Raw genomic sequence first — 60,304 nt, 5'->3', positions numbered from 1 at the left:
GAGGAGGCTCTTCCTCAGTCCCGTCCTGGTGTGGTTTTCACCTCATCCCGTGACCCAGACACCCGGGGGCACACATGTCTCCTTAATTCCCTGTGCAGGGTTCAGCTGGGGCCCGGGGCCCCCTGACAGGTTGGGTGGCGTTGGAGGGGCCTTGCTGCCTGGGTCTGGGCGACAGGGGTGTCCTCAGGCCCGTCGGGAATCATCAGAGCACAGCATTACCATGCTTCCGTCTAGGCTGCAGCATCGCCGACTGGGTGAGTGACAGTTGGTGAAGCCAAAGGTTGATATACCACAGGGGGAATGGCTCTTGGTAACCGCTCGCGGTTGCCTAGAGAAAGCCGAGCTGGGAATCCAGGTGTAGATTCCCCGGTCACAGGCACACCACAGAGCCCTTCCCCAACGCACAGAAGTGTGTGTGCCTTGAGATGCCATCCCCGTGAGTCATAAGGTGCCCTGCTCCAATGTGGCTCTGGCTGGACTGCTGGAGGCACTCGGGCCGTGGTGAAGCAGTTGGGGTTGTAGGTCAAGATTGACAGCTTTTGTGGTTGCAAAGGGGCAAGACAGTCCTGCCGCTTCCTCAATTCTGGTTTGGCAGAAGGAAACATTTTCCACCCTGGAGATGCGACCTGGACCGCCCTGTGGTGGAGGGACTGAGGTCTCTCAAGAGACTCAGTTTTTATGCAGTTCGTTCACCCACCCAGACATCCAGGACCCATCCACACTGACTGCACCTGTGCTGTGTGTGGGTCCTTATTGCTGAGCATTGAGTCAGGTGGACCTGGAGTGAAAGTGGGGAGAGACAGGCTGTTGAAGAAGGGCTGATGGGAGGGCTGTGAGTTCAGAGAAGCTCCAGGAAGGCTCGGTGGAGGACGTGACATTGGACCAGGCATGGAAGGGGGACGGGATGTGAAAATGGGGACAAAGTCATTTTGGACTGAAAGACCAGCATAAATAAAACCCTAGGGTGGACCGTCCCACGTGCTTGTGACAGAATTGATTAAGGATGTGCAATTCCTGTGGAGAGAGGCTGAGCTACAAATGCTGGTCATGTGCTGAGTGGGGACGTAGTCTGTCTGACTGTCTCTGTGTCAGGAGCTGGCCCGTGGGTGCCTGGTGACCTTGGCAACCGCCACAGGCAGCAGCCCTCCAGGAGAATTGCTGTGTGCTCGCTCTCCAGCCGGCTTTGCCTCTGCCTCTCTGGGGCATCTGCTTAGGGCACTGAGGGTTAATGATTTTCAAACGCGTGTCCACTTAAGATAAATGAGCACTCAGAGTAGTGAGCCAAAGGGCTATTAAAATACATTAGCGTAGTATTTACCATACGCATGATGCCACTTCCCTGAAACAGTTCCAGTGATCAATAGGAACAGTATTTATGTAGCATCTACTCTACTGTGTGATGGATACAACAGGGGAGGCAAAATATGTCAAGTGACCTGGTCTAGATGCTCCAGGCACTTTGAATACGTCGACTCATTTAAACCTCAAAGCCACCCTGTAGGCTGATGGTTCTATCTTCATTTTACATAGATTTGAACCCAGGGCAGTCTGCCTCCACTGTATAGGAACCCAACACCGGAACTCAAGTAACGGGTGAGCAGCACCAGGGGAGGTATGAACACCTTGCTCGGCAGTTCAGAGGAGGGCGAATCCTTCTCCTGGTGGAAAGCATTAGGGAAAGGTGGCATTGGAGATGTGTCCTACCCCGTGTGGACTTGAACATGGGACAGGGAGCCTGTGAACAGGGAAGCTAGGTTGAAGGAAGCTACTGGGCACAGGTGTGAAGGCAGGAAAGCAGGGGGTACGCTCTGGAATGATGAGAAGCGTCGAGAAATAGCTGGATAAACAGGGCTGGAAAAGCAGATGGCTCCAGGCTTGACTGCCAGGGTTAGGCAACAATGGGGAGCTACCGATGGTGCAGTGGCGGAGGAGTGGCGTGATGGAAGTCAAGCTGTGGGAAGTGAAGGTGGCATCAGTGGGCAGGATGGAGATTGGATGGAGGATGGAGGGCTGAAGAGCCCTTAGTTCTGAAACTCGAATCTGAGCTGTGTCACAGCATTTACTGTGTGGAATAACCAGGGGTGTGTGCCTGCTCCTTGGACACATCAGCATTCGGCAAGGAGCCAGGAGCTCCTTGTAGAAAAGCTTATTGGAGGAAAGAGTGAACTTTTAATAAGCATTCAGTTGTCCAGCAGCGACACTGCAAAGAACCCCAAAGGAGCAGGCAAATGTCCATGGAATCATAATCGAACTCTGAATGCCAAGCAAGTTATTTAACTGAGTACTTCGTGAATAGCTTTTGTTAGGGGCTAAGTGGGAACAAAAGCAAAACCAGTACCAATCTTGTCATCAAAATTGGAGAGGCAAGCTGTGAAACAATCAGGCAACACAGTCCCTTCTCCAGCATTGATGTAGCCCCTATGTCTGACCTTCCTTCCTCCTTCCCTCCTCCCCTCCCCTCTTCTCCCCTCCCCCTTCCTCTTCCTTCCCTTCCCTTCCTCTTTCCTTCCTTCCACTCCTCCATTCCTTTCTTCCTTTCAATGAATTAAAAATTACGGCTCTAGCTGGTTTGGCTCAGTGGATAGAGCCGCGGCCAACGGATTGAAGGGTCCTGGGTTTGATTCCTGTCAACGGTACATGCCTGGGTGGCATGCTCAATCCCCACTAGGCGGTGTGCAGGAGGCAGCCAATCAATGATTCTGTCTCTATCTCTCTCTCCCTCTCCCTTCCTCTCTGAAGTCAATAAAAATATATTTTTTTAAAATTACATAAAACAGTGCCTGGTAAATGCCAAAGGCTTTGAGAGCCCTAATAGGTTTTCTTTTAGGACTTCCAGAATTCATTACTAGGGTGACATTCTCAGAATGTCCACAAGAAGGCAGTATTGTAACTAACCCCTTACTAGGGTACTGTCCTCAGAATGTCCACCAGAGGGCGCTATTGCGATTGACCACTTACTAGTCAGTTGTCCTAATAATGTCCACAAGAGGGCACTATTGTAGCTAATCCCTTCCTAAGGTGCTGTCCTCAGAATGTCCCTCTCTTACTAAGTTGCTGTTCTCAGAATATTCACAAGAGGGCACTATTGCTACACCTCCTTGCAGGGTGAGAGCCCTCAGGTCTATCAACTGGGTTTTCAAAAGGACAGAAGATTGGAATCGCATGCAGGGGCCACCCATATTGGTTTGTTCCAGCTGTTTCCCAGTGCTTAGCTCATTGCCTGCACATGGGTGGTGCTCAAAAAAAGAATGAGTGAGTGAATGAATTTGTAGATTAATCAAATTCTACAAAGATAGAACCTGAGAATATTAGAATTAATAGAGGCCCAGTGCATGAAATTCATGCATGGGGCGGTGGTGGTGGTGGTGGTGGTGAGGGGAACCTCAGCCCAAACTGCACCCTCTCCAATCCGGGACCCCTTGGGGGATGTCTGACTGCCAGCTTAGGCCCGACCCCGGGGACTGGGCCTAAACCGGCAGTAGGGCATCCCTCTCACAATCCTGGACCACTGCCTCCTAATCGCTCACCTTCCTGCCTGCCTGGTCACCCCTAACTGCCCCCCCTGCTGGCTTGATCGCCTCTCACTGCCCTCTCCCTGCTGGCCTGGTCACTCCTAACTGTCCCCCCACCGGCCTGGTCACCCCTCACTGCCCCCTGTGCCAGCCTAATTGCCCCCAACTGCACCGCCCCTGCCAGCCCAGTTGCCCCCAACTGCCCCCCCCACCAGCCTGGTCGTCCCTCACAGCCCCCCCTGCCGGCCTGGTTGCCCCACTCAGCCTGCTGTTCAGTCATTTGGTCGTCTCTCACTAACCCCACTGCTGGCCTAGTTGTAGTCAGCCATCTTGTGAGGGTGTGAGGGTCAATTTGCATAGTACCTGTTTATTATATAGGACTAGAGGCCCAGTGCATGAAATTTGTGCACGGGGGTGGGGGGAGTCCCCTCAGCCCAGCCTGCACCCTCTCCAATCCGGGACCCCTCGGGGGATGTCCCACTGCCATCCCTGGGATCGGGCCTAAACAAGCAGTTGGACATCCCTCTCACAATCCTGGACCGCTGGCTCCTAATCGCTCACCTGCCCTGCCTGGTTGCCCCCAACTGCCCCCCACCCCCACCGGCCTGGTTGCCCCACGCAGCCTGCTGTTCAGTCATTTGGTCGTCCCTCACTAACCCCCCTGCCGGCCTGGTCGTAGGCAGCCATCTTGTGAGGGTGTGGGGGTTAATTTGCATATCACCTCTTTATTATATAGGATGGGAAGCATTCACTGAGAAGAGGGAGCTGAGAGTCCAGGGGTGGGTTATGGAATCTTCTGGGTGCTGAAGCTTCCGGGGCCTGCCTCTTGCTAAGGGGTGCATGGCCTGGGAGGCCAGCAATGGTCCCGGCCACACTCTGGGCATCCTCAGGGTGGGATGGGTTTGCAGGAAAGGAATGTTCCAGAAGGAGGGCCTTTGGTGCCCATGCTCCCCAGGCCTGGGGCTGCAGCAGCTGGAGGCGGGGCCTCAGAAGGCCACAGGGAGGAGGGGGGGCACAGCCTTAGCAGGGTGGGCTGGGGCCTGTGCACAGCTTGTTGGGGTAGCGGACGTATTTGCGGTCGTAGGTGTCCAGGTTTTGGCGAAAGCAGAGTGCAGCCGTCTTGTCACACTTGCAGGTCTCTTGCTGGCAGGCCGTTCTGCCGGCTGCGGGGACAAGGCGAGTCAGGGACCCGAGGCTCCGGGTCCACGGTCTCACCCCTGCTCTGCTGGAAGCTCATTCTCATGGGGACGTCTCAGGGATGGGTGAGAGACAGGGCGGACACAGGAGGGCTGCCAGGCCAGGATGCTGGGAGGCTGCAAGCTGGTCCTCCTCCCCCAGCTCGCTCCTCTGCCCTCCCCCTCCCTCCCACCCGCTTCCACCCTGCAGCTGGTCCACTAACTCTCATCTGTGGCGGGGGGGGGGGGCGGGATAAGGGAGGAGGGGGGATTTCTAGGCAGCTCCTGCCCCATGTGAAGTATTGCTGATGGGGGATTGCAGCCATCAAGCCAAGAGGAAAATTACGAATGACAGCGACCCAATCCCAGATGGGCTGTGCGTGCCCAGAGCAGCCTGTGCCCAGACTGGAGGCCGTGGGGCCGGAGGCTGGGCCCCTGTCCTTGGTTCTGTGAGTGGACGGAGCCCATTTCTCTGACAGTTACCTTGCCCATCCCCCTCACATGTGTGCCCCCACCCAGCGGGGGAGCAGAACTGGTACCAGGCACCGGGGGCCCTAAGCCTCGCCTTCCCTCCCTGCCTGTCTGCCCCAGTGGCCCTGGCTCTTTCTGTCCCCAGGAACACGTCCACAGCTCAGAAATGTCCCGGGCTCTTTCCTCTGGGCGGTCGCTCTCCATTTTTCGTGCTATTTCAGCAAAACTGAGTTGGAAGGGGCTTAAGGGTCGAGTCAGTTCTTTTGGTTGGTTCCTGCAGGAGCTGGACTGAAGCTGCGCAAGTGAGTGTGACTACCTCCATTTCATAGATGAGGAGGAAGAGGCTTTCGAGGGGTGCCCAGCCCCGAGCCTGTGTCCATACCCACCTGACACCTCCCAGCACTGTCCTGACTGGGGCCATCCGGCCTTGCAGGCACCCCCAGGGCTGGGGAGCTCACTCCCTGACAAAGCTGCCTCGCTGAGCAGATGGCTGCAGGAGCAAGAAACTGAGCCAAATCTGCCCCGGTGGTTGTAGTCCTGGCTCTGCCCGCCCCCAGCACAAACCCGGGGTCTGAGCTGAGTCTTCTGTGACCCTCCCTGCGCCCCACCCTGTGCCGGCTCCCCCTCCAGGCCGCCCGGCTTTGCAGCTGGAAGATGGCTGGGTTAGCTGGTCTGGGCTCCGCGGGGGCTGGGCTGCGTGAAGCCCTCCTCACTCTGACTTGGTCCAGGCTGCTTCTCAGGGTGGGGACCAGAGGAAAGGGAGCTGGTCCAAGCGGGCATGGGGCCTGGCAACGCTGAGCAAATGGGCCCAGCCTGGCGGCCCCTGGGGGAGGCAGCCTTCAGGCATGGCGTCTGCTGTCCCAGATCAGAGCGCCTGCTCTCTGCCTGGGCCCATGCCCTGAGGCTCTGTCCTGGGGGTTTACCTCGAGCTGCTGCCAGGCCTGGGGAGGGTGTGTGGGTGCGGCCCCTCAGGGCCCTGGCTCAGCTCTGGCCCTTGGCTCCTCTCCCAGCCCCTGGAACAGGGAGGCCTCTGGGTGGGGGAAGCGCCTGAGGCCAGGGCAGGGCCCGAGGGATCACAGGGCTCTAGATTGGGTGCCAGGCGGAGCAGGTGGGGGTGGACATGCCTCTCCGGTTCTGTGATGGCGGGAGACCCCATCCCTCCAGCCCAGGGCCCGGCGCCAGGGTCTCCGTCAGGAGGGGCTTCTTGCCTGACGCCAGCCCCCTCCCTGGCATTCGGAGCATCACTCACAGCAGAGGATGTTGCTCTTGCTGGCCGAGAAAAGGTACCGCTCCAGTTTGGGCTCGCAGCCCAGCTTCTGCAGGCGCCCGTAGCAGCAGTCGTGGGCATGGCAGCACCTGGAAGGGTCACCAGGGCCTGCTCGGGGGCTCCCAGGAGAGGCCAGCCCCCCTTTCTAGATGGCCTCGGCTCCTCCCTCCTCCCGGGGTGCTCCCCCAGCTCCTCCCCCCCCCAGACAGGCCCCCGTGGGCCTCCCGCTCACCAGTCCGTCGGGTCCACCGGCCAGTGGGAGCCGCCGATGCCGCAGTAGCAGCCGTAGTCGTTGTACTGCAGCGCCGACTTCCCGGTCATCTTCTCAATCATCACCCCAAACTGGAGCAGGTTCCCGCCAGCCAGGGCCACTGCAGGGCGGGCGGTGCCCTCAGATCCCTGAGCGTCCCCTGAGGTCCCCTCCTGTCCCAGTCAGACATCTCTCTGGCTGTCCAGTTAACCTCGTGTCCCCAGCACCTCCCTCCCAATATCAATAACGCTAATCGGTAATAATATCTCCATTGCACCTGGGTCACTGCACCTCCCCCCGTCATGTCACTGCGCCCAATCCCCTCCCGCTCTCCTCTGCCACCTCCCAGGATAACCCCACTGTTCCCCAAGTCTCTCCCGGGTCCTGACCCTCCCCAGCTGGCAGGCCTGGGCCCCCAGACACACCCTGTTCCCACCACGTGCCATCGGAAGCCACCAGCTGGGCTTCCTAACCACCTGGACCTACCCGGTCCCTCCAGATCCTTCCACCATGGAGGCGAGGGTGTGTGCTGTGTGGGGTCCCAGCCAACCCCTTCCTCATGCCCCCCAGGCCGCCTCCGAGGTATCCCTCCCACCCGCACCCTCCCAATGGCCAGTGCTGGCTCAAGCAGGACTGGCCTCAGGATGACCCACCACACCCTCCCCGGGCCGGGGAGTTTGGGGCTCCTGGCTGGGTCAGGGGAAGGGTGAAGGTCACAGAGATCACTTACCCAGGAGGCTAAGGAAGGTCAGAAGAGGGGGAGGCTTCATCTTGGGGGAGGGGCGGTGAGCAGGACCGGGGCTGGGAGCTGGGACCTGGGACCTGGGCTGCAGAGAAGGAGGTGAGCAGGGGCACCTCTGGTCTGTGGGGCGGGCGCTTCCTTAATAGTTAAATACCCGGCCCTGTCCACTCCCCATCATTAACCCCTGAGTGCCCAGTGATGCAAACACACTTCCAGGTCTGACGGGCCAAGGCCCGGGGGAGGGGCCCTCTGGCTGTCTGTTCTCAGGCCTTCCCGTCCATCTCCGTGCCCCTTCCCCAGCCCTCTGCGGCTCCTGCTGATGGGCTCCGGGCAGGGGCGGTGCCAGGGGCTTTGCATTCTGGGTATTTTGATCTCACCCCTGTTTTACTGATGCAGCCACTGAGGCCCAGAGAGGCCGAGACACGGAAGCTCACGTGGCCTGGGAGCGCCACGTCCGTCCTTTCTCCCTGCGCCTCCCCCCGGCCTCCGTGCTGCCCAGAGGGTAGCCAACAGCCGCTTGACCCCCGCAGGACACCGGGGCCTGGGCGGCCTTTGTCCAAGAACCTACGGCCGAAGGCTGGGAGCTCCGCCGGGGTTTTCCTTTCCTGTCCTTTCCTGGGGCGGCTCCTGCTGATGTGATAAGCAGTGAAAACCTCCCAGGTGCCAGTCCTGTCTCCCCCAGCTCCCCAGCAGTGGGGCAGTGCGGCTGCCAGAGAAGGGGGCCTGAGTCAGCGGGAGAACCCGCATTCCAGCTCGCTGCGGTCACCTAGGGGCTGGGCGGGGAGACAGCAGCCCCCAGCCCAGCTTGTCCCCCAGGGCGAGCTGCTGTCCCCACGGTCGGAGGGATAGAGGAGAGGGTGGCTCTGTCGTGGTCAGAAATGCCAACCCCACCGGCCCTGGGCTCACAGCGCCTGGTTGGCCGGCGGCTGCCCCTCCCTGGAGGCCACTTGGGCAGAACTGAGGCCAGACCCGGTCCTGGCGCGTCTCCCTCCTGCCCGGCCCTCCTCCTTCCTGGCCTGGGACTGGGATAACTTGACCAACCACTTCCATCAACCTGTGGGGCCTGGGAGCTGCTTCATCTTGGCCTCCGAGTCCCAAGTCCATCATTTATTGCGTGGCTTTTTGGTTTATTTGTTAATCCTCACCCGAGGATATTTTCTCCACCAATTTTTAGAGACAGTGGAAAGGAGGCAAAGAGAGAGAGAAGGAGGGAGGGAGAGGGGGGGAAAGAGAGAGAGAGAGAGAGAGAGAGAGAGAGAGAGAGAGAGAGAGAGAGAGAGAGAAACATTGATGTGAGAGAGACATCAATCAGTTGCCTCCTTCATATGCCCTGATGGGGGCCGGGACCGACCTGCAACCCAGGTATGTGCCCTTGACCAGGAATCGAACCCGCCACCCTTTGGTGCGCCGGCCGATACTCTAACCACTGAGCCACAGGGCTGTTATGTGGCTGTTGGCAGGTCCTTTCCCCAGCTCAGAACCTGGTTTTCCTATCATGAGGAGAGAAGGCATCGCACCCCTGCCTCCTTCGTGTGAAGCTCACATGCAGCTACGCGGGGAGCCCACACGGAGCACTTAGTCTGTGCCGGACTGCGCCCAGCCCCCCTCAGTGGGATCTCATAGCCCCACGAGGCGGCTGCTACCATCATGCCCACTCTACAGAGAGGCAAACTGAGGCACACGCCTACGTCCATGGTGAGCAGGATCTGGGCCAGGCAGATCAAAGGGCTTAACTAATTGCCAACAGGAGGCACACTGCCCAGCGCCCACGATGCCTTTCGATGTCTCACAATGTTCTAATTTCTTTAAAATCAGAAGAACGACTATCATCCAATCTGCCTTCTATTTCTCTCCATACCAATGAGGTCACAACATTTGCTTTCTTTTCTTTTTTTAACGCAGGAGAAGGCCCACGAAAGCAGAAGTGCCCGGGCCCACGACAGAAGCCGTGCTGCGGCCCTGAGCTGACCGCAGGCCAGGAGCACCCTCCCGGGAGCTGACTGGGAGCCTGGCCTTGACCTTTCAGAGGAGAGGCGGTTGCACACTGCAGACAGGAAAGCGTCCCAGCCCAGATTCCCTCTCCCCGCCACCAGGATGGAGTCCTGGGAGGTGTCCCCTGGGAGAGGAACAGGCAGGCTGGCGGCTGGGATCCCTGGCACAGGGTTGGAATGAAAGGCTTTTGACATGAGAGTAAAGTCAGGGAAGTTGGGTGCGGCCCCGCCTCCTGCCCCTCCCACTTCTTGCTGGAAGCTCCTCCTGGGACTCTTCATGCTGGGCTCTCACCCACTCAGAGCAGACTTGGGGGCCCAGGGGCCGGAGAGGTGAGCCCACTGGCCAGGAGCCCCGGCTGCGGTGAGTCATCGGCCCCTCTGTGCTCACCATCGCCTTTTGGTTTTAATGAGGGCACCTCCTGGCAGCCCCTGGCTCCTGGCCTGGGTCACAAAAGCCCAAACGGTGAGTCACTGAGGAGCTGCCTCCTAAATAGCCAAGACTTAGCTTTGACTCCTGGGCAGGCTTGGCCCACAGCCCTTCCTGCAGCAGCTTCGGGGTGTTTCCCCGTGAGGGCGGCGGCGTTTCCGAGATAATCCCTTTGTGAGCCATTTTGAATCCTGGCCTGGCCAGGATGGGGCCCCTGCCAGCCCCTACCAGTGCGTGTACCTGTCACAGAAAACAGGATTGTAGGGCCAGAGCCAGACGGGGAAATCCAGGCGGGCTTCCTGGAGGACGTGTCTCCAGCTGACGTTTGAAGTGGGGGTGTCGAACAGACTTGGATTTGGAAGAGAGTTTCAGGCATTCAGGAGATGAGGTTGGCTTTCTGGTTCTCTCACCAGGTTGTCTCTGCACCAGCAGGACTGGGACTAGCGTGTGAGCGCCACCACTCAGAAGCTGTGCGACCTTAGCCGGTCCTGTCACCTCTCTGGGCCCAGCTTCATCATCCATACTAAGTGGAAAGGAAACAAGATGTGTAAATCCTTTGCAAAGTGCCATGCCCACAAGGAGGGGCCCAGAAATATTGGGTGCCTCCCTCCCTCCCTCCCTCCTTACCTGGCCACAGAGGACAGCTGCCAATCCAGTACCCCAAAGCACCCCCACCCCACCCCCATCCCACGCAGCTGGGCCAGGGCCCCCAGCATTTTGGTGGGATTAGTGTCCCTACTCTGCAGGTCTTAACCTCCATGGTGGAGGGTGTCTGGGGCAGAGGTGAGTGGAGGGCACAGAGCTCTGCCCTCCGTCTCTGGGTTTAGAAGGCATCATCGTCACCATCCTAACAATAACAACGGCAAGACGACTGCACGTATGTAGCTCCTGCAGTGCCAGCACCAGACTGGGCCTCTCAGTCGGCGGATCGCACCACTTCTGCTGCTTCCCTGAAGAACCCTGCAGACTCCCAGCGGAGTGGGGTGCTCCGAGGGAGTCTTTGCCTGTTCGGTCAATACACTATATCGAGGATTTACTCCATGCGGGGGATACACAGGAGAGCAAAACCGGGTATGATTCCTGCCCTCCTGGTCTGACAGTCCAGGAGACAGACAGACATTAGTAACTACCTACTGAATGGAAACTTGCAAAGAGAGGTAAGTAGCCTGGCAGAATGTTCCATGGGGCCATGAGGACATTTAACAGGGCGTCTGACCTGAGCAGGAGGTCAGGGAGCGCATCTCTGAGGAAGAAATGACTTAGCAGGGATCTCAAGGAGTTAACTGGGTGAAGATGGAACTGGAGAGAATTTACATAAAGAAGCAGCCTGTGCAAAGGCCCGGTGTCCGAGGGACATGGTACCCAGGTGGGGTAGAAAGGAGGCTGGGTAGCTGGGCTGGGGATGGGGCAGCCTTGAAGGAAAGTTGACCCAGGGACCTTGCCCTTCCATTGACCTCACAGGGAACCTTTTGCTTGAGCCCGATGGGCAGGTGGCCTAGAGTTCGCAGAACGCTGAAGAGGGCCTGAGCGTCCCCCATGAGAACGAGGCAGCTGTTTTCACCCCAAATGGGGAGCCCCTGTGGGCACCCGAAGGCCAGGGAGGCTGGTCCCTTCCGTGGGAACAGCTGTCATCACAGCTGGGTTCTCCATTTGTGATGGAGAGTAAAGAGCAAGAACCCTTGGTCGGGGCCTGTCGTCACCTTTCATAAGGTGACCAGTGTCATTATAGACGGATACAGCCACACCTTGTTGGTTTTTGTCTAGGGAACAATGGAACGCCAGTGAGGGCTTGAAGCAAGGAGGTGTCCCGCTCATACCCATGTTGGGACAAGATGCTCTGGCTGCCGAGAGGAGAGCGAATAGGAGGGACTCCAGCAAGGAAGAGAAGGCCAGGACGCAGGGGGCCCCCACGCATGGATGACAGGGCGGGGCTGTGCTGGGCGCGCTGGGTGGGTGACAGCCTGAGGAGGGGTGTGAGTGCGTCGGGCCACACCCCCTTCATGGGTGCAGTGGTCATGGGAGGGAGAGGAAACCGAGGCCCCTCATCCCACAGATGCATCACTGCTGACCCAAGTGGGTAGGTGGGGGAGGGCCCTGGGGAGCAAGGATGCCCAGAGGTTGGAGCAGGTGCCACGTGCAGAACAAGGCCTGTGAGTTTTGCTGAGATACGTGTGTTTGTAAGTGCCTGTGTGTGGGAGGGGTGGGGGGGGGAGGGTGGGGAGGAGGGAGGAGAGAAGGGGAGCATGTGTAGGCCCTGCCCAATGTGAGGGGCCCCTTTACTCTGATTGCCACAGTGTCCTGGCTCTATTTTCCCATCTGTACAGTGGGACGGATAATAACAGCATCTGTCTTGTCACATTTTTGGCGGAGTTAATAGAACAATACCTGGAACCTGCAGGTGCCGGGGTGTTTCTCAGCATCTAGAAGGGTTCAGGAATCTGGAGAAAGGGCTGTGGTCAATTAATAAAGAGACTAGACATGAAATATAAATTTGGAAGGCATTCTTGGGGGGAGCCAGAGGAGACTTAGCTATAGTAACCAAGTTCTCCAAATCTCTGGATCCCTCGCTTTTTATTAACAAAAAATTTCCCTAAAGCAAAGCAGATATACATATCAAAGGTAAGGTTTGGTATCAGGTTGGGGGAACTGCTTTTGACTGTTCCAGCAGCAGGTATTATATATGCAGATTTTTAGCCATGCTGAAAGGCCCAAGGTTCACCAACGTTTTGATGAACTTCTTGCATTTATGACCTGCTGGAATTAGCCCCCAGCATATCCCCCTTTTTGTTTTAATAAATTTAACAAAAATGTATGTCATTTACAGAACTTGGGTCCTTTTAAGATTTTTAAATTCAATGGAAAGGATTGAGTTCTATCATGTCCCTTTAAATTGCTGCCAGGCATCAAAGGAATCAGACTGCAGTAAGCTCCTTTCTGGGCCAACAGTTCTGAGTCCTCTTTCCAATTACAGTCTCTTGTGACATGACAACAATGATATTCCAGTTCTAGATGGTGGACAAACGGTGGCAAATGCAGGTCTGACCTTCTTTGGCTTGGTCGTGGGCACCCTGCAGCGACGCATAGGTGCTGACTGCTAGCATGACAAGGCGTCCTCACCATCTCCATCTCTGGACTGTTTCTCCTTTGTCATCAGCGTGTTGCTTGGGGCCACCGCTCTCTGTGGGTGGAGTAGTCTGGTTAGTTCCTCTCTGGGATGCATTGTTGTAGGAATCTACACAGGCTTGGAGGAATTTTCTGGAAATATTCTTGACCAAAGGTTAATAAAGGAATCCTTTCTATAAACTAGACTTGGGAATCTTTCATTCTTCCAAACCATTTTCCTTTGGCTTATTCTGACACCATGTATGTCTTGCCATCAGCATTACAAGTGAAAAATAATTTTAAAGTAAACAATTTTAAGTAATTAAAGCTTGATGTACTTTACTTACAGGATATTTCTCCACTATCCCCCCCTTTTTTGATTTAAATAATATTAAGAGGCTTTTGGAAATCTTGCAATGTATTCTTGATAGCTTTTAATTTAATTCTTTGCACAGAAATATGACTGGCCTGAATTCATTGCATGTTAAGCAGTTTTTACTATGAGATGAACTATCAGTAAAAAATTAGTTAATGCTTTAAGAATAGTTTCCTGCCCAGTACAACTTAAGTTCCCTTGAATATTTATTTCAATTTGCCAATTTAAATTAGTCTGAAATAAGGCTTATTTTCTAATTTTACTTGTCCTTGGCTGTGGACAGTAAATGACACTAATTGAACTTACCCACATGAGCTTTGTTAAGGAAGGCAAAAACACAAATAACTTTTCTTTTTGAGGCCCAATACATTGATTTTTAATTAGTTTTCCAGACATTTGAAGGAAATATCCTTTTTTAAAATTTCCTTCCAGAGTAATTTCTAGGCCAACTCTAGAGAGTTTCTTTTAAAAACCTTCTTCCTCCTTCCCTCCTTTTTTTTTTTTTTCTTTTACACCAAGTAACCATACATGACTGCTTTTTAGATGCTGACCTATACCCTCATGGCTATATTTAAGTGACTCTCTTTATATTTATGGTGACCACTATTGATTAGATTTAATGTTTGAATAATAACCTTCAGTTTACCCTGTAAATATTAGCAAGAGAGATTTCAAAATTTTAAAATTTCTTCTTTTTATTAAGCTTAAAATTTACTTTTAAATAGTATTCTTTTTGGCTCATTTGCATATACAGAGGGATTATAGGAGTTTTCAGTAATCTCTTTTTACTAGAATCAATTGCTTAACATTTTGGCTTCTTATTTAACTGAATTTATATGAGACCTTGATAATATTTTAAAAAGCTAATTTTAAAAAATATATATTTTATTGATTTTTTACAGAGAGGAAGGGAGAGGAATAGAGAGTTAGAAACATCGATGAGAGAGAAACATAGATCAGCTGCCTCCTGCACACCCCCTAACGGGGATGTGCCTGCAACCAAGGTACATGCCCTTGGCTGGAATCGAACCTGGGACCATTCAGTCCGCAGGCTGATGATCTATCCACTGAGCCAAACAAGTTAGGGCAAAAGCTAATTTTTTAAGTAAATAAAGTAGGCATCTTTATTGAAAAAGCAAAGTAAGTAAACTTATACGTCTGATCCATGAGGTACAAACGCTGCCCCACCCCCAGCCTATCTTAAAGCAGGCTGCCTGGGGCTTTTGTCTTTTAAAATTATGTTGCTGAAAAATTCAGCTTAACTTACATATTTCAGCAACTTTGCCTGCCCTCCCTGAGAGGTTAAAACTTTATAATATTTAAAATATACGTATATAAATAAAATATATTTGTTAATTTTTATTTGATAAAGCTTTCCATGTGATTTCAAGTATATCAGATCAGCTTAATTAAAAAATATTTCTTTTAAGAAGAGAGAACAAATTTTTGAAAACACTCCAGGGCCCGTGAAATGTTTCAAAAGCCATCCCTCAGTTAAAGTCTTGAAATTTAACTTGGAAAGACCATCATATATATATATATATATATATATATATATATATATATATATATATCCCAAAGATTATATTATATACTTTTTACAATTATTTTAAAAGCTATAGAAGATGGCGGTGGTATAGGCAGACGCGTCGCAGGTCTTGTCCCGGAGCAAATGGAGTAAGCAGCTGAAACTAATAACTCCCACCCTGAATTGGCGAAATTACTCAGCTGGTGAGACGGTGTGTGTGTGGATGGATGTATGTGTGTGTATGGATGTGTGTGTCTGTGTATATGTGTGTGTATGGATTTTTGTGTATGTGTATATCAATGTGGATGTCTGGGTGTGTATGGAAGTTTGTGTGTGTCTGTGTGTATGTCTGTGTGTGTACGGATGTGTGTGTCTCTGTGTGTATGGGTGCCCTGTCTGTGTGTGTGTATGGGTGGCATGTCTGTGAGTATGAGTGGCATGTCTGTGAGTGTATAGATGTGTGTGTGTGTATAGATGTGTCTGTGTGTATATGGCTGGCATGTCTGTGTGTGTATGGGTGGCATGTCTGTGTGTGTGTATGGATGTGTATATGTCTGTGTGTGTGTAGGTGACATGTCTGTGTGTATGGATAGCGTGTCTGTGTGTGAGTATGGATGGCGTGTCTGTGCGTGTGTATGGGTGGCGTGTCTGTGTGTGAGTATGGATGGCATGTCTGTGATATGTGGGGTCCTTGGTGCGTGGGGCCCAGGGCAGGGCTCCCTCTGGTCTTTCTCTCAGGTCTGCGCTGTGCACTGATCGCACCTCCAGGTTGTTCCAGGGGTTTTGCATTAACTCCCACCACAGCCTGTGAAGAGAGTGTTTTCCAGATGACAAAACAGGCTCAGTGTCTCCCCAGGAAGCAACCAGCCCCAGGACCCGGGGCTGCCCAATTCACAGGCCAAGGCGGAATCCGAGTCTGATGCTGTTGCTCCGTGCTGCCTCCCAGTGGCGAGTTTAGGGATACGCCTTGAGCTCTCTCACTCATGCCCTGAGGCCCAGGGTCCTGGAAGCTGGTGTCTGTTCCTTGGATGCACTGAGGTTGACCTCAGCCGCCTCCTCTGACCATTTGTGCTTTGATCTCCCAGAGCCTGCCGCTCCGCCCTCCCTGGAGGTACCCAGGTGACCTTGGTCTCTGTTTTGTGACCTGGATTTCATAAAACGGCTGAGCTTCCTCTCTCCTGGGATCTATCCGCTGACATCACCAGTGCCCAGCGCTCAGGGACGCCGCTCCTTCAGACCTTTAGCAGCCTGAGGCACAGACTGGAGGGAGGAATCCCAGACGAGGTGAGAGCTCAGGCTTCGGCTCTGCCACTCACCAACCCACTGCAGCTCCGGGCTGCTATTTCCTCAGCTGAGCTGTGAGATGATTGCGCGAGACTCTGCCATGGCCCTGCACGTGGTGGGATTCTTAGCAGGAGATTCCAGATGCGAAAGGGCCTGGGGCCTAGTCATCTACTGCTGGTGATGAGCCACCCCCAACACAGTGGCTTAGCAACAGCAACTTACCGTCCCTCACAGTTCCGGGGTTGGAGTGTGTCTCACCTGGGCTGCCATCAGCCGGAGGGTCCACGGGGCTAGGAGGTCCCGACGGCCTCACTGCCGTGTCTGGTGGTTGGTGCTGGCTGCCAGCTGGGCACCTCCATTCTCTCCTGCACCAGGATGCGATGGGACAACTCCTCCTCCATTTGGTCGACCAGCTTTCTGACCAGGGGGTCTTGGCGTTCCCAGGGGGCAAAGGCAGAAGCTCCGCCACCTCTCCAGTCTCCGGCTCTGAAACCCACTCGAGGCAGCTACATTCTATTGGTCAACGTGAGCCACAGAGCCAGTCCAGATGCCAGGAGGTGGAGAAACCGAGTCCACCTCTGAAAGGGAGGATGACACGTCACATCACAGAGGAACCGATGTACTGGGAGGGTGGACATTAGACAGTTTATCACAGACCGATGGACAGGCCATCCCTAGGGACAGCTCAACTGACCTTATACCAGGGATCAGCCAGCTTTTTCTAGAAAAGGCCAGGTAATCCGTATTTGAAGCTTTATGTGCCGTATGGCCTGTCACACTACTTCATTCTGCCCTCATAGCTCAAAAGCAGCCACAGGCAGCATGCCAACAAAAGGGCATGCTTGTGTTCCCATAAACCTTTATTTAGCCCTAGCCAGTTTGGCTCAGTGGGTAGAGCATCAGCCCATGGACTGAAGGATCTTGGGTTTGATTCCGATCAAGGGCATATACATGCGCCCTGACTGGGGCTCGAGATGGAGCCTGCAACCAAGGTATGTGGTTGCTGAAGAGTAAGCAGATTGCATTTCCTCCATTCTCCTGCTGGCTAACCGCACCTTCTTTTGGCTCTTTCCTTTTTTGTTGTGCACCACAGCTTCCTTCTTTCTGCCCAGCATGTCAAGCTCCATCCATCTGGCCCCTGTGCCCTTGCCTCAGCTGCTCCCTCTGCCTGCATTGACTTTCCCGTGACCTCCTCAGGGCTGACTTCATATCACTTCAAGTGCCTTCTTCTATGCAGCAGCTCCCCCGGCCACTCTACCTCAACCACACACCCTGCCTTCCCTTACCCTCTCCTACTTCCCTGTTTCATTTCCTAACGTTACTTTCGGCTCTCTTTTCCGCCATGTGACTTGTTCATTGGCTGCATCGGTTTCCTCCCAGGGGCTTATAAGTGCCAAGAGGCAGGGACCTTGCCTGTCTGGCTGTTGCTGGATCCTCAGTGCTGGGTTCTGTGCCTGGAACATTAAAATTGCTCAGTAAATGTCCTGTGGAATGGATGAATGGAAAGTGGGGAAAACAGAATCATCTACCTCATGGGATCGCTAATAAAACTGAATGAGAAAATGCATTTGAGATGCGTGGCCTGGGACTTGCCACAAAGTGAGTGTCAGGGAGTGGGAGGTGTTGAGACACTGTTTCTGCTCTTGTCGTCGCTTGTCCTGGCCTCTGAGGACCTTTCTCTATCCCGCTGTCACTCGGGGGAAATGACTCCCAGGCCAGGACCCAGTTGAAAAGTGGGAAAGTCCCTGGGCCCGCCAGCCGGCCCTTTCGTTGCCTCCGTGCTGCGGAAAGTGGGTCGCGTGATTTATTTCCCTCGGGGACTGGTGCTCATTGGTAGCTTTGCCCTTGAAAAGTCTCCCGGTTTGAACTAAATGTGAGGAGCTCAGATGGTCTGGATTTGATTTTCAAGGTCTTCAGAGACCAGCAAAAGCCTCATCACTTCACTGGCCAAACGAAAGCACCGGAAATCAAAGCGGGAAGGTGATGAGCAGAAAGCCTGGGTTTTTCTCCCTGAAAATGTAGTCTTTCCTGAAAGAGCTTTTTCTTCGAGAGAAATCCTTTTCTCCAAGAGTCCATTCCCAGAGTTGCTTGAGCTAAGACAAGTACAGTACCATCCTTAGACCTGAGTCTCCAGGCCCTGCCCTGGGTGGGACCCCGAAGACCAAGGTGGTCCCCTTCTAGACCATGAGCTGCAAGTTCCTCATCCAAATAGCTGAGTCTCCTCCAGGGCCTGTGCAGGGCTTTTGCCGGGTTCTTCCTCTTGCCTGAAGGTGACATTTGGTGCCACATGAGCAAGAAACAAGCCAAGGTCCTGGCTGTGAATGAAGGAGATCGGAAATGGGTGTGAGAGGCAGGAGATGATGAATTCAGTTAAGAACTGGAAGCCACTGAAACTGCAGGGACTTCTTGATTCAGGTCTTGTAGGAAGTCTGGACTGGACCTCGAAGATGGCTCTGTGACCTGTTGGCCTTGAGCCTCCCTTTCAATGTAGCATGGCGGGCATCTTATCATTTATCACAAGGTAACAGGCCCCGTGTTGTTGGGTGGAAGCTGGGCATAACGGGAGGACATGGTGGATGTGAGTGGCTCAAGGGGTGACCAGTTAGGTGCCATCATGTGCCTCCCCAGATTCTTGCAGCCTCACCCGTGTCCTTGACCCTCAGCATTTGCTGCATCTGAGCCAGACCCCAAGCTAACAGTGAACCAGATGTGGTTTCCATCCTTGAGTTGCTCCCAGCCCACCATTCACTCATTTTGTTAATTAATTAATAGCCCATCACATCCGTTATAGAAGCCTTTTCGTCTCAGATGGTCACCCTTCTGCCACTCAGCGTGAACTTGACCTTACCTACTCTACTTGCTGTCAGGCAGGATGCCAGTTTAACTCCATCTGAAAACTGAGGACAAAAGCAAAATGGAAAGGATGTTTGGAATATGTATGATTCCTGTTACTATAGCCCAGAGGCAGCGATCAACGAGAAATGGGTATTTCATTCTGCCAGATGGTGTACACTAGGACCCAGAGGCTCATCTGGCTGTCACAGCAGCTGGCATTCACCCTGACTGGCACACCAGTCAAGCTACCTAAGGTCATGGGGTGATAGAAAAACCAGACTTTGGGTCAAGACAGCTCTGGGTTTGGATTCTCTTGTCAATTACATACTGCTCATGCATCAGTGGGGGTGTGTGTGTATGTGTGTGCACACTCACATTTATAGGGTAAACTAGGGCCCCAGTGCACGGATTTGTGCACATTGAAAGGGAATTAATGAGAAGAAATATTTTAATATCGCTATTTGCCCTTTCTCTATAATAGAAGTGTCAACCAAATTCATGATTGACAATGAGAGATTGAAACACATGTGTGTGATTGGCGCCAGCAAGAGCTTTATATGTATTGTGCATGTACAAGTCAATATAGCCTTTTATATCTATAATATCTATAATAATAAAAGTGTAATATGCTAATTAGACTGGACAGCTGAACTACCTTCCAGATGTCATTCTGGACGTCCTTCCGGATGAAGCTGCAACAGCAGGGTCCAAGGCAGAGGCGGTTAGGGGTGATCAGGCAGGCAGGCAGAGTGGTTAGGGGTGGTCAGGTAGGCAGGCAGAGGCAGTTAGGGTTGATCAGGCAGGCAGGTGAGTGGTTAGGGGCGATGAGGCAGGCAGACAGAGTGGTTAGGGGTGATCAGGCAGGCAGGCAAGTGGTTAGGGGCAATGAGGCAGGCATACAGAGTGGTTAGGGGTGATCAAGCGGGCAGGCAGGTCAGTGGTTAGGAGCCAATGGTCCCAGATTGTGAGAGGGTGCAGGCTGAGCGGAGGGACACCTCCGCCCATGCATGAATTTTGTGCACCAGGCCTCTAGTATATAGAATAAACTTGCTTAATTAGACCTGCTTTCTGATGTAGCTAAACTTTTTCCAACCCAATGAAGCAGCCCAACTTCTCTTTCAGGTAATTGTGAGCAACACAGCAGAAAATATCAACACGAAGCAGATTATTATTATAGATCACGCAGGGAGAACAAAGGGTAAAATATTTAACTGCAGCAGTTTTTGACTATATTCTATGCAGTGAGAAAACCTGAAGTCATTTTCAAGGTCCACCATTTCTTACTTCTTTTCAGTCGGGTCAAGTTTCTAAACTTTTTAAATCTCCATTTCCGGCTAATGAAAAGAAAATAGGATTCTACCGAGTCTCCTATCTACCTGCTCCAGGACTTCTATGAGGATCAAATGAGATAAGGCTCGTGAAAACACTTCACAAATATTTGGTTAAAGTGTAAAATGTTTGCACCTGGCTATAAAGCAAGTCATATTCCTGGGCTGAAGAAACTCCAAGGAGGCTAGTCGCTAGGGAGAGGAAGCTGGGCGTTGCTACGTGACATCATTACCTGGCACCCACAGTGACCATTTCCGGGCTGGGCTGTGGGCCGCATTTTGCACCAAGGGGTCTCGGCAACATTGACTGCGATTTGGTGGGGTGTTGCTCCTGGGTGGTGGCGGGGCCTGTGTCCCACTTGGAGAAAGCTGAGTGTTGGTTTGTCGGCACCAGGTCTGTGGTGCCATTTCTTTTTAAATGGCCAGTGCACATCATGGCAGCTCCTGCGTTGAACATCTGCCCCCTGGTGGTCAGTGCGTGTCATAGCTACCGGTCGGACAGTTGGATGGACACTTCGGTTTTTAGATATATAGATTTCCAGAAGTGGAGTTGCTGAGTAGAAGAATAAATGCATTTATAATTGACCAATTGCTTAACCAAATGCACCACACTTTCTCCTCATAACACACTATCATCATTTGTTTGTGCAAGACTCTGTTGTATTTTATTCATTTTTTCCCCTTTATCCTCCATCTCCACTACCAGTTTATCCTTCATCTGTTTATTTAGATATATGTTTGCGTGCTTTTAAATTATACACAAAATAATGGCACTCTACAGGGGTGGGCAAAAGTAGACTTACAGTTGTTCCCATGAAAAATAATACAATAATACAAGAATAAAGTGTTTCCCATACTCACAACTGTAAACCTATTTTTGCCCACCCCTGTATAATTGCCTTTTCTTCTGTTGAGATTGCAAAGTGGCCTAGGTTCGGTGGCTCCCTTTGTCAAAACCAACTGGCAAAACTACAGATCTGGGAGAGAAGCTTGGATTTGAAGCACTAACAAAAGAACCTACAGGGTCCTGCAGGAAGAATGAAGCCGGGACTGTCTGAGAGGACGCAGGCGGTGCCCTGGAGCCTTGCCTCTTTGCCCCGAAGCCAGAGCTGAGATGCTCAAGTCCAGATACCCTGCCTGGTGAGGAATTATTAAAGACAAAACAGGCTGCTCATCCATTCTTTCCTCGCCGTTTTCATTACTTCCTCCTCCACCGCACCCCCAAATCCCAGGGAATGGTTGATTTCAACCTCAGGGTGCGGCTTCCTGCCAGTGTGGCTGCTTCCCAGGTGTTTCATGAGGAAATCCTGACCAGAGCATCTGGGGGGGGTGTTGGGGCGGAGGAGATACCAAATGGCAATCATCAAATCTAGGACTCATCCCTTCCCCTCTGCAAATTCACCTGCATGCACACAACTATACCCACTAAAGGAAAGGAAATATAGTTGACAACATACATCACCTGAAACAGAATCGTCAGAATATGGTCCTTCTCATGATCCCCCCACCCCCCACCCCAGCCATGTAAGAATGCAAACACCGTTCTTAGTTTATAAGCTGTGCAAAACTAGGCAGCAGAGAGACTTGGCCGACAGGCCGCAGTTGGCCAATTCCTGCATGAGACTATATTGTCTAACATTTGGTGGCTGTCTGAGGAGGGGAATGTGTTTGCTGATGCTCACTTTCTTCTGAATAGGAAATACAAGCATGGGGCTAAAAATTACACATCCAGAAATCTTCCTCTCACACATCTGTGCCCACCCCATTCCCATGCTTGCCCTGCTTTCTCTCTGTAGGCAGCCATTTTAATGAAATTCTTGTGTGTCCTTTAAGGTTTATGGCAATAGCAACACATACGTGTTCACACTTCCACGCTTTCCTACATGAATGCAGCACCCTCCACCCCCAACCCCGCTGCCCTTCACCCCATTCCTTTCCCTGGCTGCGCTCATGGCGATTTCCTATCTGCCACAGAGAAAGCCTCCCTCCCTAAACAGATGCATTCCATTTTGAGGTCGTCATTGCTTATTTCATTAGTCCGCTCTACACGGATACTTGGGTTATTTCCAATCCAATTCAGAATAATGTGGCAATAAAAAAATTCCCCAGGAATTGCTCTGCATGTGCCTGTGTGCCTTCATAGAGCAAATTTCTGGAAGAGGGGTCGCCGAGCCAAAGGATAAACACATTCATAATGTTGATGGATATGCCGATTGGCTCTGTGGGCATTTTGCCCTCCCACAGCGCCCTTCCCCCCCCACAGCCTTGTCGACAGGGCAGGCTGTCATGCTTTTGGGTTTTTATCAATTCTGATACATACAAATGATATTTCAGTGGAGTTTTAATGTGCATTTCTCTTATTATGGGTGGCCGTGGACATGAGCAGGGCTCCCGCCAGCAAAGGAAGCATCTTTATGCCGAATTAGTAAAAGGCAGCCCTTCTGGGAGATGAGTGACAGAAGGCACCGCCACCCTGATGGTGATTGTTCAAGTACCAGGCCCAGGTGCGACTATCCCAGCGGAACCTGGGTGACGGGAGGGCAAGTAGCAACCAGCAGTCATTTATGGGTCTCAGTGCAGAATAAAAAGTGGGGCCCTAGGTCAGTGATGGTGACCCTATGACACACGTGCGTCAGAGGTGACACGCAAACTCATTTTTTGGGGTTGATTTTTCTTTGTTAAATGGCACTTAAATATATAAAATAAATATCAAAAATATAAACCTTTATTTTACTATGGTTGCAAATGTCAAAAAATTTCTATATGTGTCACAGCACCAGAGTTAAGTTAGGGTTTTTCAAAATGCTGACATGCTGAGCTCAAAAGGTTCTCCATCACAGCCCTAGGTTATGCTGAATTTCAAGGTGGCTGGGACACAGCATGCAACGAGGTGCGATGCCCTTCCGAACACGGGCCTGTGGGACTGGCAGCCCGGGAAGCCGGCCCCGGTGAGGGGATAGCGCCCTGGGATCCAGCTGCTGGCCAGCGACACCTGCGCCACCTCCCCCAGGCCAGACACACAGGAGGATATTGCACGTGGAGGTGCGAATCGTAGCTCCCGGAACATCAAGACCGAGGCCCTGTTTTCCCCCACAGGCCAGCAGGAGCTGCTCTCGCCCATGGGAAGGAGCAGCCACAGCTGGGTCTCACCGGTGCTGGTACCTCTCCCGCTTCTCCAATAAGCCCAAAGCTGTCGCCAATGGGATGAGGGGGGAAGGGCTCAGCGAGGTGGCCCTGGCGGATGTGACTCAGCCAGTCTGACTGGGGTCTGTATTTATAACCCCTGACATGACATCGCCTTAGACCAGTTTGTTCTCACACCACGGCCGGCAGACACACACACACACACACACACACACACACTCACTCACTCACATACATGCACACACATGCACACATACGGGCACACACACACATCCATACACCCATTCTCACACACATTCACACATACACACACACACACACTCACACATACATATACACACACGCACACACACCCATACACACATTCCTACACACATTCACTCACACACACATTCACATACACTCTCACTCATACACACAGCTCACACACACTCTCTTACACACACCCCCTCACACACACACTCACCCACATACGCACACACACTCATACACACACACCCATACACAGTCTCATATACACTCACACATACACACTCACACACACACACAGACATGTACACAGTTTGCCAATGAACTAGTTGCTTTATTTGGAGGAGACCCTGGGAATGTGGCCGCCACGGCTAAGCAGGAAGCGGGACTTGGAGAGCAGTGGGGACGGGACATCTCCTGCCTCCCAAGGAAGAGGGGAAAGGCGCCAGGCCACGTGCCCCGGGGCTTCTCATTCTGGAAGGAAGGCTTCTCTCTGGGGGTCAAGGGGCTCCTGGATTGTCTCTGGGATGGGAGAGGGGTGTTTCCTTCTTTGCAGGAACTAGCCACGGTGGGGAGGGGTGGGGGCCAGAGAGGGAAACTCAGCGTGGGAGGCTAGACTTCCAGGCGCGGGACCTCAGCACTGGTGGCTTTTCCCAGGGCAGAACCATGTTAATTGGTGGTCTTCCTGGTAGGTGTTCAGGTTTCTCCCAAAACAGGAGGCAGCTGCTCTATCACATTCACACAGCTGCCTGCGACAGTAATCCTGCTCCCCTGGAATCACAAGAAAATAAACCTGGCTGAGGGTTCGGGAATGTTCGATGGCCCCTGTCCTCCAGACGCGTCTAGTCCGGGCAAGCACCTAGGCTCCAGGTCCTTCCGATGGGAAGACAGAGCTCCTGCCCTCGGGGAGTGAGCGCCCAGTCAGATGGGGACGCCCGTCCCCAAGCACTGGGAGAGGCTTTCTTCTTCCCAACAGGTGTGTCCAGGTGCAAACCCCAGCCCCTAGCCTAGGGCCTGGGAATGGGTTGTGATTGGTGTAAACTTCACGCTCCTCCCTTTTTCCTTTCAATGATTGGTCTCTGTGAGCACGTGACCTTGTTCTGGACACTGAGCCACAGGGGAAGTCTCCTGGGGGCTGTGGGAAGCATTCATTTCCTCCCCCAAATAGAGATTCCGAGGGGGAAAGCCTCTTCTATGGGGTAAGGCCATGAGCTTGGAGTGGCACCAGGCGTCTTGGCATCCCATGGCCAAGGTCGGGGAGCAGAAGGTGGGAAAAGGCTGGGTCTCTGACCACACGGTGGAGAAGCTGCCCCGCACCCGCTCCCCGCACTGCCCTCTGCCAGACCAGTCGGACTTCCCCACTACCCAAGCCTCCTGTGGTTGGGCATCTCATTGCTTACGACCCAAAGCCTGCTAAGACACAGGGCCCTGCGGAGAGGTCATGACAGGGAGACACCATTTCTGATCTTAAAGAGCTCAGGGTGCTGGGGGAGAGGCGATGCTTTCTCAAAATCCCACCAGTGTATCTGGGGCCACTGGGCAAACCCTTCCATTGACCACCCAGCTCTCTCCTCCCCTTCAGAGCCAAACGTGCCCCAGGACATCTTGGCTTCATGTCCCACTCACTCTCCCCCGCCCGCCCACCCCGATCTGGATTTGCCCTCACACTCCATGGCAACAGCCCCAGTGAGGTCCTCAGGGGTCTTCCTGCCTCTAAATCCACGGAGCCTGTCAGCCCTTATCCTGGAGACTTAGTGTTAAATCTGCGGCTGTCCACTCCTTCTCTCTCAGCTCTCCTCTCCCTCTCTGACAGGCCCTCCTCTCTCTCCTGTCTGGGCCTTTAGACATCATATGAGCGAGCGTATCCCACTCTCAGCTCTCTGCTGTGAGTCCTGAACCCGTGCCTTGTCCAGACCCCTCCCTGGAGCTGCCGGTCCCTACATCCAGCTGCCTGCTTCGAGTCTCCCTGGGTGTTCTGGGAGCCTCTTAAACATGTCTACATAGAACTCCTCCTCCCTTCACCCACCTGGACCACCTCCTGTTCCATCCACGGGACCGGATACCCACCCAACAGCTCCCTATCCCTCTACCCAGGCAACCAGCATGCTCCTCTGATTCTACCTGAAATGACACTCTCAGCCCTCCCATCAAGACTACCACTGTCATATGTCCAATGGCAATGGTCTTCTCACTGCTGCCCCCGCCTCCCAGTCCCATGGTCTCCGCCCACCCTGGGGGAATCCTCCCAAATGCAAATCTGTTCATGACACTCCTTCCTTCAAGAGCTCCCCCTGCTCTAGGACAAAATCTAAATACAGAATGGCCTTGGGCTTGGCCGGGCCCCTCCCATTCCTTCAGCCTCATCCCTCCCCACTCCCTCTCCTTCAGGCTCACAGAACTGCCCCAGTTCCCTTGGGCCCTTTGACCCTGCTGAGCCCTCTTGTAGGAAGGCCTCTCCTATGGGGTAAGACCATGATGTTGGAGTGGCACCAGGCGTCTTGGCATCCCATGGCCAAGGTCGGGGAGGAGAAGGTGGGGAAAAGGCTGGCCCCTGACATCCAAGCTGAGTCTTTAAGGCTGTGCAGGCACCAGGGGGGAGGAGGTTCTCTGCACAGCCTTAAAGACTCAGCTTGGCTGTCAGGAGCCTTCCTGGACCGCAGCCTGTGCTCAGGGCCCTGCCCTTTGGCTTCCTGCCTATTGGAGTCTCCCATCTAGTGTTTTCCTTGTCTTTACTCCCCACTCACCTATGAGCTCCCCGAGGCAGGGGCACTGTCCCTTTGTATTTCTTCCTCTTTTTTTTTTTTTTTTTGCTTTTGTTGTTGTTGTTATTCATCACCTGAGGATATTTTCCCATTGATTTTTAGGGAGAGTGGAAGGGAGGGAGAGAGACACACACAGAGAGAAACATTGATGTGAAAGAGACACATTTGTGAAAGAGACACATCGATTGGTTGCCTCTTGCATGCACCCAACTGGGGGTTGGGGGTCAAGCTTGCAACAGAGGTACGTGCTGCTGGAATTGAACCCACGGCCAATGCTCTATCCACTTAGCTAAACGGGCCAGGGTGCCCGTTTGTATTTCTCTCTCTGGTGCTCAGAACAGTGCCCAGCACAGTGGGCACTCAGTAAGAGAAACCAAGGAGACAGGGTGAAGTAGTAGAACATCCTTACCACAGACGATTTTGCCATTTTGGAAAGCAAAGTTGTATTTCAGAAACTTGGTGCCACATTTCTGCTTCTGCAGACGTTCGTAGCAACAGTCATGTTCGGCGCAGCACCTGTGGTGAGGAGATGTGTTTGGGGCTGCTTCCCCACAGGTCCAGGGAGCCTGGTCCCCCATGTTCTTGCCCCTTGACCCTAGGCAGAGACCCAATGACGTTGCAATGGTCTAGAGCAGAGTTTCCAACATGCTGGCTGCTTTTCCAGCTGGGACCTCCTGGGGTTCTGTGACGATGGGCACCAGACCTGCCTGGCAGCTCCCAGCCCTGTGGGGGCTACGAGTGGGCAGAGGGAGGGTAGGGCTGGGGCTGTCTCACCAATCTGTTTCATCCAAGGGGGATCCTCTGCCGCCAAAGCCACAGTAGCAACCATACAAGCCATAATTGGACACGGCGTCCTTTCCTGTCTCGAACTCAATCATTTTCTGGAAATCCAGCAAATTTCCGTGGGTCTGCAGCAGGCCTGGAAGGACATCGCCTGGGAATGGGGCCTGGGGCCCTGTGCCCTCTTTCTCTGCCCCTGTCTGCTACTCCCCCTCCCCCTAGGGCCTCTCTCCCACCCACTGAGGGAGGGCCTGTGGAAATGGGAAGGAAAGCTGGGGCTAAGGGTGCTTTCATCTTGGGCTGCCCCCTTGTGGCCAGAGGTCAGGGTTCGCTCTTACCAAAGGCCATGGTCAAGGCCAACAACAGAAGGGTCTTCATGTGGACAGTCCCCTGCATGAGAAATGCAGATGGATTGGCCTAGACTCCTCTCCCAGGTGGTCCTAGCTTCTGCCCTGGCCCCCTGCTCAGAAACCCTGGAGAACGGAACCTTCAGGGGGACACACAGACATGCTCCTCGATCCAGGATGACTACCTTCGTCACACACGAACACACAAGGAGCGTGCACACACAGGGCCTCCTGACCCTTCCCAGCTCTGTTTGACTATTTTCACACACATGCAGGCCTCAGACCCAAGGAGACCCCCACACTGTAAGCTCAGGAGAGGTCCACACTTCCCATCAGACTGAGAGTTCCTGGAGGGTGCAACCAGGTCATCCCAACCAACTCGGAGACTCCCAAGGTCATAGGTTGTGCACCTCTTCCCCACCCCCATTAGAAACATCTTACGTGTTCCAACCGGATTCAAGGCTTGGGAATTCCATCTATGAAGTCCAATCTCCAATATTTTTTTCCAAAACTAAAGCACAGCACCCTCTCTTTGCAAGACTTACCAACCCCTTACCCATATACACATGCGGAAATGCATGTATAGTCACGCACATATGCATGCATATACCCACTCCTGAACTCACCCACTAATGCAGCCCTCCTTTCATACAATCACTCACATACCCATACAACACACTTGTGCACATCCCCCCAAATCATGCGCATACATGTATATGTCCATGTATGCAACAAACATATGCATAGATACACATGGACACATATGCCAACACAGCCACTCTTAAAGGCAGCCACTGAGCAGGACCCATACTCCTGACAGGGCATGAATTTTGGGGTGTTACCTCTCAGAGAACGCTGGTGTTAATAGCTCCAAGTGCCGTTCTTGTTAAGTCTGAACTCCAGCTCCCCTTAAATAGCTGCCCCCTAGGGAAGGATGGGAGTTGGTGGATATGCAAATGGGGTGGGAGTGCCTCCAGTGAGTGGACTCAAAGTTTGGCATGCCTATAGCCCTGGGCTATCCCCTTTTCTTCCCCTCAGTAGCTGGCAGGACAGAGCTGAGGATGGAAAAACCTTATGTGCTGTTAGCGGATACCAAAATTGTAGATTACTTTGTAATCTTTCCCAGGGGCCTCATTCCTGACTTCAGTCCATTCCCGTAACCAGGCGCTGGGTGTGAGAACCAGTCGCCTCCCTGGAACCACAGTCAGGAGAGGGCAGGGGTGTCCGCTGCCGCAGGCTATGGCTCATCTGCAGGCCAGCAGGCCCATCTCTGGAGCGAGGATTGCTCCTTTCTTTGGCTGAATGTGGCATTTGGTATAAGAATGGGGGCATTTAGAAAAGGGAAGGCATTTACTGTTATTCATTCATTCCATCAATCATTCATTCACCGGAAGTACACACTCAACCTCTACAAAATGCCAGGATTCATGTGAGCTTCTGCGGGAGGTGGTGGGGGTGTGAGGACTTGTCCTGCCCCCCACCCTCCACTGCACCCAGCCCCCAGCAGGGAAAGGGGTGCAGTGAAGCAGATGGTCCCTTCCTATTGGGCCAGTGCCTCCACCCTCTCTTCATGCTCTCCTTTCTTTTTCTTCTTCTCCCCCTCCTCATCCTCCCCTTCTGGAAAAAGCCAGAGCCTGCCCTGGAGTTCACCCTAAAGCGCTGCCTCCACCTTACCCCAGTCCCCACTCACCTTGTCCGGAGACGGAACTGATGACTGCTTCCCAGGTCTATTGTTCTTTCTTTTTCAGCTATCAGGGACATGGGTGACTCCAGCTTTACTTCTTAAAGCAAATACCTTCTTCCCGGCCCTCCAAGACATGCTCAGCATTGAGCTTCCAGGGCCTTTGGCAAACACTCCCTGACACCAGCCCCAAAACAGCCAGCATGGCAGAGGGCAGAGCTCCTAAACACTCCACCTGTGCCCCTTCCCCAGGTGCCCCTCCAGGTGCACAGGCCCAGGAGAGAGCACCTGAGCATTGGTGCCGAGGGGCCTTTCCCCGTCCCTCTTGGTGGGACCAGAAGCAGGGCAGCAGGTTGGATCCCTGAGTCAGGGCCTGGAGAACACCTTCCCGGGAGAGACCCACGGACCCTCATGGGACTGAGGGAGAAGGACGTGTTGGTTTCAGTCACTGGTCACTGAGACTGGTAGTGACTGCAGCATAAGCTCGTCTGTGCTAACAGCCTTCGAGGCAGCGTTCACCTTGGAGATGCAATGTAGTTCCGATGCTGGGCCTGTGTGAGGGTGAACTGAGTCCCCGGGCCAAGTCCTATGTAGAAGTCCCAACTTCCAGTATCTCAGAGTGTAACCTTATTGGAAAACAGGGCCTTTGAAGATGTGATTAGTTAAGATAAAGTTATTAGGCTGAATCCCCTAGTACTGGTGTCCCTTCAAAAAGGGAAAATTTGGGCACAGACACACTCAGCGAGGACACCATGTGATGATGTAGGCTGAGGTCGACGATGCTTCTATAAGCCAAGAAACGCTGAAGGTGGCGAGAAACCCCTGCGACTAGGGGAGAAAATGGAACAGATTCTGTCTCAGGGCCCTCCCTCCCGAGGAACTGGCCACACCAGGACCTTGATCTCAGACTTCTGGCCTCAAGAACGATGAATCAATACATCCTGCCATTTAAGCCACTCAGCTGGTGCTTAAATGGGTTGTGCCTAGCAACCCATCACCCTCCAGGGATCTCTGTCTGCCTGGGATTTCCGCTCTCTGAGCTGTTGGCTTTAGCCTAAGTCAGGGTTCAGAGGGGAGGGGCTAGAGTAGACCTTCGTCTTTTGTCAAGCATCGCAGTGTTTGGAACATGGTCATGTCTACAATAGGCAAACTGCCTCCCCGACAGCCCCGATCCTGGATGGCCCTGGCCCTGCGTCCAGGCCGCAGCACTCACGGACTCTGCTGGCCGCCCACGTAACCGCTCTTGTCCCATCTTCTCAGGGTTCCCCCACAGGAACTCGAAGTACATGATTCAGTCTCTTGACAGCCTCCTTCACCCAAGGACTGATTTAAGCACTTGGAGTACATCAGTGCACAGACACACACCTGTATTCAAGGTGCGCCTTTTTAGTGGAGAGGGACAAAGAATAAACAAAAGACACAAAAATAAATTATACAGCCTGTTCGGTGGGGATCATGCAATGAACAGAAGCAATAGAGATGGAGAAGGGGTGGCAAGAGGCAGTGGGTGAAGGTGGGTTGCAATTTTACGTAGGGTGGACCTTCTCAGATGGAAAGTGCTTAGAGCACCATCAGTGTTCAGAAAAGTTTGAAAAAATATATTTTATTGATTTTTCACAGAGAGGAGGGAGAGAGACAGAGAGTCAGAAACATTGATGAGAGAGGAACATCGATCAGCTGCCTCCTGCACACCTCCTACTGGGCATATGCCCACAACCAAGGCACATGCCCTTGGCCAGAATCGAACCTGGGGCCTTTCAGTCTGCAGGCCGATGCTCTATCCACTGAGCCAAACCGGTTAGGGCGAAAAGTTGTTCTTTGTTTTGTTTTTTTTATAAATTATTTATACTTAAAGACTCAGCCTTTTGGCAATGGTTCTTTCTCATCTCAGGATTATGTTGTAATGTACCCCGTGAATCACACAAGGACACCTCAAGAAGTCAAATTAAAGAGTCACATTTATTGCAAATCCGGGATTATGAGGGGGCATTTCGCTCTCCCAGATCCCATAGTGTCTCGCCCAGCCCCAACGCCAGATTTATATAGGCAAAGATCACAAAGGTATGATTACATCCCAAGGTTTGGAATGAGGAACCTGATTTGCAAAAAAGCAGTTTACAGAAGCAGAAGCAGGATGGTAAGTAAATTACAGTTTTGGGGGCTCCGGAACACTGAGTCAACAGGGACACGTGAACTGGAGCCCTCTGACCTTGGGATAACTGTGCTGTCCTCCCCAGGTAAAGGAAAATGTGCTTTCTAAGACCAGTATGACCACAACCAATGGGATATTCACATTACAATCAATAGGGTATTTAACCGAATGGGTTGATTTATATAATTCAGAAAATCAAAATAACTTTTCTATTATTTTAGCAAGCAAATAACTACAGAAACCAAACAGCAGGGTTAGAGTTAAACTACAGTTTCTACCTGAGATGATTGCTACCATACTTCATTCCTCACTGGTTTTATGTACATGAGTCAAATCTTGGACTCATCTTCATTAGTTAGGGGATTGTACTGTCCCCTAACTACAAGTTGTTTGACCAAATTAATTTTTCTAAACTGCCTGCATGGCACATTTAGTTTTCTATTTACTCACCCCACTTCTTTTAAGGGCATTCTCTATTCTGTTCCTGCTCTCCTGTCCCCTAACACATCTAGCCCCACTTGGCCCTGGGCTTTCTCACTGGCTAGTAAAAATGTTCTTACAGTTACCAAGGCCCCTAGTGCCACGGTCCCCATCAGTACTGTCCTCACTGAAGCCCAGTTCCCCTCCTGCGGGCGTCAAGCCTCCTCCTGGCCTGCGTGGAGCCCAGGCTAGGGATCTCACAGGAGAGGCTGATGGCTGCCGGGATCAAGGCCATTTCCTGATGCAGGAGCTGGGAGTGGTGTAGTCAGGTCTGGATGCCGTCAACCTTAACAGCTGTGGGTGTGCTTAGGGCGACAGTGTTTATTCCCTTCCAAGTTGGGGTGAATCCTTGGGTAGTGAACTTCTTTACCCACACCGAGTCCCCAGACTGAAAGGGATGTACAGGGTCCGAGTTGGGCACTGCCAGGGCGTCTCAAACAAGCTTATGGTGGCTCTCTGGGCATACTGCAGAGCCTGCAAGGACTTGAGCAAGGAATGGTTATGACTTTTAGCTTTTAATTCCTCCCCTAACTTTGGGCAGGATAGGGGGAGGTTTACCAAACATGATTTCAAAAAGGGAGAACCCCTCCCGGTTGGGGGTACACCTGGCCTGTAAGTAGGCAAAGGGCAGGAGGTTGGTCCAGTTTTCACCGGTTTCTGGGATAAATTTAGTTAAAGTCCTTTTAGAGTCCTGTTCATACCTGCCCTGAATTTGTGGCCGGTATGCACAATGGAGTTTCCAATTTATGCCTAAGGCTTGAGCTATACTTTGAGATACCTTGGCTACAAAGGCGGGGCTGTTATCTGATCCTGTGACTGCTGGTAGCCCAAATCTAGGTATAATCTCCTGGAGTAATTTCCTGACCATTATAGAGGCAGTTTCTGTCCTGGTGGGATAGGCTTCAACCCACCCCGAGAAGGAGTCTATACTTATACCTCCCAATGCTCTCCTGAGGAGTTTCCCTGGGCCCGAATTCCCAGGGGGACCCCCCCTACCTTGCATTTACCTGTGACCTGCCTCACAAAAGTTCAGAATTCTTGGTGACGCCTATGTGGGTAGCCTGGTGTAACTGGGCAACTAAAGTCCGACCTAGAGCCTCTGGGACCAACAGTCTGCCATCTGGTAGAGTCCACCAACCATTTGGTCCTCTGGTAGCTTGCTTCTGTCCTGCCAATTCCTCCTCTTGTAAAGGCCCCACTGGTTTTTGGGCGGCTTCCTGGCAGCTTGGTACTGGGTGACCCTGGTGTTTGACATCCATCTCTCCGGAGCACCTCGAAGGAGGGCTTCCACAGCATGGGGTGTTGTCAGGGCTAGTTCCTGGGCCAAAGTCAGCTTATCTGCCTCCTTTACCAGCAATGCTGTGGTGGCCACTGCCCGGGGGCACGCTGGCCACCTTGCTGCCATGGGGTCCAGTCTCTTACACAGATAGGCCTCAGGTCTCTCCAGGGACCTAGAGTCTGAGTGAGAGCCTCTTTGGCAATGCCCCTTACCTCACTCACGTAGAGGTGGAAGGGCTTCGTGACATCTGGCAAGGCTAGGGCAGGTGCTGAGACGAGAGCCTTCTTTAGCTTCTCAAAGGCCCATTGTTCCACTTCGGTCCAGTTTAGCAATCTCCGAGAACCCCGGTATCCACAGGCGGCAGTATCCAACTGCCCCTAAGAATTCCCGAACCTGCTTCTTGGTTGTAGGCATAGGGATCCATAGATTGCCTCTATTCGACTGAGAGGGTCCGTCTGCCTTTGCTAATGTTGTACCCCAGGTATGTGACATCAGAGGAGCACAACTGTGCCTTCTTGGCTGACACCGGGTAGCCTAATGCTTGTAAGGTGCCTAACAGGCCCTCAATGGCTTGTCGGCAATTTTCCTCAGTATCTGCTGCCAGCAGATCATCTACATACTGGAGTAGGGTACATTCTGGATGTTCCTGTCTAAAGGCAAGTAGGTTCGAGTTCAAGGTTTCATCAAAAAGGGTGGGAGAGTTTTTGAAACCTTGAGGCGGTCTAGTCCAGGTTAATTGTCCTGAGAATCCACTCTCTGGGTCATTCCACTCAAATGCATAAGACAGCAATTCCTTTCTTTGCTTCTAAACTCAGGGGGTATTGCCTTACGGAGCTGGAGTGCTGGTGGCTTGCAATTGGACTACTACAGAAGCTTGATGACTTGCTAACCCCGGGGAAATTTCCCCAAGTAAGCAAAGTCACCTTGGCCCTTTCCTGCCAGAGATATTCCTCTGAGAGAGGACAGGTTAGAAGAATGAGGGCAGGGGAGGATGGGTTTGGGCTTGGGTTCCTTGGATCCACGGTGAAGTGTGCTCTGTCCCCCTCGAAGGATATGGTGGCTTGTAGTTTCTGTAAGAGGTCATGTCCAAGTAAGGGGTACGGGCATTCTGGCATGACCAGAAACGAATGAGTTACCGTGTTCTTTCCAAGGTCCACAGCCTCTTTGATGTCCAATGAAAAAGGGCAGTTTGTCTGGTGGCTCCCTGGACTGATGTCTTCTTAGATGTTATGGGTCCCATTGGCTCTGTCAAGACTGAATAGGCTGCTCCAGAGTGCAAGGTCTGGGGCTGGGAAAATAGGGTCTTTCCTGATCCCACCCGATGAGTTGGACAAAACAACCCCGAACTGCCGAGCCACATCCTGCTGGACAATAGCTGCCACCCTGGGACCCACCAGAGCATCCTGTTGTGCTGATGGCCAATAAATAACCACCGGAGACTTCTCAAGATGGCCAGGGGGCAGCTGCACCACCTTCCCGCTCATCAATCACCCACCACAAGCTACCTCAGACAAACCTGATTGGTCCAACAGCAGCATAAAAAATCTCTGCCAGGCACAGGCGGGTGTGAGTTCCCCGGCCTGCACCTTCAGACCGTGGGACCTCACCCGAGAGCTTCCAATAAACGCGATATTTCGCTCTTACCCTGCTTGTCTTGGTCAATTTATTGGCTTTGGTCAGATTAAATCTCACATCTCAGATTAAACCTTACATTAAACCTAACACAGAGTACACCAGAAAACTAACTAGGTTTTATCATTGTCCTGCCTTACAGAGGATCAAGCTGAGACCTGAGGAGGTCAGGTGGCACAGGCAGTCAGGGGTGACACCCAGGTTTGAATCCCCGTCTGTCTGACTTGAAGCTCAGGCTCTTTGACCCAACACTGTGCTCTCTCTCCATTCATACATTCAATCACTTGTTCACCCGGTGTTATTGTTGAGTCAGAGCTAGTGCCAGATGCTGCTCTGCCAACTAAAGCTCCTGGAATCTGCAGGGAAATAAGACCCAAATCCCTGACCTCATATGAGCTCACCCCAGGAGAGATGAAGGGAGGGGTGGGGGGTGCAGACTTCCTTGAAAACACCAGCATTTGGGGGCCAACAGAGACAGGAGCTGAGTAGCAGGAACACAGATGACAGGGCGGCCCCTTGGAATTCAAAGGGAGAGTTTTGAGACGAGAGGAAATGGTCAGCGGGATGTAGTGCCTGAGAGACTGAGGGGGTGAAGTCCAGGCTTGGGCAACCCCAGGCTTTGGGGGATCCCTGAGAGCTGGCTGGGGGACGCAGCTGGAGCCAGGCAGCAAAGGGTTCAGAAGGGAGCGGGCGATGAGTAAGTGGAGGCTTCTCTCTCCAGAAACTGGGCTTTTGCAGGAAACAGAAACTGGAGAGAGGTCAGCAGTGGTAAGGGGTGCTTCCCTTTTTTGGCTGCTTTCGTCTGGGTTGGGGTGGGAGCTCCTGTGTGCCAGCAGCAGAGGAGGGGACTGGAGGGAAAGAGAAATAAACACACCGAAGGCGGAGTTTCCCCACAGCAGCTACTGCTCAGGGACATGTTGTGTATTTATTTATGTGACTGATGCCTGTACGCTCTCTCCATGTCCCCCAACCAGAAAGGCAGCCCTGTTCACAGTGGGTCCCCGGCAGTGCCTGGCACACAGCAGACTCCCAGTGGGTACTTTTTGTGTTAAATTGAATTCACAGGGTTCCTGGTGGGGGGTAGGTCCTAGGAAGAGACGGGCTCATGTGGGCCAAAAGGAAGGGCTTTGGGGACAGGAGGGTGGGCACACCCGCGTCTTCTCAGTGTGTGTATGTGGGGGTCAGGATGGGGAGCAGGATCAACAGAAGTGGAGGATGGAGAGTAGTGACAGCTACCCATGTCCTTGTGAGAACACTCTAGGAGGCTGTGTATTTGTTAACATTTTGGCCACTTCTCTGTTACAAATGCATTAGGTCATTTAATCCCAATCACTCTCGGAGGCAAGAGAACGGCCATCAGCCCTGAGGTGAAATAGCTGAGTGGGGAAGCTGGGATTTGAACCCAGGACTCGGACCTGCGAGGTGAACCCAGGAGAGCCTGTGGTGTGAACCCCTGAGCCGCACCCCTTCCCACTTGGCCTTACTTCTCCGGAGAGGAGGGCGTTCCTCTCCCTGAGCCCCTCAGGCTGGGGCAGTGGGGTGAATATGGTCATTATTGTCATCGTCCCAGGAACAAACAGACAAGTGCGGCGACTTTCCCGGGGTCACACCGCTGCTGACTGGGGGACTCCAGCTGGCATTTCTCTCACTGCAAGGCAGTGGTTTCTCCTTCTCAGAAGGAAGAAATGTGGCAATTTGGTAGAGAGTCAGGTGGAAAAAAGAGGTGCCAGCCGTGCTTGGCAACATTTTACTGCGACTCCAGAGCGGGGCTTTCACAGGTTCCCAAACAGGACAGAGAGTTGGGGTTGGCAGATGGGGAGCAACAGGCAGAGAACGGGGCAGTCAGAGGGGGTGCCACCTACTGTCCTGGCCACAGCTGGGTCTCACCAGTGCTGGTACCTCTCCTACTTCTCCAATAAGCCCAAAGCTATCGCCAATGAGATGAGGGGAGAACGGCTCAGCGAGGTGGTGCTGGCGGATGTGACTCAGCCAGTCTGACTGGGATCTGTATTTATAACCCCTGACACGACATCGCCTTGGACCAGTTTGTTCTCACACCACGGCAGGCAGACACACACACACACACACACACACACACACACACACACACACACACTCACACACACACATACACACACCCACACACCCATTGTCACACACATTCACACACACACACACACACACACTCACATAGATGCACACATACGGGCACACACACACACACAGTCACATAGATGCACACATAAGGGCACACACACACACATCCATACACCCGTTCTCACACACATTCACACATACACATACACACACACACACTCACATGCACACATACTGGCACACACAAACACCCATACACACATTCACACACACTCTCACACTCATACACACAACTCACACACACTCTCACACACAAATACATACACATACTCACTCACACACATACACACACTCACACACAACGCACACACACTCATACACACACCCATACACACACACACACTCACAATCACACACACACTCACATACATGCACACATGCGGGCACACACACACACCCATACACCCATTCTCACACACATTCACACACACACACACACACACACTCACATGCACACATTACTGGCACACACATACACCCATTCTCACACACACTCACACTCATGCACACAACTCACACACACTCTCACAGACAAATACATACACATACTCATACACACCCCCATACACACACTCTTACACACACACACTCACTCACATACATACAGACACTCACACTTATATGCACACACAATCATACACACACCCATACACACTCACACACACACTCACAATCACACATACAACTCACACATACATACACACACTCACACACACACATTCACACACACACACATGCACCACACTCAGACATGTGTGCACGGGTGCGCGCACAAACGTACACACAGGCATGTACACAGTTTGCCAATGAACTAATTGCTTTATTTAGAGGAGACCCTGGGAATGTAGCCGCCACGGCTAAGCAGGGAGCAGGACTTGGAGAGCAGTGGGGACAGGACATCTCCTGCCTCCCAAGGAAGAGGGGAAAGGCGCCAGGCCACGTGCCCCGGGGCTTCTCATTCTGGAAGGAAGGCTTCTCTCTGGGGGTCGAGGGCCTCCTGGCTTGTCTCTGGGATGGGAGAGGGGTGTTTCCTTCTTTGCCAGGAACTAGCCAGGGTGGGGAGGGGTGGGGGCCAGAGAGGGAAACTCAGCGTGGGAGGCGAGGCTTCCGGGGCGGGACCTCAGCAGTGGAAGTCACTCCCAGGGCAGTTCCGGCTGGGGTAGAATTGGTACTTTTTCTTGTAGGTGTTCCGGTTTCTCGCAAAACAGGAGGCAGCTCTTTTATCACATTCACACAGCTGCCTGCGACAGTGACCTGCTTCCCTGGAATCACAAGAAAATAAACCTGGCTGAGGGTTTGGGAATGTTCGATGGCCCCTGTCCTCCAGACGGGTCTAGTCCGGGGCAAGCACCTAGGCTCCGGGTAGTACTTCTTTTTTTTTGTACATAAATAGTCAGCAGCTTTATTCACAATAGCCCCAAACTTGAGAAACCCAAATATTCCATATCTTGTGGATAGACATGCAAATTGTGATAGAATGGTCCCAGCTCTCCTCCAAAATCTCTTAAAAGAAGCAAGTTCTAAGCCTCCCTTAGTCCCCACCCTTGTGTCACAGAGGGTTCTTTCTGTCCTCAATTGTTTCTCTTCTGTTGGGGATTTAAAAGGAATGGCTCAGGATTTGTATTCCATGTTATTTAATTGTTGAGTGGAATACTAGTCAACAATTCAAAGGAATGCACTAGTGTTAAAACATCGTGGATGAATCTCAAAAGTTCTGTGCTGATTAAAAGAAGCCATATACATAAGAGGATGGACTGGATGATTCCATTCTTATGACATTCTCCATAAGGCAAAATGCCCATGACAAAAAGGAGATTAGGAATTTCCTGGAACTGGGGTGGTGGGAAGATTGAAGGCAAAAGGATAGAAGGGAACTATTTTGGAATGATAGAAATGTTCTTTGTTTTGATGTGGGTGGTGGTTATTCAGCTTTATACATTTGTCAAACTCATTGGACTATACACTTAAAAGGCATGCATTATTGTATGCAAACTGTATCTTCCAGGTAGGTCTCCTTTGCTGCCACATTTGAGAACTGCTGGCCTGCTGCTTCTGGCCACCCATGTCTGTCCTTGCTGTCTTTTTCTTTTTTCTTTTTTTTTCTTTTCTGTTCATCAGATTATTTATTCACTTGATTTTTAGATTTACTTGTTGATAGATGTGTATTTCTGTTCATAATTTTTATCTTTACCTTTTTCTTCTTCTTCCTCTTCTTAAAGGATGCCTTTCAGCATTTCATATAATACTGGTTTAGTGGTGATGAACTCCTTTAGCTTTTTCTTATCTGTGAAGCTCTTTATCTGACCTTCAATTCTGAATGATAGCTTTGCTGAATTAAGTAATCTTGGGTGTAGGTTCTTGCTATTCCTCACTTTGAATATTTCTTGCCACTCCCTTCTGGCCTGCAAAGTTTCTGTTGAGAAATCAGCTGACAGTTACGCGTATGGGTATTCCCTTGTAGGTAACTGAGTTTCTTTCTCTTGCTGCTCTTAAGATTCTCTCTTTGTCTTTTGCTCTTGGCATTTTAATTATGATGTGTCTTGGTGTGGTCCTCTTTGGATTCCTTTTGTTTGGGGTTCTCTGAGCTTCCTGGACTTGTAAGTCTATTTCTTTCACCATGTAGGGGAAGTTTTCTGTCATTATTTCTTCAAATAGGTTTTCAATATCTTGCTCTCTCTCTTCTTCTGGCACCCATATAATTTGGATGTTGGTACACTTGAAGCTGTCCCAGAGGCTCCTTACACTATCTTCATATCTTTGGATTCTTTTTTCATTTTGCTTTTCCGGTTGGGTGTTTTTTGCTTCTTCATATTTCAAATCTTTGACTTGATTCTTGCGATCCTCTAGTCTGCTGTTGGGAGTCTGTATAATATTCTTTATTTCAGTCAGTGTATGATTAATTTCTAGTTGGTCCTTTATCAAAACCTCAAGGGTCTCATTAGATTTCTTGAGGGTCTCATTAAGTTTATTGGCGGTTTCTAGAAAATTCTTGAAAAACCTTAAAAGTGTGGTTTTGAACTCTATATCCAGTAGTTTGCTTTCCTCCATTTCTGTCATTTGTGTCCTGTTTCTTTGTCTCTGCATTTTTTTATGCTTCGCTGTGTCGATAGTGGCTTTCTGTGCTAGGTGTCCTATAGGGCCCAGTGGCTCAGCCTCCCCAATTACCTGAGGTAGACACTCTTGGTGCGCTCCCTTGTGGGTTTGTGCACAGTCTTGTTGTAGTTAAGCCTTTATTGTTGTAGGTAACACTGGGAGGGATTGACCACCAGGCCAATTGGCTGTGAGAATCAGCTGTGTCTGCAGTGGGAGAACTTCTGTGCTGGAGACACCCCTCCAGGACAAGACTTGCTTCAATGGGGTTTTGGTGGTCACTGAGTCTGCCCCCTGAGTGTGACCTTTATGGATCCAAGGAGCTGCAATCTGGATGGTCCCACTCTGACCACCTGGCACACTGGCTCCTGGATCACTAAGGAGGTGCTAATCTAGCCTTTTCCTGAGGCTACCCAGCAGGAGCCAGCTGTGACGCAATGCAAGTTACCCTGGGGCCTTGGGCTAGCTGCAGATTTTTAGGTAATTATCAGATTGCAAAGGGCCAGGCCTTTCATATGCAAAAGCCTCCGTGCATGGCTTGGGTGGGGTGGGGTGGGGTCCCAGGGGATCAACAGGGTGGAGCGAGCAGTTATGGCTGCTCTCAGTCCTGCCCTCACAGGCCCTGCTTCTCAGTGTCCCGGCAATCGCTGCAAGCACCTCTGAGAGAAAGCTGCCCTCCAGTTCCGACCGATGCCAGACAGTCCAGTTTCTCCCGCATGAGTCTGGATCCCCAGAGACTCGCCTGGAACTGGAGCTCAGAGCTTGAGACTCCCTCCAGATTGAAAAAGACAACCGTGTCATCAGCCGCCAGCCCTCTCCTCATGCGCCTCTGTACCTTTGTTTTTTACTTCCGCACCACACCACCTCTGAGTCTCGGTATGCTCTTCTCTTTCCTTCTAGTTGTAGAATTTCCACTCAGCCAGCCTTCCTGTGGTTCTGTATGATGTCCATTCCATCTTTTAGTTGTATTTTTGAAGTCCAGGTAGTACTTCTGATGGGAAGACAGAGCTCCTGCCCTCAGGGAGCAAGCCCCCAGTCTGATGGGGATGCCTGTCCCCAAGCACTGGGAGACTCTTCCTGACAGCCTTTGCTTCTTTCTTCTTCCCAACAGATGTGTCCAGGTGCAAAGCCCCAGCCCCTAGGACAGTGGTTCTTAATCTTGGCTGCACATTAGAATCACCTGGGTATCTTTTAAACATCCTGATTTCTGGGCCTCATACTCTGGAAATTCTGTTTCTTTGTTACTAATGTTGTGGCCTCACCCTATAACAAAGAAACAGAATTTCCAGAGGATGAGGCCCAGAAATCAGACTTTTAAAAAGATTCCCAGGGGATTCTAATGTGCAGCCAAGGTTGAGAACCACTGCCCTAGGGAATAGGAGTGGGTTGTGATTGGTGTAAACCAGTCATGCTCCTCCCTTTTTCCTTTCAATGATTGGCCTCTGGGAGCACGTGACCTTGTTCTGGCCAATGAGCCACAGGGGAAGTCTCCTGGATTAATTTCCTCCTCCAAATAGAGACATCTGAGGGGAAAAGTCTCTTCTATGGGGTAAGGCCATGAGGTTGGAGTGGCACCAGGAGTAGTGGCATCCCATGGCCAAGGTCGGGGAGCAGAAGGTGGGGAAAAGGCTGTGTTTCTGACCACACGGTGGAGAAGTTGCCCCATCCTGGCACTGCCCTCTGCCAGACCAGTCAGACTTCCCCACTACCCAAGCTTCTTATGGAGGGGCATCTCATTGCTTACCACCCAAAGCCTGCTAAGACACAGGGCCCTGCGGAGAGGTCATGACAGGGAGACACCATTTCTGATCTTAAAGAGCTCAGGGTGTTGGGGGAGAGGCGATACTTTTTCAAAATCCCACCAGTGTATCTGGGGCCACTGGGCAAACCCTTCCATTGACCACCCAGCTCTCTCCTCCCCTTCAGAGCAAATCGTGCCCCAGGATATCTTGGCCTCATGTCCCACTCACTCTCCCCCCGCACCGCCCCCCCAATCTGGATTTGCCCTCACACTCCATGGCAACAGCCCCAGTGAGGTCCTCAGGGGTCTTCCTGCCTCTAAATCTACGGTGCCTCTCAGCCCTTATCCTCGAGACTTCGTGTTAAATCGGCTGCTGTCCACTCCTTGACCTTCTCTCTGTCTCCTCTCCCTCTCTGACAGGCCATCCTCTCTCCCCTGTCTGGGCCTTTAGACATCAAATGGGCGAGTGTATCCCACTCTCAGCTCTCTGCTGTGACTCCTAAACCCGTGCCTTGTCCAGACCCCTCCCTGGAGCTGCCGGTCCCTACATCCAGCCACCTGCTTCGCGTCTCCCTGGGTGTTCTGGGAGCCTCTTAAACATGTCTACATAGAACTCCTCCTCCCTTCACTCACCTGGACCACCTCCTGTTCCATCCACAGGACCGGATACCCACCAATAGCTCCCTATCCCTCTACCCAGGCAATCACCAAGCTCTGCTGATTCTACCTGAAATGACACTCTCAGCCCTCCCATCAAGACTACCATTGTCATATGTCCAATGGCAATGGTCTTCTCACTGCTGCCCCCGCCTCCCAGTCCCATGGTCTCCGCCCACCCTGGGGGAATCCTCAGAAATGCAAATCTGTTCATGACACTCCTTTGCTCAAGAGCTCCCCACTGCTCTAGGACAAAATCTAAATACAGAATGGCCTTGTGCTTGGCCTGGCCCCTCCCATTCCTTCAGCCTCATCTCTCCCCACTCCCTCTCCTTCAGGCTCACAGAACTGTCCCAGTTCCCTTGGGCCCTTTGACCCTGCAGGCCTCTTCTATGGGGTAAGACCATGATGTTGGAGTGGCACCAGGCGTCTTGGCATCCCATGGCCAAGGTCGGGGAGCAGAAGGTGGGGAAAAGGCTGGTTCCTGACATCCAAACTGAGTCTTTAAGGATGTACAGGCACTTTCTCCCGCCCCCCCCCCCCCCCCACCTGCACCGCCTTAAAGAGTCAGCTTGGCTGTCAGGAGCCTTCCTGGACCGCAGCCTGTGCTCAGGGCCCTGCCCTTTGGCTTCCTGCCTATTGGAGTCTCCCATCTAGTGTTTTCCTTGTCTTTACTTCCCACTCACCCGTGAGCTCCCTGAGGCAGGGACACTGTCCCTTTGTATTTCTTCCTCTTTTTTTTTTTTGCTTTTGTTGTTGTTAGTCATCACCTGAGGATATTTTCCCATTGATTTTTAGGGAGAGTGGAAGGGAGGGGGAGAGACACACACAGAGAAACATTGATGTGAAAGTGACACATCAATTGGTTGCCACCTGCATGCACCCAACTGGGGGTTGGTGGTCAAGCTTGCAACAGAGGTATTTGCTGCTGGAATCGAACCCAAGGCCAATACTTTATCCACTGAGCCAATCGGGCCAGGGCGCCCCTTTGTATTTCTATATCTGGTGCCTGGGCTTGGGCTTTGCCTGGCCCCTCCCATTCCTGTGTCCAGTTGCTGGGGTCCAACCCCAGCAGGTTCAGTGGTCCCCAGAGGTGTGGATGGAGTTGGTAAAGAAGTAATGACATGGAGACAGTGTTCAGTTGATCAGCAGCCTAGCCAGGATCTCCAACCAAGTTCTGTTTGTCTTTTATTGTCTTTTTACATCTGTATTTATACCAGTTGATTTTAATCCTGTCAATTTCTATTCCAAAGGTTAGGGCATTTCTTATCTCCATTCCAGGGAGTAAAGATTATGTAGCTTAAGGGTGATTATTCATAGTTAAAGTGATTAACTACCCACCAGGCATTTAGTTAAGGGGTTTTATCCCCTCCCTAACTTCAGGGAAAAATCCCTACCTGGGGAAACAACCTTTCTCAGAGAGGTGACCGTGGTTAAAACACATAGCGCTAAGGGGAGCAAACATATTAAGAACAGTATGCTATATAGGCCAGATCCCTTGAAACATATGCTCTTCAGATGTTTCTTTTCTGCAGCGACTGTGTTAAGCAGCAAGGATGGACTGGCTTTCGGCAAATCCCCCCTTTTTTATTTTTTAAGTGATAACACATGCAAATCAGTGGCCACCTCTCAGATTGGGCTGTTTAAGACTCGGAAGAAGACTGGCAAGCAATGACAATAAGCATAGCTGTAAACATAGTGGATGGAGCGCACAGGAGCCCCGTTCCTGTAGAAGGTTGCTGGCCCCTTCAGTCAAGGGATTTCAGCTGGCCTCAAGTCGGTGGTTTGGTTGTCCTTGTTGATCTGGCTAGCGGGCGGCGTCATTGGCGACAGGCTTCCCGAAGCATCAGCGAGTTGAATGGCTGGATCAAAGGGTCCATCAGGGCTGCGTTTAATGGTGGTGTTGGTGTCCGAGGAGGAGTAAGCTGTGCCCTCTGGGTTGGCTGATATGGAAGATGGAGGGTAGTAGAGAGAAAAAGAAGAGAAAGCAAAAGAACTACAAGGCATGGAAGTATTTAGAAAAAAGAGGGAGAAGAAAGGGAAGAAGGCAGCATCCTGACACAGCCCTTTCCTTCAGCTTCCCCTTTCCCTGTGGTCCAAGGTGGAAATGGGAAACAAGTCCTGTTGCAGTGAGAGGGCAGCTGCTGTCAGCCGGTCTCTGTCTTTACCTGGGTCCCGATCTGAGCTGGGCGTGGGAAGTGAAGCAGCCACGGGGGCAGGAGACCTCCCTCAGAAGGGGTGAGGGTTCAGGCCTCTGCAAAGTTGGGGGGGTGAGGGTCTGTGCCCCACCTCTGTTGACCCCCAAGTTGTCTCCTGATGGCCCCTCTGCGACTGTGCCTGTCTTAGGTTGTTCCTTCCCTGAGGAATCTTACCCGTCTCTGGCTAACCAGCCATCCTCCGGGGCCAAGCAGGGTGATGTGAGGTTTGCGAATGAGGGAGGGGCAGCGCCCCCCTGCAAGAGGTTCAGTTCTGTCTCCTTGGTAGCCTATGCCCCTGTGGCCTCCACGCCCAGCACCTGCCTTGGGCTCCCCTCGCCTGCTGGCGGGGCCCCGGCTCTGGTCACATCTCTTGGGGAACCCAGGTTTCTTCTCCAGGGAGGGCCCAGCTCACACCATTGGGCGAGAGGCAGATCAATCGCACCGGCCACCACGAGGCCTCAACTTCAGCATGAACAGAAAGCCCAGGCAAAAGCTGTGGGCAAATGGACTGTGAGAAGGGGGTCCCTCTTGACACAAGGGCAAGAGGGGCCAATACTGGACAAAGGAGAGTCCCAGGAAGGGCTTTCTCAGCCCAGGATGTCAGGCTCTTGGCACAAGACAACTCCATGTATGGGACATATACCAGACACCCCATAGTCATGGCAGAAAAGGGAGGTGCTCTTCCTGGAACAGTAGAGTAGGGAGATTCTAGAAAAGGCTGTGTTCAGGAGAAAGGCCAAAGAACCAGCAAACAAGTTGTCAGATTAAAAAAAAGAAAAAAAAAGGAAAGGAGATGTGGGGCAAAGCTGGGACATATGGACAGACAAAAAGGAGGCAAATGTGATCCTCCCAATGACAGGTTGTTTCAGCTCAGGGCTGCACATCTGCTACAGACGGACACTGGTCAGGTGTGCTAAGGTGAGGCGGAGACGGAGGGCGGTGAGACATAAGGTCAGACTAGACGGTCTGGAATCCACACAGGTGAGTCTGTGTCCTGTGGAAATATACAAGCATATCCTCTCCCCCACGTTAAAAGTACTTCAGGTCCCTTCCAGGCTCCTGTAAGCAAGTCTCTCCATTTGATGAGGGCTTCAGGTTTAGTTAGATCAGGGTTCCAATGTCTGTACATCGGGGAATTTCCCTCAGAACCTACATTTAGTATATTAATTACAAATAGAGTATGTTGTAGAACATGATGAGGAGAGGAATATTTAAACTCATTTTCTTGTAATTTTTTGTAACGGAGTAAATCAAACACCACTGGGGCTATATAATAGAACGCCCATTTGAGATAAGATATCTCTTCCCCATAATGTAAAAGGGATAGTCGTAATTACATAGGGACAGAATGTTCCTGAATGTTGATCCCCATCAGCCCAAGTTAAAATCTGAGAACTCTTTTTTACATTAGATGCCTTGCCTAGTCCTACTAGGGAAGTGGAGGTGGTGTGCATGGGCCATGAAGAGGGCCAATCCTTCCCTGCTATGCAGGAAACATCTGCTCCTGTACCCAATAAACCTTCAATTGGTTTTCCCTGAATTTGTAAAATTTTTGTAGGTCTAGCAGCATGGATTTCTTGTATCCAACATGCTGCATCACCAGATCCAAAGCCTCCAGCCCCTCTGGCTTCCTGGGTAACAGTTGTCCCTATTTTATGTATTGGTAACAGGAGTAATCGGACAATTCTCTGGTTGGGCTGAATCTGTATAGTTGTGGTGGGTGGGGAAAGTAAAATCTGTATTTCTCCTGTGTAGTCTGCATCAACAACTCCTGGGATGACTAAGATCCCCTGTAACGAGGTGGAGCTCCGTCCTAATATTAAACCTACAGTTCCCTCAGGCAGCGGCCCAGACACTCCTGTAGGAATGGCTGCTACTGGCAAGTCTGGGGTTAGTATTGCATGGGTGGTTGAATGGAGGTCCAATCCTGCACTGCCTGGGGTTGCCCTGAAGAGGTCACTGACTGATTGAAATTTGCAGAGGGGTTGAGGGTTGATGCCCCTATTATTGCAGGAGCCTGGGGCTGGCCCCTTCTCAAGTTTCCCAATTGAGGTGATGGGATATAACCTCCTTGGGAGTGGTTTATAGAATTTTTAAAGGGCGACCATTTTTATGGTATTTTGATCTACATTCCTTTGCCCAATGGAATCCTTTCTGACATCGGGGACAAATAGTTTTTGGAGAAATAATATTATTCCCTGATGTATTTCCAGGCTGTCGAGGAGTTTGCCATCTGGCTTGAGTATTATTATTTTTGCGGGGGCATTCTCTGCTAAAGTGCCCAGATAAGCCACAAGAGTAGCAGTTCATATTTCTTTTATTACCTATATTATTGATGGATTGTCCTATGCCCTGTACATATTGAGGGTATGTCTCCCCTTTGAGAGCTGCAGCCATAGCTGCACCCTGTATAAATGCTGGACTTACATCAGCGCACTGTTTTATAAAATCATTTATAGTTCCTGTTGTGCGAATCGGCCTTAATAAAGCCTGACAGGTATTATTAGCATTTTCAAAAGCCAGTTGTTTAATTAGGATATTGGCTGCCTCTTCGTTATTGATTACTCTCTTGACTACCTGTATGAGGCGAGAAAGGAAATCCTGATATGGTTCCTCGGCCTTCTGTTTAACCTCTGTAAGGGTGGTTGTTTTTCCTGCTGTACAAGGTAGGGATTTCCAGGCATTTACTGCACAACTGGTTACTTTAATACGTGCCTCTTTGGGCATACACATTTGCTCCTGAGCCGTGTTAAAATCACCTTCTCCTAATATCATGTCTAGGGTTATTCCTCCTCTGGAATTTTTGCTAGTGGCTACAGCTCTCTTAGCAAGATCATCATATTCAGTTTTCCATAATAAGTAATCGCCTCTGGAGAGACAGGCTTTACAAACCTGTGACCAGTCATAAGGAGTCATCCATTTACTGGCTAGGGCTTCTACCAAGGTTTGTGTGTAAGGAGCTAGAGGTCCATATTCAGAGCAGGCCAATTTTAATTCTTTAAATATTTTGTAAGGTATAGGCTCACAGGTGGGGTTTTCGTCCTCACCAAACTCATTCTCATATGCAACTGGGAAGCAGAGTGAGAATTCAAGATCTCCATTAGCTTCAGCTTCTCTTATCGCCCTTTGAAATTTAGACATGGAGCTCATAGGAGCCGCAGAACCTGGTTTAGGCTTTCTTTCTAATTTGGGTAGCCTGTTTTGAATGGGAGGGCCTCTCTCCTCTCTACTGACTGGAAAGTGCCAATGGTCATGTTTATGATATTTATTCTCCTTCCGATCAGTAGGCATAGCTAAATTGCTCTTAGATTGAGCTGGAGACAATAAAGATGTGTCCTCTTTAGGTGGAGCCGAAGGACTATTTAAAGTTTGAGAAAGTTCAACCGTTTCTGCCTCTGGTGCCAAGGTGTCACGAATTGAATTCCAGAGGGAAAAGGTATCTGCCGGGACCATCTCAGATCCATCGTAGCTGTAATAATTCTTTAATTGCTCTCCTACTTTAGTCCAAGTTTCTAAATTAACAGTTCCATCCTCAGGAAGCCATGGACATACGTCTTGTATAAAACTTTCTGTCTGACTGGGAGTAACCTTAACTCCTCTGCTAGCAAGCATATGCGTTAAAAGATTAATACAGAGTCTTTTTTCTTTAGATTCAGTATGACCCATCTTCACAATCTAAGTTCTGTACTATCTACTCGCTTACCCTACTTATCCTCTGTAGGAGGGTCTGCAGCACCCTACGGTGCAGTCCTATCCGTCCCAAGTAAGGGGAGACTTACATAGAGGAACCCAGTTCGGGTGCCAGATGTTGGGGTCCAACCCCAGCAGGTCCAGGGGTTCCCAAAGGTGTGGACAGAGTCTGCAAAGAGGGAATGACACGGAGACAGCGTTCAGTAGATCAGCAGCCTAGCCTGGATCTCTAGCCAGGATGTCCAGCCAAGCTCTGGTTGTCTTTTATTGTCTTGTTACATCTGTATTTATACCAGATGATTTTAATACTGACAATTTCTATTCCAAAGGTTAGGGTATTTCTTATCTCCATCCCAGGGAGTAAAGAGTATGTAGCTTAAGGGTGATTGTTTGTAGTTAAAGTGATTAACTACCTGCTAGGCATTTAGTTAATTGGTTTTATCCCCTCCCTAACTTCAGGAAAAAATCAATACCTGAGGAAACAACCTTTCTCAGAGAGGTGACCTTGGTTAAAACACACAGTGCTAAGGGGAGCAAACATATTAAGAACAGTATGCTATATACGCCAGGTCCCTTGAAACATATGCTGTGCCGATGTTTCTTTCCTGTAGCGACTGCAGTAAGCAGCAAGGATGGACCGGCTTCTGGCATCCACTTATGGCTTCTATGGTTGCTACTGTGGCTGGGGCGGCCGAGGATCCCCCAGGCTTGGCCTGACCCCTCCAGTGCCCACCACAGTGGGCACTCAGTAAGAGAAACCAAGGAGACAGGGTGAAATTGTAGGACAGTGATGGCGAACCTATGAGACGTGTGTCAAAGGTGACACGCGGACTCATTTTTTTGGTTGATTTTTCTTTGTTAAATGGCATTTAAATATATAAAATAAATATCAAAAATAGAAATCTTTGTTTTACTATGGTTGCAAATATCAAAAAATTTCTATATGTGACACGGCACCAGAGTTAAGTTAGGGTTTTTCAAAATGCTGACACGCCGAGCTCAAAAGGTTTGCCACCACTGTTGTAGGACATCCTTACCACAGACGATTTGGCCCTTTCGGTAAGCAAAATTGTAGTTCAGATACTTGGTGCCACATTTCTGCTTCTCCAGACATCTGTAGCAACAGTCATGTGTGGCGCAGCACCTGCGGCGAGGAGATGTGATTGGAGCTGCTTCCCCACAGCTCCAGGGAGCCTAGTCCCCCGTGGTCTTGCCCCTTGACCCTGGGCCAAGACCCAATGACCTTGCAATGGTCTAGAGCAGAGTTTCCAACATGCTGGCTGCTTTTCCAGCTGGGACCTCCTGGGGTTCTGTGATGATGGGCACCAGCCCTGCCTGGCAGCTCCCAGCCCTGCGGGGGCCACGGGTAGACAGAGGGAGGGGAGGGCTGTGGCGGCCTCACCCGATCCATTGCATCCTTGGGGGATCCTCGGCCGCCACCGCCACAGTAGCAACCATAGAAGCCATAACTGGACACAGCATCCTTTCCTGTCTTGAACTCAATCATTTTCTGGAAATCCAGCAAACTCCCATGGGTCTGCAGCAGGCCTGGAAGGACATCGCCTGGGGGATGGGGCCTGGGGCCCTGTGCCCTCTTTCTCTGCCCCTCTCTGCTACTCCCCCTCCCACTAGGGCCTCTCTACCACCCACTGAGGGAGGGCCTGTGGAAATGGGAAGGAAAGCTGGGGCTAAGGGTGCTTTCATCTTGGGCTGCCCTCTTGTGGCCAGAGGTCAGGGTTCGCTCTTACCAAAGGCCATGGTCAAGGCCAACAACAGAAGGGTCTTCATGTGGACAGTCCCCTGCATGAGAAATGCAGATGGATTGGCCTAGACTCCTCTCCCAGGTGGTCCCAGCTTCTGTTCTGGCCCCCTGCTCAGCAACCCTGGAGAAAGGAACCTTCAGGGGGACACACAGACATGCTCCTTAATCCAGGATGACTACCTTTGTCACACATGAACACACAGGAGCGTGCACACACAGGACCTCCTGACCCTTCCCAGCTCTGTTGGACAATTTTCACACACATTCAGGCCTCAGACCCAAGGAGACCCCCACACGGTACGCTCAGGAGATGTCCACGCTCCCCATCAGACTGAGTGTTCCTGGAGGGTGCAACCAGGTCATCCCAACCAACTCGGAGACTCCCAAGGTCATAGTTTGTGCACCTCTCTCCCACCCCCATTAGACATAGCTTACTTGTTCCAACCGGATTCAAGGCTTGGGAATTCCATCTATGAAGTCCAATCTCCAATGTTTTTTTCCAAAACTAACGCACAGCACCCTCTCTTTGCAAGACTTTCCAACCCCTTACGCATACACACATGCGCAAACACATATATAGTAACGCACATATGCATGCATATACCCACTCCTGAACTCACCCACTAATGCAGACCTCCTTTCAAACAATCACTCACATACCCATACAACACACTTGTGCACATCCCCCTCAAATCATGCGCATGCATGTATTTGTCCATGTGTGCAACATACACATGCATAAACACACATGGACACATATGCCAACACAGCCACTCTTAAAGGCAGCCACTGAGCAGGACCCATACTCCTGACAGGGCATGAATTTTGGGGTGTTACCTCTCAGAGAACGCTGGTGTTAATAGCTCCAAGTGCTGGTCTTGTTAAGTCTGAACTCCAGCTCCCCTTAAATAGCTGCCCCCTAGGGAAGGATGGGAGTTGGTGGGTATGCAAATGGGGTGGGAGTGCCTCCAGTGAGTGGACTCAAAGTTTGGCATGCCTATAGCCCTGGGCTATCCCCTTTTCTTCCCTTCAGTAGCTGGCAGGTCAGAGCTGAGGATGGAAAAACCTTATGTGCTGTTAGCGGATGCCAAAATTGTAGATTATTTTGTAATCTTTCCCAGGGGCCTCATTCCTGACTTCAGCCCACTCCCGTAACCAGGCGCTGGGTGTGAGAACCAGTCGCCTCCCTGGAACCACAGTCAGGAGAGGGCAGGGGTGTCCACTGCTGCAGGCTAGGGCTCATCTGCACGCCATCAGGCCCATCACTGGGGCGAGGATTGCTCCTTTCTTTGGCTGAATGTGGCATTTGGTATATGAATGGGGGCATTTTTAAAGAGGAGGGCATTTATTGTTATTCATTCATTCCATCATTTATTCATTCACCAGAAGTACATACTAAAACTCTACAAAATGTGGGAGGTGGTGGGGGTATGAGGACTTGTCCTGCCTCCCGATCCTCCACCCTACCTGGGGCCCCAGCAGGGAAAGGGGTGCAGTGAAGCAGATGGTCCCTTCCTATGTGGTCAGCGCCTCCACCTTCTCTTTGTGCTCCTCTTTCTTTTTCTTCTCCTCCTCTTCCTCATCAGCCTCCCCTTCGGGAAAAAGCCAGAGCCTGCCCTGGAGTTCACCCTAAAGCGCTGCCTCCACCTTACCCCAGTCCTCACTCACCTTGTCCGGAGACGGAACTGATGACTGCTTCCCAGGTCTATTGTTCTTTCTTTTTCAACAGCCAGGGTCATGGGTGACTCCAGCTTTAATTCCTAAAGCAAATACCTTCACCGCAGCCCTCCAACACATGCTCTGAATTGAGCTTCCAGGGCCTTCGGTAAACACTCCCTGACCCCAGCCCCAAAACAGCCAGCGTGGCAGAAGCTGGAGCTCCTAAACACTCCACCTGTGCCCCTTCCCCAGGTACACCTCCAGGTGCGCAGGCCCAGGGGACTGGCTCCAGTGAGAGCACCTGAGCATTGGTGCCGAGGGGCCTTTTCCTGTCCCTCGCGGTGTGACCAGAAGCAGGGCAGCAGGTTGGATCCCCGAGTCAGGGCCTGGAGAACACCTGCCCGGGAAGAAGTCACAGGCCCTCATGGGACTTAGGGAGAAGGACGTGTTGGTTTCAGTCACTGGTCACTGAGACTGGTAGTGACTGCAGCATAAGCTCGTCTGTGCTAACAGCCTTCAAGGCAGCGTTCTCCTTGGAGATTCAATGTAGTTCCAATGCTAGGCCTGTGTGAGGGTAAACTGAGTCCCCAGGCCAAGTCCTATGTAGAAGTCCTAGCTTCCAGTATCTCAGAGTGTAACCTTATTTGAAAACAGGGCCTTTGAAGATGTGATTAGTTAAGATAAAGTTATTAGGCTGAATCCACTAGTACTGGTGTCCCTACAAAAAGGGAAAATTTGGGCAACGACACATGCAGCGAGGACACCATGTGAAGATGTAGGCTGAGGTCGGCAATACTTCTATAAGCCAAGAAACGCAGAAGGTGGAGGGAAACCCCAGCGGCTAGGGGAGACAATGGAACAGATTCTGTCTCAGGGCCCTCCCTCCCGAGGAACTGGCCACACCGGACCTTGATCTCAGACTTCTGGCCTCAAGAACGATGAAACAATCCTGTCATTTAAGCCACTCAGCTGGTGGGACTTGTGCCTAGCAACCATCACCCTCCAGGGATCTCTGTCCACCTGGGATTTTCGCTCTCAGAGCTGTTGGCTTTAGCCTTGACAGTCAAGGTTCAGAGCTGAGGGGCTAGAGTAGACCTTCGTCTTTTGTCAAGCACCGCAGTGTTTGGAACATGGTCATGTCTACAATAGGCAAACTGCCTCCCCGACAGCCCCGATCCTGGAGGGCCCTGGCACTGCGTCCATGCCGCAGCACTCACGGACTCTGCTGGCCGCCCACGTGGCCGCTCTTGTCCCATCTTCTCAGGGTTCCCCCACAGGAACTCGAAGTCCATGATTCAGTCTCTTGACAGCCTCCTTCACCCAAGGACTGATTTAAGCACTTGGAGTACATCAGTGCACAAACACACACCTGTATTCAACGTGCGCCTTTTTAGTGGAGAAGGACAAAGAATAAACAAAAGACACAAAAAATAAATTATACAGCCAGCCTGTTCGGTGGGGATCATGCAATGAACAGAAGCAATAGAGATGGAGAAGGGGTGGCAAGAGGGAGTGGGTGAAGGTGGGTTGCAATTTTACGTAGGGTGGGCCTTCTCAGATGGAAAGTGCTTTGAGCATCATCAGTGTTCAGAAAATTTTTTAAAAATATATATTTTATTGATTTTTCACAGAGAGGAGGGGAGAGGGACAGAGAGTCAGAAACATTGATGAGAGAGAAACATCGGTCAGCTGCCTCCTGCACACCTCCTACTGGGGATGTGCCCGCAACCCAGGCACAGGCCCTTGGCTGGAATCGAACCTGGGACCCTTCAGTCCGCAGGCTGATGCTTTATCCACTGAGCCAAGCCGGCTAGGACAGAGACTCAGCCTTTTGGCAATGGTCCTTTTTCATCTCAGGATTATGGCTGAATTTTTTTATACTACTATTTCCTATTTTGTGTATTAGGAAAAATTACTTATTTCTCTCTCTTAAAAAAAAAACAAACACCTTATTTTGAAACACACTTACACTTACAACAAAGTTGCAGTGGGACATGCCTGTATTCCCCGGGAATTCCAGCTTTCCCGAATGTTAACACCCCCCCATGTAGCCATGGTACAATGATAGGAACCAGCAAGGAGACACTATTAACTCATCTACAGACCTTATTGGGGAAAAAAAAAAAAAAGACAGGCCGCAGTTGGCCAATTCCTGGATGAGACTATATTGTCTAACATTTGGTGGCTGTCTGAGGAGCGGAATGTGTTTGCTGATGCTCACTTTTGTCTGAATAGGAAATTCAAGCATGGGGCTAAAAATTACACATCGAGAAGTCTTCCTCTCACGCATCTGTGCCCACTCCATTCCCATGCGCACCCTGCTTTCTCTCCATAGGCAGCCATTCTAATGAACTTCTTGTGTGTCCTTTAAGGTGTATGGCAATAGCAACACATACGTGTTCACACTTCCACTCTTTCCTCCATAAATGCAGCACCCCGCCCCCCAACGCTGCCCTTCACCCCATTCCTTTCCCTGGCTGCCCGCATGGCGATTTCCTATCTGCCACAGAGAAAGCCTCCCTCCCTAAACAGATGCATTCCATTTTGAGGTCATCATTGCTTATTTCATTAGTCCGCTCTACATGGATACTTGGGGTATTTCCAATCCAATTCAGAATAATGTGGCAATAAAAAAATTCCCCAGGAATTGCTTTGCATGTGCCTGTGTGCCTTCATAGAGCAAATTTCTAGAAGAGGGTTCGCCGAGCTTAAGGATAAACACATTCATAATGTGCATGGATACGCCGATTGGCCCTCCGTGGGCATTTTGCCCTCCCACAGCGCCTGTCCCCTCCTCCCCTCTCCCCCACAGCCTTGTCGACAGGGTGGCCGTGGACATGAGCAGGGCTCCCGCCAGCAAAGGAAGCGTCTTTATGCCGAATTAGAAAAAGGCAGCCCTTCTGGGAGATGAGTGACAGAAGGCACCGCCTCTGGGTCACGCCTGGGCTAAAGCCAAGCTCCCACCCGCGCCCCAAGCAGGGACCCACGCCCAGGCGCCCCGATGGTGATTGTTCAAGTACCAGGCCCAGGTGCGACTCTCCCAGCGGAACCTGGGTGACGGGAGGGCAAGTAGCAACCAGCAGTCACTTGTGGGTCTCAGTGCAGAATAAAAAGCGGGGCCCTAAGTTATGCTGAATTTCAAGGTGGCTGGGACACAGCATGCAAGGAGGTGCGATGCCCTTCTGAACACGGGCCTGCGGGACTGGCAGCCCGGGAAGCCGGCCCCGGTGAGGGGATAGCGCCCTGGGATCCAGCTGCTGGCCAGCGACACCTGCGCCACCTCCCCCAGGCCAGACACACAGGAGGATATTGCACGTGGAGGTGCAAATCGTAGCTCCCCAGACATCAAGACCGAGGCTCTGTTTTCCCCCACAGGCCGGCAGGAGCTGCTCTCGCCCATGGGAAGGAGCAGCCACAGCTGGGTGTCACCGGTGCTGGTATCTCTCCTGCTTCTCCAATAAGCCCAAAGCTGTCGCCAATGGGATGAGGGGGGAAGGGCTCAGCGAGGTGGCCCTGGCGGATGTGACTCAGCCAGTCTGACTGGGGTCTGTATTTATAACCCCTGACACCACATCGCCTTGGACCAGTTTGTTCTCACACCACGGCAGGCAGACACACACACAAACACACACACACACACACACACACACACACACACACTCACACACTCACACCCATACACACATTACCACACACATTCACACACACTCTCACTCGTACACACACTCTCACACTCATACACACACACACAGTCTCATACACACTCACTCACACACACACTCACACACATACATACACACACATGCGCACACACTCACACACGCACATATACACACGCGCACACATACGCACACACATGCGTGCATAAAAGTGCATGCGCGCGCACACACACGTACACAGTTTGCCAATGAACTAATTGCTTTATTTGGAGGAGACCCTGGGAATGTAGCCGCCACGGCTAAGCAGGAAGCGGGGCTTGGAGAGCAGTGGGGACGGGACATCTCCTGCCTCCCAAGGAAGAGGGGAAAGGCGCCAGGCCACATGCCCGGGGGCTTCTCATTCTGGAAGGAAGGCTTCTCTCTGGGATATCGAGGGGCTCCTGGCTTGTCTCTGGGATGGGAGAGGGGTGTTTCCTTCTTTGCAGGAACTACCCAGGGCGGGGAGGGGTGGGGGCCAGAGAGGGAAGCTCAGCGTGGGAGGCTAGACCTCCCCCTGCGGGAAGCACCAGTAGTCACTCCCACCGCACATCCGGTTGGGGTAGAATTGGTACCGTCTCTTGTAGGTGTTCAGGTTTCTCGCAAAACAGGAGGCAGCTGCTTTATCACATTCACACAGCTGCCTGCGACAGCGATCCTGCAACCCTGGAATCACAAGAAAATAACCCTGGCTGAGGGTTTGGGAATGTTCCATGGCCCCTGTCCTCCAGACGGGTCTAGTCCGGGCAAGCACCTAGGCTCCGGGTCCTTCCGATGGGAAGACAGAGCTCCTGCCCTCGGGGAGCGAGCGCCCAATCTGACAGGGACAACCGCCCCCAAGCACTGGGAGAGGCTTTCTTCTTCCCAACAGGTGTGTCCAGGTGCAAACCCCAGCCCCTAGCCTAGGGCCTGGGAATGGGTTGTGATTGGTGTAAACGTCATGCTCCTCCCTTTTACCTTTCAATGATTGGTCTTTGGGAGCACGTGGCCTTGTTCTGGACACTGAGCCACAGGGGAAGTCTCCTGGGGGCTGTGGGAAGGATTGATTTCCTCCCCAAAATAGAGACATCCGAGGGGGAAAGCCTCTTCTATGGGGTAAGGCCATGAGGTTGGAGTGGCACCAGGCGTTGTGGCATCCCATGGCCAAGGTCGGGGAGCAGAAGGTGGGGAAAGGCTGTGTCTCTGACCACACGGTGGAGAAGCTGCCCCCCCCCCCCTCCCCGCACTGCCCTCTGCCAGACCAGTCGGACTTCCCCACTACCCAAGCCTCCTGTGGTTGGGCATCTCGTTGCTTACGACCCAAAGCCTGCTAAGACACAGGGCCCTGCGGAGAGGTCATGACAGGGAGACACCATTTCTGATCTTAAAGAGCTCAGGGTGTTGGGGGAGAGGCGATGCTTTCTCAAAATCCCAGCAGCGGGTCTGCTGTCTGGGGCCACTGGGCAAACCCTTCCATTGACCACCCAGCTCTCTCCTCCCCTTCAGAGCCAATCGTGCCCCAGGAAACTTGGCTTCATGTCACACTCACTCTCGCCCCGCCGGCCCCCCAATCTGGATTTGCCCTCACACTCCATGGCAACAGCCCCAGTGAGGTCCTCAGGGGTCTTCCTGCCTCTAAATCCGCGGAGCCTCTCAGCCCTTATCCTGGAGACTTCGTGTTAAATCGGCTGCTGTCCACTCCTTGACCTTCTCTCTGTCTCCCTCCTCTCTCTTCTGTCTGGGCCTTTACACATCAAATGGGCAAACATATCCCACTCTCAGCTCTCTGTGCCCCGTCTAGACCACTCCCTGGAGCTGCCGGTCCCTACATCCAGCCGCCTGCTTTGCGTCTCCCTGGGTGTTCTAGAAGCCTCTTAAACATGTCTACATAGAACTCCTCCTCCCTTCACCCACCTGGACCACCTCCTGTTCCATCCACGGAACCGGATACCCACCCAACAGCTCCCTATCCCTCTACCCAGGCAACCACCAAGCTCCGCTGTTTCTACCTGAAATGGCACTCTCAGCCCTCCCATCATGACTACCATTGTCATATGTCCAATGGCAATGGTCTTCTCACTGCTGCCCCCGCCTCCCAGTCCCATCCTCTATACCCACCCTGGGGGAATCCTCCCAAATGCAAATCTTCATGCCACTCCTTTACTCAAGAGCTCCCCACTGCTCTAGGACAAAATCTAAATACAGTATGGCTTTGGGCTTTGCCTGGCCCCTCCCATTCCTTCAGCCTCATCCCTCCCCACTCCCTCTCCTTCAGGCTCACAGAATTGTCCCAGTTCCCTTGGGCCCTTTGACCCTGCTGAGCCGTCTTGTAGGAAGGCCTCTTCTATGGGGTAAGACCATGAGGTTGGAGTGGCACCAGGTGTCTTGGCATCCCATGGCCAAGGTCGGGGAGCAGAAGGTGGGGAAAAGGCTGGCCCCTGACATCTAAGCTGAGTCTTTAAGGCGGTGCAGGCATCCTCCTCCCCCTGGTGCCTGGACAGCCTTAAAGACTCAGCTTGGCTGTCAGGAGCCTTCCTGGACCGCAGCCTGTGCTCAGGGCCCTGCCCTTTGGCTTCCTGCCTATTGGAGTCTCCCATCTAGTGTTTTCCTTGTCTTTACTCCCCACTCACCTATGAGCTCCCTGAGGCAGGGGCACTGTCCCTTTGTATTTCTTCCTCTTTTTGTTGTTTTTGTTAATCCTCACCTGAGGAAATTTTCCCATTGATTTTTAGGGAGAGTGCTAGGGAGGGGGAGACACACACAGAAAGAAACATTGATGTGAAAGAGACACATTGATTGGTTGCCTCCTGCAGGCACCCAACTGTGGGTTGGGAGTCGAGCTTGCAACAGAGGTAGGTGCTGCTGGAATTGAACCCATGGCCGATGCTCTATCCACTGAGCCAAATGGGCCAGGGCTCCCCTTTGTATTTCTCTCTCTGGTGCTCAGCACAGTGCCCAGCACAGTGGGCATTTGGTAAGAGAAGCAAGGAGACAGGGTGAAGTTGTAGAACGTCCTTACCACAGAAGATTTTGCCGTTTTCGTAATCAAATTCGTACTCCAGTAACTTGGTGCCACATCCCAAATCCTCCAGACGTTCATAGCAACAGTCATGTTCGGCGCAGCACCTGGGCGAGGAGAGGTGATTGGGGCTGCTTCCCCCCAGCTCCAGGGAGCCTGGTCCCCTGTGGTCTTGCCCCTTGACCCTGGTCAGAGACCCAATGACCCTGAAATGGTCTAGAGCAGAGTTTCCAACATGCTGGCTACTTTCCCAGGTGGGACCTCCTGGAGTTCTGTGACAATGGGCACCAGCCCTGCCTGGCAGCTCCCAGCCCTGCAGGGGCCACGAGTGGGCAGAGGGAGGGGAGGGATGGGGTGGCCTCACCGATCTGTTGCATCCTTGGGGGTTCCTCGGCCGCCCCAGCCACAGTAGCAACCATATGAGCCATAATTGGACACAGCATCCTTTCTTGTCGCCAACCAAACCATTATCCAGAAATCCACCAAATCCCCGTGGGTCTGCAGCAGGCCTGGAAGAACATAGCCAGGGGATGGGGCCTGGGGCCCTGTGCCCTCCTCCTCTGCCCCTCTCTGCTACTCCCCTTCCCACTAGGGCCTCTCTACCACCCACTGAGGGAGGGCCTGTGGAAATGGGAAGGAAAGCTGGGGCTAAGGGTGCTTTCATCTTGGGCTGCCCCATTGTGGCCAGAGGTTAGGGTTCGCTCTTACCAAAGGCCATGGTCAAGGCCAACAATAGAAGGGTCTTCATGTGGACAGTCCCCTGCGTGAGAAATGCAGATGGATTGGCCTAGACTAGTGATGACGAATCTTTTGAGCTCGGCATGTCAGCATTTTGAAAAACCCTAACTTAACTCTGGTGTCGTGTCAATTATAGAAATTTTTTGATATTTGCAACCATAGTAAAACAAATATTTATATTTTTGATATTTATTTTATTTATTTAAATGCCATTTAACAAAGAAAAATCAACCAAATAAAATGAGTTTGCGTGTCACCTCTTACACGCGTGTCATAGGTTCGCCATCACTGGCTTAGACTCCTCTCCCAGGTGGTCCCAGCTTCTGCCCCAGCCCCCTGCTCTCTGGCTCATATTCAGCAACCCTGGAGAAACGAACCTTCAGGGGGACACACAGACATGCTCCTGGATCCACGATGACTACCTTTGTCATACAGGAACACACAAGGTGCGTGTACACACAGGGCCTTCTGACCCTTCCCAGCTCTGTTTGACTATTTTCACACACATGCAGGCCTCAGACCCAAGGAGACCCCCACATGGTACGCTCAGGAGATGTCCACGCTCCCCATCAGACTGAGAGTTCCTGGAGGGTGCAACCAGGTCATCCCAACCAACTCGGAGACTCCCAAGGTCATAGGTTGTGCACCTCTCCCCCACCCCCATTAGACATATCTTACTTGTTCCAACCGGATTCAAGGCTTGGGAATTTCATCTCTGAAGTCCAATCTCCAATGTTTTTTTCCAAAACTAAAGCACAGCTCCCTCTCTTTGCAAGACTTTCCAACCCTTTACGCAAATACACATGTGCAAATGCATTTATAGTCACGCACATATGCATGCATATACCCACTCCTGAACTCACCCATGAATGCAGACCTCTGTTGGGAGCCATTAGAAATTACATATACATCTTCAGCTTACAACAATAGGTCGCTGGTCCCCCCAAGCCAGCTCCCGGAAACCAATTAAGCCTTGTGGTTTAGCCTGGAGTTAAAAGATAAGCTACCCTCACCCTAAGTACACAGCTGCTAAATCTCCGCTGCTAAGCACACAGCCATCCGGAGCCTGCTAAATCTCTAGTGATAGGTTACCACCCATAGACCGCTTTACCCACCCCCTGTCCC

The 60,304-nt window shown here is 51.8% G+C and overlaps 3 protein-coding genes across 21 annotated transcripts in view; all 3 read right to left on the bottom strand.

Moving 5' to 3' along the window:
- Nucleotides 1-4,271: 4,271 nt before the first annotated feature.
- PLA2G2E (phospholipase A2 group IIE) lies at nt 4,272-28,380 on the bottom strand. Its single transcript, XM_059686248.1, has 7 exons — nt 27,562-28,380; nt 27,218-27,362; nt 26,853-26,959; nt 24,321-24,452; nt 6,658-6,796; nt 6,408-6,514; nt 4,272-4,675 (listed from the first exon to the last, which is right to left on the bottom strand). Exons 1-7 carry the CDS (start codon nt 27,617-27,619, stop codon nt 4,533-4,535), a joined length of 831 nt encoding a protein of 276 aa, XP_059542231.1. The 5' UTR covers nt 27,620-28,380; the 3' UTR covers nt 4,272-4,532.
- A 9,370-nt stretch (nt 28,381-37,750) lies between these two features.
- LOC132231588 (phospholipase A2, membrane associated-like) lies at nt 37,751-51,955 on the bottom strand. Of its 19 annotated transcripts, none has more exons than XR_009452089.1 (5): nt 51,758-51,953; nt 50,927-51,008; nt 50,076-50,127; nt 49,365-49,471; nt 43,605-48,496 (listed from the first exon to the last, which is right to left on the bottom strand). XR_009452089.1 is itself a non-coding variant. In XM_059690963.1 (5 exons), exons 1-5 carry the CDS (start codon nt 51,826-51,828, stop codon nt 44,260-44,262), a joined length of 516 nt encoding a protein of 171 aa, XP_059546946.1. In that variant the 5' UTR covers nt 51,829-51,955; the 3' UTR covers nt 43,605-44,259. The 19 variants fall into 19 exon arrangements, 3 of the variants coding, with proteins under 3 accessions (XP_059546948.1, XP_059546946.1, XP_059546947.1); XR_009452086.1 differs by lacking the exon at nt 49,365-49,471 and having other exon boundaries at nt 43,605-45,631; nt 48,417-48,496; nt 50,076-50,224; nt 51,758-51,950; XR_009452088.1 differs by lacking the exon at nt 49,365-49,471 and having other exon boundaries at nt 43,605-44,382; nt 48,417-48,496; nt 50,076-50,224; nt 51,758-51,950.
- Nucleotides 51,956-55,648: 3,693 nt separating this feature from the next.
- LOC132231592 (phospholipase A2, membrane associated-like) overlaps nt 55,649-60,304 on the bottom strand; it is a 5,150-nt gene continuing 494 nt past the window's right edge. The window contains exons 2-5 of the mRNA XM_059690974.1: nt 59,150-59,201; nt 58,806-58,950; nt 58,442-58,548; nt 55,649-56,109 (exon numbers count right to left, since the gene is read on the bottom strand). Of these exons, the coding sequence (XP_059546957.1) occupies nt 55,949-56,109; nt 58,442-58,548; nt 58,806-58,950; nt 59,150-59,189 (453 nt within the window). The 5' untranslated portion in view covers nt 59,190-59,201 and the 3' untranslated portion in view covers nt 55,649-55,948. The remainder of the gene's footprint in view (nt 56,110-58,441; nt 58,549-58,805; nt 58,951-59,149; nt 59,202-60,304) is intronic.

The sequence above is a fragment of the Myotis daubentonii genome, chromosome 3 (assembly GCF_963259705.1).
Source record: "Myotis daubentonii chromosome 3, mMyoDau2.1, whole genome shotgun sequence".
Lineage (NCBI taxonomy): Eukaryota > Metazoa > Chordata > Mammalia > Chiroptera > Vespertilionidae > Myotis > Myotis daubentonii.
This window is presented reverse-complemented; position numbering and strand designations above follow the sequence as displayed.

Coding starts and splice junctions, on each gene's coding strand:
- PLA2G2E (XM_059686248.1), bottom strand. CDS start 27,619: ATGCAGGGGACTGTCCACATGAAGACCCTTCTGTTGTTGGCCTTGACC. Junction 26,960..27,217: donor CCCTTGGATGAAACAGATTG/GTGAGACAGCCC, acceptor TCCTCACCACAG/GTGCTGCGCCGAACATGACT. Junction 4,676..6,407: donor CAAGAGCAACATCCTCTGCT/GTGAGTGATGCT, acceptor TTGTCCCCGCAG/CCGGCAGAACGGCCTGCCAG.
- LOC132231588 (XM_059690963.1), bottom strand. CDS start 51,828: ATGACCCTGGCTGTTGAAAAAGAAAGAACAATAGACCTGGGAAGCAGT. Junction 50,211..51,757: donor CAGTTCCGTCTCCGGACAAG/GTGAGTGAGGAC, acceptor TCCTTTCTCCAG/GGTTGCTGAGCAGGGGGCCA. Junction 49,472..50,075: donor GGCCTTGACCATGGCCTTTG/GTAAGAGCGAAC, acceptor TCCTCGCCGCAG/GTGCTGCGCCACACATGACT.